The sequence below is a fragment of the Musca autumnalis genome, unplaced genomic scaffold (genome assembly GCF_047663935.1).
Source record: "Musca autumnalis isolate F117 unplaced genomic scaffold, ASM4766393v1 scaffold_241, whole genome shotgun sequence".
Taxonomy (NCBI): Eukaryota; Metazoa; Arthropoda; class Insecta; order Diptera; family Muscidae; genus Musca; species Musca autumnalis.
Window position 1 is genome coordinate 79,846 of NW_027411802.1, and position 70,086 is coordinate 149,931.

A 70,086-nucleotide genomic window follows, 5' to 3' on the forward strand; every position below is an offset into this window, starting at 1 on the left:
ACGAAAGAAGATAAAGATAATACTAAGCTTCAGTATTCTATTGCGATTATTTAGTAAACGGTTATGTGATTTAGCTTAAGTTTAACTGTGATTCTTATATTTCTGATTATTTATTTTTATTAATTAAATGTTGTGGAGTCCCGTTTTTTAATAATAAGAAATTTATAATAATGCAAAATATTTAATGTAAGTTAAACGAAACACAATATTTCACAAAACAAAAAATGTAATCAAAAAAATTTTCTCATCTGTTACTAGAATTGAATAAAAATGCGCTTTTGAAAAAGTTGGAAACAAGCCAACGAAACGTTGAGCAAAAATGAAATAAATTCTTTTATTTTCATTTATTAACCTGACCAAAAAAGCCCAATAAAAACACCCAAAAATATTCGACCCAAACTTTCAAAAGAGCAACTGTCGAAATTGGTCTACCTGGCGTAATTAAAAGTGGGACTTCTTGTTGTTCAAGAGATTACATATTAACTCCGAATTTCTATGGGTCGCCGAAGTTGCCAAATAGCCAAAAAATCCAGATTTTCCTAACTTCGAGGCCCCAGTAGCACATGTTAACATATTCCAATTGTGTTAAAAAAATCCGACATCGATTTGTTCCATTTGAGTTAAAACCAGCCAAATGCTACAAATAAAGACAAAGAAAATATTGAATTTTACATAAAATGTTTGATATTTTATTAAATTTAATATTTTTGCACAGTTTAATAATTAAAAAATTGAATTAAAATACCCTATTTTTATTCCCTACACCACATTATTGTAATAGATCTCAATAACATTATAATCTGCTAAAAAAATAGACGTTAAATGGCCAAAAATCTTAATTTAGAACACTTTGATCGGTTTGCATATTCTGCATATTTTAGCTTATTTTGCATATGTTTTGCATGTTTTTGATATGATCCCAAATATCGAAAAATTTACCCTTTAAACTTCTAGATCCAAAATTTGAGTACAATCGGATAAGAAATAAAAAACATGCAAAAATCCGATGTCTACTCATAACTTACATAATCTTAGTTTGCAGTGCCCTATATACTATTATTGATAATATGCGTATTATTGGAAGGCAAAAAACGGTTGTTGCAAGCAAGTAGTCCCATAATAAACACCAAAAAAGGAAAGAAAAGAGTCAAAAAGGAAAAAAGGAAACTGGTCCATTAAGTGTTGTTCCCCGTTAATGTTGTTTTCTCGGCGTTGGTGGTGTCTATTCAAAGCTATTAGAAATGTTTTCGTTTTTTCATTCGCCCGTAAATATATTTAAGTTGCGTTTATAGAAATGGAAAAAAATATCTATGAAGTGTTGAATAAATATGCTTCAGCGATTTTCAAATGATTTTTCTTTATTCAGGGAAATTTTTACAAGATTCAAAGAAGTAGTACAACAGGAAATCAATCGAAGTTTGGAAATTTAAGTTCATGAAATTCTTAAAGCAATTTGAAAGGAATTTAAGTTTATTTGGTATTTGATGAACAAAGCGAGTACACACAGTCACACAATTTGAGGACAATTTTCTAGAAAGTAAAAGCCATTGTTCAGTTAACTGTGTATGAAATACAGAACGTAAAAAATTATTTAAAGGTTAGAACAAAAAAATCTCATACGGGCATGCATTGACTCCCATTCGTGTTTGCAAATGTGTACTAAGATTTATTAAATCCAAAGGATTCGAATTGTCAATTTGATTGTATATGTGCATAATAAATCCTCCTAAATAAAGGAGGTTAACCCCGCAAAAAGCTCTTATGTAAACATTTCACTTACTGTTTTCCATGTTTATTTTTATATCCTAGACCACAATGCGGAAAGGGTATTATAAGTTTGTTTTTCGACAAATTTAAGTAACACCGCTAAATATTCGTCGTAGACCCACATGTGGTATACCAAAAATCATATCTCGACAAGATAAAGCGATTTTGAGATGTGTGCCCGTCCGTCCACCTGTCTGTCCATTAACAATTGTACGTACGCTACAGGCGATAAGTTCTAGGACAGAGACCATTACATAGTCGATACGTCCGAAGATTTGCTTTACCACCAATGAAACCAGGTAACGTAATTTGGTGACTATGTGGGTTCGAGTCCTTGGCTTTCCTTTTTCACTTGCAAATAATTTCCGACCATCAAGCTTAACTCTAAACGAGAAAATTAATAAAAAATGATCTTCGCCCTTACAGGCAAAATTTCAAAAAATAAAAACAGGCTGAGCCCGGCTGGGATTTGAACCCACGTCCTTGAAAACATATCAAAAAAAAAAAAAATGTTGTCACGGCGTGTTAGCGTTCAGAGCCAAAACTCACAACTTCAAAGGCAGCGCAAAAAAAGCGTTTGTCGTGAAGAAAATACATTTCTGTGGCCAAGTATCCGCGTACATGTACAAAACACATTTGCATTTGAAAAACGATAAGTTCTAGGACAGAGAAGCCATTACATAGTCGATACGTCCGAAGATTTGCTTTACCACCAATGAAACCAGGTAACGTAATTTGGTGACTATGTGGGTTCGAGTCCTTGGCTTTCCTTTTTCACTTGCAAATAATTTCCGATCATCGAGCTTAACTCTAAACGAGAAAATTAATAAAAAAAAAGTAAGTTATATTTAGAAGAGGAACGCTTGATCTTTCCATTGATGCTAATTGTGTTGATCTACGTCTAGTATATGTAGGGATCCTTCAGTTCTAATTGTGAGTAGAGTAACCTGAATCACGCTAGAGATCGGAGTTATAGTTCAATACTGACAAATGTTTGCACTAGGTACTAGTTTTGGTCAAGGTGTGTGTAAATTTGGCCATAACTTTTGTGTGGATAAATATCCAAATTTAATTTTTTATCAGTAATTTAAATTCTGGGAGCATATTCGGCCAACTTACGAAAACTTAACTTGAAAACCAACTCTTGACCTCTCACTTGATGCAAATTATATTAATGTAGCAGTTAGATAAAAGAATTACTGTCTAACATCACGGTGCAGCTGAACCAACTTTGCTCATAGGCTCACAACTGTGCTCATAGGTGAGAAGAATCAAAAAATCCAAAATAATCGACGAAGGGATTTTTAAATAAATCGTGGTCAAAGTTCGCATTTTTAGGGCTTTTTAGGTTTTCACGATTTTGTTTTGAAACCACAAGTCCTATTGAAATGGGGTTAGCGCAAATGTTGTAGCTGTGAAAATTCTCTACAAGATTGACCTTTATGATGTTTTCGGAGGTTTTACCATTTTTGAGATATAGAAGTTAAAATGCACTGACTGTATCACCTCCTTATAAAACAACGTCATGTACGGTGCGTCCTAACTAACTATAAATGATTCGCAGATTCGGAAACAGAAATATTCACAGATGAGAAAAATCCAAAAACAAGAAAAAATCGCTGAATTAATTTTAAATATATCGCGGTAAAAGTTCACATTTTTACGGTTTATTAGGTTTTCAGGATTTTGCATAGAATTGAAATGGGACTAAAAACTATTATATAGAATTGTCACTGCTACAATACTTTCTTTAGTCCCATTTCGATATGACTTGGGGTTTTCAAGCTAAATCCTGCAAATCTAAAAACTCTAAAAATGTGACCTTTGCTGCGTTTTATTTAAAAATCACTTCGTCGATTTCTGTTTTTTTATTTTTCTCATCTGTGAACTTTGTAGATTCAGAATCTGCAAAAACTTCTCAGGTGTAAGGACCTTCCGCTTAAAGTTAGCTTGGACGCACCGTACATAACACTGTTTTGTAAGGAGGCGATACAGTCTGTTCATTGTCCCAATTTCAACTTCTTACTTACTTACTAAGAAAAGATCTTTTTTGACATCCTCATTTTTTGAGTTTTTCTCAATTATAAGATAGTAAACACTTCAAAACAACAAAAACAAAATTTGTTTGTACAAAATTTGCATTTACCGTTAAACGAGAAGTTGTCAAAATTGAGATTTATTTACTGTGATTTTAATAGAGCTTTATTTTGTGATAATTTCTGTAGCAATAACATCACAATAAAAAAATTAAAAAGAATAAAACTCAAATATGGAAAATATAGATAAAAGTAAATAGGTTCATTTTCCAGAAAGTTTGGAAGAAAAATTCAGTATAAGAACGAAGTTATCAACACATTTCTGGAAAACCTCTTAGTTAATAATTTTGTCTTTAATTTGAAGTATAATTTTTTCTCATTGTACATAAGTATATACAATTTATAACTACTCGATATTTAGGTGGTACAATTTTGAACCGATTTTTCTGATAATTTGAATTTTGTACTTTAAATGACCAGAGAACTTCTGTACCGAACACAGTCGACATAGGTCCACGTTTGGATATAGCTTCCATATAAGGATACCCTATATTAAAGGTATTCTTAAGGTTTTTGTCACATTTTTAAGCCGGTTTCTGTTGAAATTTTACATCTTATGTGGCAGAAACCCTTCGTACCAACAATAATCAATATAGCAAATTTTTAGTTTAGGTCACACACTATGGGTTCACCCTGTACAATGTATTTGGCCCTTTTCTGAAATTTTTGCTGAAAATAATTCTGAATCAATATTTTGTGGCGATTATTGTGAATAATAAATGTCAATACAAAAATGACATAGAAATAGTTTTGGCTAGGAAAATGGGATTTCTGACCATAGTGCATCGAAGCCTTGGTCTGCCAGTTCTGCGTGTCATATTTTGTCCAAACTTCGAAGATGGGTAATGCTGGTCCACAACTTCCGGTACTTCCCCCCAATATTTAAAGAATGTCACGATATCTCTTGAACGGGGCAACCAATTTTGTCCAAACTTTGGATCTCCTAATATTTTGTCCAAATTTAGTTAAAATCTAATATGGCACATAATGGTCCTTTCCTTAGAGCAGTTTGGGGTCTGTTCAAAGATCCTTTGGAAATGTATAGCGATACTCTTCGTTGTGGTCCTTTTTACCGCGACATTATCCGTGGACAAGTCAATGCTTCCCGGCATACTTGTCCAAAAGATCTGATCATCCGAAGGTGTCAGAAAGGGCTGAATTTTTGGAAATTCGCCCTAGAAGGGTACGAAAATACTAAAATTACTACCTTTTACTACTATTTGATATTATGTGAACGGATACGAGCTGCACTAGAAAACCTTCTGGCCTAGGCAACACGCAGTGTCGCCAGGCGTAATTTGACTTTTTTGGATAGTTTGACCATGTGATGGGTTGTTTGAGCCACCTTCTAAGCATGGTTTTTGACCGCTTTACAGCAACTTCTGGCGACGAAAATCGTTCACCACGCTTTTTTTTCTTGATGTGCTGCAATCAAATGAAGTCACTGGATGCCCAGTCAGTGCTGTAAGGCGCATGACCCATCAAATCCACGTTTTGTCTGGTCGAACATGTGCTGTTTTTAATCGATGTGTGAGAGCTCGCGTCTTCATTATGCAGAACGATTCGTCTTCTCTTGCTCGTTTTTCGAATTCCTCAAGAGACTTCAGGCAAACAAATTGTAATGTAACATTCAGAATTAACCGTCCTACATTTTTTAAGTCATATAGTCGCCACACGGTCAGTTTTGCTGAAAAAACAGGCAAGCATTTGTTCAAAAGGTCTTCTTCCATGAACAACTTTCGTTGAATTTGACTCGCTTTCGAAGAAAAAAACGGTCGATTACTGTTCTGTTTCGGGCTCCTAAGCATAGATCCAAGATTCGTTGTTTATGACCATCTTATAAGAGTCGTTTGAAGCACCGCTATTATTTTTGTTTACAATTTCTTTGCACATATCCACAAGATTTGGTACACCGACCGATTTTGGGCGATTCTCACGACCTTCGTATTGTATATTGTAAAATACAAATATATCCGCCTAAAATTATGGACGTTATAAAAAATATGGCCAGCTCGTCCTTAACGCTTTTTTATTTGCTTTTTATTATTTTGTATGTACATATTTCTTAACATTTGAACCCAGTGCGTATGATTGTAATTATCTATAATATTTTTTTGATAATAACAATCATACGCACCATACTAACATCAGATAAATTTTGTGGGACCAAACCAATTGGGCGAACTCTTTGGAATATTCAGATCATTATCAAGAGAACTACGTATAATGAAGGTATGACGTTGTAGCAGAGACCACAACGACTACTAAACATTAGTGCCCGTGAAGGAGTTGGTCAAAATATTAGGACATTTCGGGGCTATTATCCCGAGATGTTTCAGCGTAACCTTGTAAATAATTGTCACGGTCACAACAACTACGAGCTAATGCAACATAATCCGAGAAGTAGCCTTAAACTGGATAAAAGCGCAAATTTTTTCCTCACCGTAAGATTTTTTAGATCATTTGAATCCTTTTGTTTGGAATCGTGGACTTGACCACAGAAATATTACATAGAATCACAAAGACTATATTCGATGAGTTGCACTTAAGCAAAAATTGTCGTATATATGTATGTATTCTGTATTCGATTGATTTAATTTTGAGAAAAATATCACGATAAGCAAAATTTGGACCAATTTCAGTTACTCCTCTCGACATTTATCGTGCCCACCAGTCACTGTAGTTCATTTTGGGTAATTATGTCGGGAATCATGAACTTGCCAACGAAAAACATAATATCGCTGTAACAGGGCCACCTTCGGTAAAATAAAAAAATAAAAACCATACATAAACTGCCCTAAAACTGGACTTAATCCATAATTTTGAACATTTGTGAATAGGTTACGCGAAGGTATTTTTATATCCTACACCACAATGTGGAAAGGCTATTATAAGTTTGTTTTTCCGAAAATACATGTAACACCGCGAAATACCAAAACTAATATCTCGACGGGATAAAGCGATTTTGCGATGTGTGTCCGTCTGTCCGTAATGAAACAGTAGTTTCAAACAGGTCGCAATTATTTACCAATCAACCTCGTCCCCATACATATACTTTTAAAAAATAGGGAAAATATGGATAGATTTTAAATTAATTTTTAATACGTTTCTAAACTTATTTTGCTATAAATATATTTTTCTAAGATTCTGATATCTACCTGAAGTTGGCAATTCCACTCTATACTGGCCACTTTTGATGCGTAAAAAATATTACACTTTATACGCAAAAAAAAAATAACTTTCGAGCGGATCAACCGATTCGGTCCAACATTTGACTTTCGTAATATTTTGTTTAAACTTAGTTTATGTTCGAAGATGGGTTATATCGGTCCACGTCTTCCCGAACCTTCCCCACAAAAGTTCGAAATTGTTCGGAAAATTTGTGCTCACCACGACTCTTGAAGAGTGTAACCCATTTTGTCCATACTTTGCACATCGTGATATTTCTACCGAACTTAGATGAGGTTCCAATATGGACTCAATCGGTCCACTACTTCGGGTACCTCCCACACACAATTTTGGAAAAGTTCAGTTTAGAACCTGCTCTCGAATCGTTTGATTTTTGTGGCAAGAAACCGTAGACCTACGTTGAAAAATTTTTGCCAGGATATTTTATACACATTGATAACTCACTGTGCCAAATTACAGCCAATAAGATTGTAAAATGGGGCTAATAGATAAAAACACCTTAAATCGTGAGGTACGGTTATATGGGGACTATATCAAAACATGGACCCAGAGACCCCATTTTCGATACCAGAAGTTCTGTTGAAATAAGAAAGATTTGAGAAAATTTTTGTCAGCCTACGTCAAGTGGATCGGCAGATAAATAGTTTTTACCCAATACTTGGGTAAATACTCGAAATCGGGGTACCTTAGATGGGGGCTACAAAAAAACGTGGACCTAAGTTGACAGATTTTTGCGACGATATTTTATACAAATATAGAACTCCCTGTGTCAAATTACGGCCAATAAGATTGTAAAATGTGGCTAATAGATAAAAAACATATTAAATCTGGAGGTACGGTTATTTGGGGGCTATATCAAAACATGGACCCATAGACCCCATTATCAGTAGCATTAGTTCTGTTGATATAGAAAGAATTTGAGCCAAATTTGAACACAATACACCAATTGGTTCGGCAGATAAATAGTTTTTACCCAATAATTGGGTAAATACTCGAAATCGGGGTACCCTTATATGGGGCCTACAAGAAAACGTGGACCTAAGTGGACAAATTTTTGCGACGATATTTTATACCCATTGACTGTGCCAAAGTACAGCCAATAAAATTGTAAAATGTGGCTGCTAAGGGGGCTATATAAAAACATGGACCCAGAGACCCCATTTTCGATACCAGAAGTTCAGTTTACATAAGAAAAATTTGAGCCAAATTTTGTCAGCCCTTTGTCGGCAGTTAAAGAGTTTTTACCCAATACTTGGGTATTTACCCACATGTCTTTTTTGAAACGATTTTACAACCTAAATCCTGGAATTGGGTGTGAGAAGTGGTATGGGTATTTACCCAACGTATTGGTATTTACCGGGTAAATACCCGGTAAATACCATCTCTACTCAGAGATAAGCTGTGGGTCCCATATCGTTGAGCGAATATTAATCGGGGTATTGAATCATTGACATGAGAGGAGTCTCCCTTGTCCCCTCTCATATGTTTGTGAAACAATTATCCTATTATTGTTTAAGCTTGGTGTGATACGGTGCCAGAATCCACAAAGTAATTTCTTGCAATAAGTCCCATAACGAAATTTTTATTTGTAGAAAGCTAATTCCCAGATGTAGTGGTGTATGGTATCAAATGGTCGGACCCGTCCGACTACAGCCTTGGCTTACTTGTTCATAAATATAAAATTGACCATTTATTAAAATTTGGATATATCTCAGAAAGTTGCAGAAACAAGTAGACAGAAAGTTTTTACATGTGTTGCTTCGGAAGGGATGTTCTATCGACGTATCTAATGTGTTTACTGTAAGAAAGAAACGTAAACATACATATATAAAAAAAACAAGTAAGAAAAGTCTATAGTCGGACGGAGCCGACCATGGGATACCCTATACCACTATCCCTGGACAATCGCTCTCCACGGAACTTCTTTTCAATGATTGTGGAAATTCAATTATCAAATATCAGAGATGTAATGTATAATACTTATGACCAAAATCAAAAAGTTATCTGGCATGACAAGAACATTTTTGTAGCAGGAAAGGAAAATTTAGTTCACACAAACTAAAATGTAATGAAACCCACTTATGTAGTACTACTACTTCCGTTGTCTAACCACTACTTTATTGACATTTTTACCAATTTCACACAAAAGTTTCAGTCCATTTAACCCGCTAAGTATTATCTGATCTTCACGTTGGTTTGTACGCTTCTTCATCATAAACTCACACTTTGTTTAAAATTTTGCGGGTTATTATTTTGATCTACAGACCGGCTACAAAATTGGTTAAAATTTTGTTTTTGGTCCATTTCATCCCCTGAATTTTACGATCATCACCAAAAACTAATCACTTCTATTCTGGCCCGAACCCAACCTCCTTAAAAAATTTGTTACAATCGGTCCATAATTGCGGCCTTAAGCTTGTTTACAATTTTTAATGGACGGACACACATCGCTAAATCGCTTTATCTCGTCGAGATATGAATTTCGGCATACCAAATAAGGGGTCTAGGATGAATATTTCGTGGTGTTACATAAACTTTTGGAGAGACATTAAGTAGCATGGGATAAAAATGTGGTTCTCTACACAGAACCCATTATATACTGGGCAGTAGGCCCGTTATCTAGCAAACACTTTATTGCAATTTACATCAGAGGAAAGGTCAGTAGTTTTTTTTCCATATGTAGGCTACTTTGCGAAATATATATGTCCTCAAGTAATTAAAATATCGACCAAAAATAAAATTTTTATATTTTTCATACAAAAGTAATGGTCCGTTTCACCCGCTAAAGAATATCAGATCATCATTCAAAATTGTAGGCATCTTTTTCAACCTATACTCTTACCCGGTACAAAATTTCGTGACTATTGATGTATAATTGCGACTTCTAGCGAGTTCATTATTACACTACAAACAAATAACGGAATATATTAGGCTGTAACTCTGTTATCTGATCATGCACACCAACATAATTGGCATCAATTGAAAGGTCAAGCGTTCCACTTTCAAGTATATCTCACTTGTCCGGAATGTCATTTCCAGGAATTAAGATATAAGCTGTATATTATAAATTTTCACAATTTTCACACAAAAGTTTTGGTCCATTTAACCCTCTAAATATTATCCGATCGCCACCTCAAATTGCAAGCTTCTCCTTTGTGATATGCTCTTACCTTATTTAAAATTACGCGTTGATCGGACTATTATTGAGACCTACAGAGCCACTAGAAAATTGGATAAATATTATGTTTTTGGTCCATTTCACCCGCTAAATATTTCACGATCATCACCAATAAGAATAGGGATCCATTCTGATCTGAACCCGACCTCCGTACAAAATTTCGTGACGATCGGTCCGTCCACGGACGGACACACATCTCAAAATCGCTTTATCTCGTCGAGATATGAAGATTGGTATACCACATTGGGGGTCTCCGACGAATATTTCGCGGTGTGTTACATGAATTTTTACCAAAACAAACATATAATACCCTTTTCCACATTGTGGTATAGGGTATAAATATACGAAAATTGCTAAATTTTTCCAAGTTTGGTATTCGATGTAGAGACAGAGCTGGAATTCTAAAATTTGGTCTTACACAAAAAAAATATTTCAAGAATTTTTACATATTTTCGTTCGTGATGTAGTTTTTTCATACTGTACAGGTACCTCACATAAGATACATGTTCAGTTTCTTATTTCCATCCAAAAGCCACTATTTTTCAAAAATATGTAAGATTTTCATGAGATACAAAATCATTTTCTTATTTTTCCCTATATTCCACTATTTTCTCTCATATTTCCTCTCTTGGTTGGTAAATGCTCTCAACTTTGTTCTCGTTTTCTTTTGAATGGATCCCGTCGTCTCACCATCGTATTGACAATGTATCAACAAACCACAACTCAACCCCCACCATCGTCTCTCCAACACATTGAGACTATACCCTGTCGGACTTTTATCAACCAGTTGATAAAATGTTTGATAATATATCGATTATTTGTAGGTTGACTATAAAGTGGTTGAAAAGTTATCTGGAGATCAACCACTTTGAACACAAAAAATTTCGACAATTGTCCATGTCTGCACTACTTATCGACTAAATTTATATTGGTTGGAAAGTTATCTAGAGATCAACCACTTTGAAAACAAAAACATGAGTTTGTCGAGAAAATAAGGCACAAATGTATACATAATTCACACTTGCTTTTTCTTAATATTCTTCGTATAAATGCAGCATCCAATTATAGAATACAGTGTTGATGGACTGAACATATTCGTACATATTACTCATATTATTCTGGAATTAAAAAGGAACACAAAGGAAATATACATATTTGCCTCTTCTTCTCTCTAACAAAAAAGAGAGAGAGACAAAGAGAGGGAGAGAGAGAATATGAAAAGTCAAAGATAAAAAACACACAGAAACAAAAATTGTTTTTTTTTCACATTATGTTTTAAACTGACTACAAATAGACAAAAAAGTTAGGTTATAATCAGTCAAAAATTTATCTGTCGTTAGACAATACTGACTACTTAGGCGCTCATCGCCTTGTAAAATTAGTCAGTTGGCATAAGGAAAAATAATCGATAAAAACCCACTTATGTTTACAAAAAGAGCTAGCTTTAAATCGGCTACAGTCCCTACAGGGTATCAACAAACCACACCACACACATACCCACCGCAACAACATGCCTAAACTACGTAGCAACCATTTTGTTGTTAGTTAACTGACAGTGCGTTTGGTGTCGTAAAAACAAAGTGTTTGGGGTTGTATAGTTCGCAACTACAAATTTTTAATTTCTTTAATATAAAGGCAACATCTAATATCTCAACCTAGTGCTGATAGACTCAACATGTATGTACGTATGGTTCGTATTGTTCTGCTATGTTCACAAGACGATAAAAACTACAGTGAAAATCATTAGAAGAAGAAACGGTAAGTTACAATAATACAAAATAAAAGAATTAATAAAAGTAGCAAAATTTGTCTCTGGTTTGGTTGGTGGTGGTGTGTGGCGGTTGTTTAGCCCAACAATAACAAAAACAACAACTCGTAAAATTTTTTTTCAATCTCTCGGAAAAAATCAGTATTTTTATTTGCTTTAAGAAAGGCGTTCATGAAATGCAGAAATTTAAACTTTGGCAAGACTTTATGAACACTATTCCTGAAATGCAGTAATTATTTTTTTCTGTGTAGAGTCACAGTTGGAGTTGTGGAGTTAAGATATGGATATGGTTTTGGAAATACGAACTATGAAAAGCACTATATGTAACTGAATTTGGTACAATTTGTTAATGTGTAAAGAGGTTAAGCTGGAATTTTTAAATATTGGCAGGAAGCTAAGAAATTCGTACTTCTGAGTATATTAACATATATATATTAATGCTTTAACTTTTTGACATTTTTCTCAAAAATTATTTCCTGAAGTGGGAATGAATGAACTTTTGCCTATTAATGCCTAAAATAACATTAATTTCATTTTATTTTAAAAAAGGTTCCGCACAAACCACTTTGAAGGAATATTAGAAAAAAATCTATGAAATGAAAAAAAAAGATTGTCAAAAAATGATTTCCTGTTGCACGAATATATGGTCTTTTACCTCTTAATGACTAAAATAACTTTTATTCCCTTTAAATTTTAAAAAAGGTCCCGCACAAACCACTTTTAATTTGTATGATGTATGAAAAAAAGTTATATATGTTATAAAATGATATACATATATGGTATACTGCGATGATAAAATTAGTGAGAAAGAAACGGTTATGTCATTATAGTTATGTCGTGTGCCCATATACCTTGATTTCAGTTAAATATCTGCATACAGTGACTTCAAAAAATTTTTAAAAGTTCTGAAAAATAAAAACTTTAAAAGCTTTTTGTGTGGAAGCTTTTTTATCGAATCACTTTATAATTAAGATATTATGCTAAAAACTCATCAAAATATCATGCAGGGATAAGAGGTGGAAAAAAAGTCATAACCCTAACGAACACTACTTAAATGAAATTAAATATGAATTGAAATAGGTATTACAACACAATTTTCCGTGTTTACCATTTCCATATAATAATTGTTTGTTTTTTATTCCTTTCCGCATGCGATGCAGCGAGCTTTTACAATTTTTTATGTTTTAACTTTTTCTGACTCCGTAATTGAGATAGAGCGCTATATTTTTGCACCCAATTCCTTTTTTTCCTAGGCATGTCAAGTTCGAATATGGGCTATATCGGCCCACGTTTTGGTATAGTCTTCATATAACGGTAACTCCCGATTTGGGCTATTTTGATGATCTTAGCTACAATTGTTTACCAAACTATCTATAATATGACATTTGAAGTTCCTAGTGGTCACAAAATATCTCCACCAAAAATCGTCAATATAGGTCCATGTTTTGGTGTAGCCCCCATGTAACGGTATCTCCAGATTTTCGGTATTTTGGGGATTTTAGCTTCATAATATTTGATGATTTGATGATAACCCACAAAATATCTACACCAAAAACCGTCAACATAGGTCCATGTTTTGTTATGGCCCTTTTATAACGGTATTTTGTGGATTTTAGCTAAATTTTTGACCGGACTACCTGTAATTTGACATTTGGGATTCCCAGTGTCCACAAAACCTCTCCGCCAAAACTGTGAACATAGGTTCATGTTTCGGTATAGCCCCCATATAACGCTACCTACCGATTTGCGGTATTTTGAGGATTTTAGGTACCATTTTTGAGAGAACTATCAGTGAGGTGCCGAACGATTGAAGATATTTTTATATGCATTTTTTGTACTTTATTATGTAAAACTAGCGGACCCGGCGAACTTCGTCTCGCTATTAAGGAATAAAATTTCATACAAAAACTCAATTTTCGATTTTTCCAATTTTCCGACTTTTCCAGAGGGATTTTCCAAAATTTTCTTCCGTAAAGACCTTCTCCTCGAAAATGCGAATAACTGACTAAAAATTTTACAGAAATCGGCCTAGCCGTTCTCATTTTATGAATTACTATACATTTTTTACACCATTTTTATATATATAGATACAAATATATCCGCCTAAAATTGTGGACAGAAAAGAAAATAAATATTCCGTTATAGTTCAGAATATTTTATTATGGAGGTTATAAAAAGTATGGCCAGCTCGTCCTTAACTCTTTTTTATTTGCTTTTTATTATTTTGTACGTACATATTTCTTAACATTTGAACCCAGTGCGTATGATTGTAATTATCTATAATATTTTTTGATAATAACAATCATACGCGCCATACTAACATCAGATAAATTTGGAAGCTTTCAGTAAACATGTGTGGGCTTTTGTGGGACCAAACCAATTGGGCGAACTCTTTGGAATATTCAGATCATTATCAACAGAACTACGTATAATGAAGGTATGACGTTGTAACAGAGACCATAACGACTACTAAGCATTAGTGCCCGTGAAGGAGTTGGTCAAAATATTAGGACATTTCGGGGCTATTATCCCGAGATGTTTCAGCGTAACCTTGTAAATAATTGTCACGGTCACAACAACTACGAGCTAATGCAACATAATCCGAGATGTAGCCTTAAACTGGATTAAAGCGCAAATTTTTTGCTCACCGTAAGATTTTTTAGATCATTTGAATCCTTTTGTTTGGAATCGTGGACTTGACCACAGAAATATTACATAGAATCACAAAGACTATATTCGATGAGTTGCACTTAAGCAAAAATTGTCCTATATATGTATGTATTCTGTATTCGATTGATTTAATTTTGTGAAAAATATCACGATAAGCAAAATTTGGACCAATTTCAGTCACTCCTCTCGACATTTATCAGGAATCATAAACTTGCCATCGAAAAACATAATATCACTGTAAACAGGGGCACCTTCGCCCTAAAACTGGACTTAATCCATAATTTTGAACTTTTGTGAATAGGTTATGTGGAAAGGCTATTATAAGTTTGTTTTTCCGAAAATGCATCTAACACCGCGAAATACTAAAACTAATATCTCGACGGGATAAAGCGATTTTGCGATGTGTGTCCGTCTGTCCGTAATGAAACAGTAGTTTCAAAGAGGTCGCAATTATAGACCAATCGTCATGAAATTTCATACAGTTTTTGGTGATGATCGTTAAACATTAAAGGGGTAAAATGGACCAAAAATACAATTTTTGTCCGATTTTTAAGCGGCTCTGTAGGTCGCAATAAAAGTCTGATTACTTCGAAATTTTAGGTAAGGTTGGGTTTACGACAATGAAGAAGGTTGCAATTTAACACGATGCACAAAAAGGGCAAGATCGCCAAAAACGGAGATTAATTCAGGAAAGCATTTGCGTGATCTAATGTTTAAATTTTTCGAATGTTTGGTGCTAATTAAGGGATATTCGAAGCCCTCATAAATAGGTACCGTAAAAACTGTGATTTCCTATTTGATTAATCTAAAATCTTAATTCAGTCAATTTTATCAGAGCAGGAGTAGCAACCATCATTAGAGTATTTAGGACAGTGCCAAAACCATGGATGTTAGGACTCGTATGTCAGATATATATTCACTGGACAATAGCCGTCGACTATCCCCGCATTTTCACATACAATATCAGAAACCTATGACTTATCCTGATGACGTTATTTTAGTTTATATTACTAAAATACGTAATTTTTCAAAGTCCGATCTGGGTTACCAATATTTTCCCTATATATATTCACCATAGATTTTCAAAAAGAGTTTGGATCGAGCACACATAATCTTCTGAAAGAATTTATTATCAAAAAACTTCAATAAATATATTTTGTGACCGCAGATAACGAAAATGTGAATAAAAACGGTAGAATATGGCCCTAAATCATATATAAAAAGGGAAAGCTTCTGGAGATGTTAAATATTATAGCTACAATTTTTTTTTTTTGTTTAGAGACTCATAATGAAATTTGATTTGAAACATTTCTTCTGTTGACACAACCCCCAAAAAGTGAGGTATTTTAGGAGATTTGGACTCAGTATGGAATAAATTAAAATAAAGAGTCTAAAAGTTTAACAAATAATTTCTACCTATAATATCTAATTTTGTAACGTCATTTTCCTAACAAAGTGTTTTACTCAGATATCTAGTTTGTTCTGAGACTTAAAATGAAATTTTGTGTAGAATATTTCTTCTTTTAACACCTTTCGTCTATAACTAAATTTTATGTTACTTTCATGCATTATCTCGAAAAAAGAACAAAACAAATTTATTCAAAAATATTTGGGTGTTTTGTTGGTAAACTTGATGTATATATTTTCTTGATATATATTGCAAATACACATTTAATTTATTCGGCGACTTATATTGAAATTTGATGGAGATTATTTTTGTCTTTGACGTCTTCTATCTTGAATGAAGTTTTGTGGGATAAAACTTAATAAACTCAGATAAAGTACAGCATTAACCCTAAAACTTGATTTTATTTTTGGCAGATTTCAGGCGTTTAGGTACGATTTAGAGTTTCGGTGTATTCGGGGACCTATAGTAAAATTTTATTACAAATAATTTTGTAGAAAATTTTGATCTGATACGATCACATTTTAAAGGAGTTTTTAAAAGTTTTTGAAAAAAGGGACCAAAAAGACCCCTTTAGTGACTCGCATGAGGGTTAATTTTTTCATACTTTTTACCTAAATTCAGGGACTTAGCCAGGATTTCATTCATGTTAGCGAAAATTTCTTATTTAGAAATGATTTAAACCTTATTTCAGACTTATATTACTGATGAAATAATTTTCATTACTATTTTTAATTAAAATGGCTCTTGTTTTTAGAACTTTTTGACAATATATTAGATTTGTTTTAATGTGCAAAACAATGGATATATTAATAATCGTATATATTTTTGGGCGTATCATTTATTAGATAACTCACAACTAAAATGGGATTAGTGGAGAATTGATTTATGCAGAGTGAACGTTTGGATATCATGGCATTATCCACTAGTATTTTTTATATTTACTGGTAGAATTTAGGAGTTATATAAATAAAAAACACCGAGACACCTGTCTTCTTTGTCTTTTATCACGCTGCGGTATCAGAAAATGGTCAATATTTCATTTTCGGAAATTCAGGTGGCCAATCGTTGTTATTTTCATAAAGAAACCAATTGTAGTTACTTCCCTGAATATATTTTGGTGCCCAATCGTAGATCTTATCATAAGGAAGGTCGATAGTGGTTTTCTTGATAGAGAACTAATGCTGAGCAATAGCGCGTCTATCCATCATGAAATTCCAGCACCCAATGACGGGTATGTTGATGACAAATTCTGTCGCCCAATCGTGCATCTGTCAATAGACTAATTTTCGCTTCCAATCGTCGGACTTCTCTTATAGAAAATCTGGTTTCCTATCGTGGTTCTTCTCATAAATTGATCAGGAACAAGGAAAACACTGACAACCATTATTGAATTCTTTTAAAATGAAAGTCTGGCGTCCAATTCAAAGTCTATACATGTATGCATTTTTTATACCCTCAGCCTTTAGGCTAGAAAGGGTATATACACTTTCATACGGGCAAAATGTGCCTCATCGAAATAATGGGTTTAGACCCAAAGTATGTTTGGACGAAATGTGTTTCAGACAATTTGGAGTCGATTTAGCAATGTCCGTCCGTCTGTCTGTCTGTCCGTCTATCTGTCTGGCTGGCTGGTGCGCACGATAACTCTCGAATGGGTAAACCGATTCGGTCAAAAATTTGGCTTTGGTAATATTTTGCCCAAACTTAGTTTAAGTTCGAAGATGGGCTATATCGGTCCACTACTTCCGGTACCTCCCCCACAAAAGTTCGAAAATTATCGGAAAATTTGTGCGCACGATAACTCTTGTAGAAAGTAACCGATTTGATCCATACTTTCCACATCGTGAAATTTCTACCACACTTAGATGAGGTTCGAATATGGACTCAATCGGTCCACATCTTCGGGTACCTCCCACACAAAATTTCTGATAAGTTCAGATTAGAACCTGCTCTCGAATCGCTTCGACCTATGTTGCAACAACTTGTATTACCTGCCCTCCATACGACGGTAAAAATTTCATCAGGGGCAATTCCATACTTCCTGAGAAAATAGCCTGAAAGATGCAAAAAGCCCATATGGCACCGTGTGTAGTGGTTGGAGCGCAAGATAACTCTCGAAGCGAACTGCCGATTCGGTTCAAAATTTTGCCTTCGTAATATTTTGTCCAAACATAGTTTAAATTCGAAGACTGGCCATATCGATCCACTCCTTCAGGTACCGCCCTCACAAAAGTTCAAAAATGTTTGGAAAAAGTGTGCGCACGATAACTCTTGAAGGGAGTGACCGATGTAATCCATACTTTGCACATACTAATATATCTACCAGATATAGATCAGGTTCGAATATGGACTATAGCTGTCTACTCCTTTTGGTACCTCTCACACAAATTTTCGGATAAGTTCACTTTAAGACCTGCTCTCGAATCACTTTGATTTTTGTTGAAGCGTTTTGCATTCGCTACCTCCATTACTACGGTAAAAGTTTTTTTCAGCGGCAAGTCCATATTTCTTGGGAAAACAGCCCGAAGGTGTAAAAACCCCTATGTCACTATATGTGGCGGTCGGAAAGCACGATAACTCTCGAGCTGTTCAACCGATTTGGTCCAACATTGGGTCTTCGTCATATTATATCCAAACTTAGTTTCATGGCGCTATGACAAAAATGCTATGACGATATCACTTGAATGGGGCAACCAATTTTTTCCAAACTTTGGATATCCTTATCTATTGTCAAAATTTAGTTTAACTTCTAAAATGGACCATACCGGCCCTCCCTAAGGGTACCAAAGTACAAAAGTTCAACATTTGTGTCTTAGTGTAGTTCATTCCTAATCCAGATTTTTGTCGGCAAGGTCAAATGTCCAAAAAGGCCACAAAATTCTGAAGAGACCTTAAATACATTCGATCTGTCCGTAGGTTAAAGTTTCACTTCACATTGGCTGAGGGTATATATCTGTCGGCAAAGCCGACTGACACTTTTTTACTTGTTTTAGCAAAAATCCATAAACACGATTTTTCCCAATTTACATTTTGTGTACTCTCAGCTTTTAGCCAAAATGTGCTTCATCGAAATAATGGTTTAAGGACCAAAGTGTGTTTGGAAGAAATCTCTTTCAGAAAACTTGGAGTCGACTAAGCTATGTCCGTTCGTCTGGGTGGCTGCCTGCCGTAGCTCTCGAACAAATAAACCGATTCGGTCCAAAATTTGGCATTCGTGATATTTTGTCCAAATTTTGGGCCATATCGATCCACACTTTCAGTAACCTTTCACAGAGTATTTCAAAAAATTTTAGAGATGTGCAGTTAAAGACCTCTCTGGATAATTAGTAATTATGCCAGTGTAAGCTTATGACCTCAGTAGTCATGACTTCACTTCCTCTATGCTAATAATTTAGTTATAATTAAAAATATGAAATAAATAAATTAGTTAATAAAAATACTTCTTTGGGAACACTTTGCTTTTTTGCAACAAGTGTTCTCGGGACCCCTATTACTACAGTACAAGTTTTTTCAGAGGCAAGTACATACTTCCAGAGAAAATGGCCCGAAAGCTGTAAAGAACACCTATGGCCACCATGTGTAGTGGCTGATGCGCACGACAACTTTCGAAACGAATACTACATTGGTCCAAACTTTATATATCCCAATATTTCTGCGAGCCTTATATAAAGTTCGAAGATGGTGCTTTTCGGTCGACTCCTTCTGGCATTTCCTCCCAAAATTCAATAACATTTTTTTGTGGTATGCGCGATTTTTCTTGAACGGAGCAACAGATTTGACCCAAACTTTGCAAGTCCATATTTCCTGACATAATGATCCAAAATCTGAAAATTATACTGTGAAGAACTGAAATATCTTTTAAAAGGAACGACTTCCAAAATGAACCATGTCGGTTCGGTCCATTTCTTCAGGTACCTCCTCCGCAACACTTGTGATCAATGATACAAATCCATATTTGGTTGGCCAGTTCAAAAGTCCGAAAATGGATATAAAATTCTTCAAAACTCATAATACATAGTTTTTGGGTTAAAGGATTAAAATTGTTTAGATTTTGACGAAAAAGAATCTGTTTCCGATCGGTTTTCAGATTTCGTTTGTCGTCACAAAGTCCTTTGCCGAAGAAGGTAAACGGAATATTCATAGAAATTTGCATCCATTAAAAGCACTTCCCAAAATACAATTGTTGTGGGTTTCTACGACGTTTTCTTCTGGTTTTATTCAAAGAGTAATCGACAGAGAAATCCCTTAAGATGAATTTTAATGTAATTTCGAAATATTGGAAATAATATGCAAGCTCAATAATCTTGATTTTATTAACATTCAAAAGGTCGAAAAAAATAAAAATACGACAGAAAATTTTTTAATTTGTAGCAAGAGATCAGTTGTAGCAAATTTCAAGCATATAAATTTGTAATTTTTATGATGTTCAAAATAGTTCAATACAAAAACGTGTTATAGAAAATATACAAAAATTTAAAACCACAAAGATTAAACAACGATTTTGTCTTTTATTGTTGAATAGCTTCTAAAAAATTCCAAAAGCAACAGATCGCAAGAATGTTTTTTCTAGATGTCGTTTATAAGCCAAAGTATTGGACTTAATATGCTACAAACGTTGAACGAATACAAATAAACGTATTATTCTGAACTCAGTAACACTAAAATTACGATTAAACGCTTCAAAACGCCTTAAATCCTAACAACAACTATGCTGAAAATTGCTCAAAAAGTCTAACTTGTTTTTTTTTATATTTTCAAATATGTTGGACAATAAGTACCTATACCAATGTTGTAAAATAATTCTCTGTAATACTACCTCCAAATACTTTCGATATTTCTTGAAAAATGTAAAACAGTTTAAAATTTTACTCAAAATTTAAAAAAATGTGTAACATAAGCAAATATCCTATGAGAACGAAAAAAATTTCGTGGGGCCAGGGCCCCCCGGGCCGCCCTGGCTACGTCGGTGCCTAAAATGCAAGGATTCCAAGGAATCTGATGTCGAATATTTCAGAACATGTAGAAATGGGCGGAAATTGCCACGCCTATTTAGGTTACTTCCCGACGTAAACTATCAAAACGCCGATACACGTGTCTTCATTTTTTTCGGTCCTCTTTCATAATCTGGCCGAATTATCTTGTAATTATTTTTTGTGTTGTACAGTGTTATTGGTTTAGCTAATATTTGGCAAACAAATAAAATTCGGTCAATATTTTAATGTAGCTCCCATACAAGGGTATCTCACCATTTTATGTATTTCGAAGGTTTTGAACACATATTTTAGTATATTTATCTGAAAATTAGGATTTATAGTTCTGAATGCCTACGAATTCATCGTGCGAAAATTTGTCAATATAGATCAATGGTTTTTTATAGCACCCATATAGAGGTACAGTTAAATATTGGGTTTTTCGAACATTTTAGGTATATGTTGCTACAAAACTGGCTCAAATTGTGAATTGTGCATTTTTAAGGGATTGCAAATATGTTTATCAACCTCGACCCCATACACATACTTTTAAAAATAGGGAAAATATATCTACATTTTGTTTTCTGTGGACAAGCCCATGCTTCCTGGCGTACTGGTCCAAAAGTTATACCATGATCCACTGAAATGACTAGTGGGCACGATACCTATCGAAAAGATATGACTCCAAAAAAAGATCCACTTCCATAATGGACAATGTCGGTCCATTGCTTTAAGCACCCCCTTCGCAACACTTTTGAACTTTAATCCTAACCCACATTTTTGTCGGCAAGTTTAAATGTCCGAAAAGGTCCACAAAATTCTGAAAATACCCTAAATACATTCGATCTGTCCGTAGATGACTGTAAATTCACATAGGCTGAGGGTATATCACAGTCTGATATTTTTTAATTGTTTAATTAATTTCTCGTCGAAGTCGAGCTTAATGACCGATGACTTTAGCAAATGAAAAAGGAAAGCCGAAGATACGAACCTATACAACCAACTCTATGTGACATGTTTCGCCTCTGGCTCATCAGACATATCGGCTGTGGATCGGCTTCACTGTCATCTAACTTTTACCATAAATTCAGTTGATATAAGAAAGATTTTAGCCAAATTTTGGCACACTCCGTCACTTTTTTCGACAGATAAATAGTTTTTACCCAATACTTGGGTAAATACTCGAAATCGGGGTAGCTTATATGGGGGCTGCAAGAAACCGTAGACCAACGTTGAAAAATTTTTGCCAGGATATTTTATACACATTGATAACTCACTGTGTCAAATTACAGCCAATAAGTTTGTAAAATGGGGCTAATAGATAAAAAACACCTTAAATCGTGAGGTACGGTTATATGGGGGCTATATCAAAACATGGACCCACAGACCCCATTTTCGATACCAGAAGTTCAGTTTAAATAAGAAAGATTTGAGAAAAATTTTGTCAGCCTACGTCAAGTGGATCGGCAGATAAATAGTTTTTACCCAATACATGGGTAAATACTCGAAATCGGGGTACCCTTAGATGGGGGCTACAAAAACACGTGTACCTAAGTTGACAGATTTTTGCGACGATATTTTATACAAATATAGAACTCACTGTGGCAAATTACAGCCAATAAGATTGTAAAATGTGGCTAATAGATAAAAAAACATATTAAATAGGGAGGTACGGTTATTTGGGGGCCATTTTCAGTAGCATTAGTTCTGTTGATATAGAAAGGATTTGAGCCAAATTTGAACACAATACACCAATTAGTTCGGCAGATAAATAGTTTTTACACAATAATTGGGTTAATACTCGAAATCGGGGTACCCTTATATGGGGCCAACAAGAAAACGTGGACCTAAGTGGACAAATTTTTGCGACGATATTTTATACCCATTGACTGTGCTGAAGTACAGCCAATAAGATTGTAAAATGTGGCTGCTAGTTAAAAAAACACCTTAAATCGGGAGGTACGGTTATAAGGGGGCTATATCAGAACATGGACCCAACGACCCTATTTTCGATACCAGAAGTTCAGTTTACATACGGAAGATTTGAGCCAAATTTTGTCAGCCTACGTCAAGTGGTTCGGCAGTTAAAGAGTTTTTACCCAATACTTGGGTATTTACCCACATGTCTTTTTTGAAACGATTTTACAACCTAAACCCTGGAATTGGGTGTGAGAAGTGGTATATAGTAAATACCCAAATAAATACCCACAAATGGGTTTTTACCCAACGTATGGGTATTTACCGGGTAAATACCCGGTAAATACCATCTCTACTCAGAAATTAGCTGTGGGTCCCATATAGTTGAGCGAATATTAATCGGGGTATTGAATCATTGACATGAGAGGAGTCTCCCTTGTCCCTTCTCATATGTTTGTGAAACAATTATCATATTATTATTTAAGCTTGGTGTGATACGGTGCCAGAATCCACAAAGTAATTTCTTGCAATAAGTTAATTTGTTCCATAACGAAATTTTTATTTGTAAAAAGCTAATTCCCAGATGTAGTGGTGTAGGGTATCAAATGGTCGGCCCGTCCGACTATAGCCTTGGCTTACTTGTTCATAAATATAAAATTGACCATTTATTAAAATTTGGATATATCTCAGAAAGTTGCAGAAAGAAGTAGACAGAAAGTTTTTACATGTGTTGATTCGGAAGGGATGTTCTATCGACGTATCTGATGTGTTTACTGTAAGAAAGAAACGTAAACATACATATATAAAAAAATTAACACCACATTTTTGTCCACTGTGGCAACACTGGACGGCATGTCTTAACGCCACCATTTGTAGAGAAGTTTTACATGGTTGAAATACTCAGGAAATCTCGCCAACATTACTGATGGGTATTTTGCCACCGTTGCAAATTTGATGTTGCCTGGCCGGGGAATCGATCCCACGACCTTCTGCGTGCAAGGCACAAGAAAAGGCATAAGAAGCATTTTTGCATGCCACCGACATGTTGCAATTTGAAGGTTCAAACTTATCTCTAGCTTTGTTGTGCTTGTATTGTTTTGTTTTCTTCTGTAAATCCACAAATCAATAGTTATTATAGATTATGATATTGTAAGGATATCTTCAAAATCAAATCAATGTGTGGAAGTTTACCATTGACTGTATCCATTTAAAGTTTTAAAAAGCAATCTGTGCTCCCACTTAAAGGATAGATATCCTTTTCAATCTATTGTTTTTCAATTGGTACTCAAAACTAATACATATATATTTTTAATAGATAAATAATAAGTTTGCTTTCCTCGATGCTGTTGGTCGTAAACAATTGGCAACGATAGGAACAGAGTTTGTTTGGATTTTCAGATAGTCCTTTTTATTGTTGTTTGTTTAGGAAAAAAATATAAATGAATTTGGTATAACTGAAAACCACTTAAATCTCTTGTTGTTTCTCTGTTTTTATTTTTTTTTTCGAAATTCACTAGAACTATTAAATGGAACTTTGGAGCAAAACAAGAAGGGGGGGGGGGGGGGGGGGGGAACTAGTTTATAGTTGTAGTTTGTTTTCATAAAATTATATTGAGTATTGAATTTTTCTTATTGGGGAATTGATATTTTAAATGGCATTCGATAGGAAAGCAATACTTGACTGACATTAAGGCAGTAAGCAGTTGACAAAAATTGGAGTGTTTTTAAATATTGCAGTAAATGGCATAGTTGCAACAAATAAGTATTTATGTTATTTTTATTTAATCTTGTCATATTGAGGTTATGCTCTAAAAAGTAAAATGCTAATTTTGCATTTTTTTCCACAGTTGCCTGCTGTTCCATCTGATTGAAACTCCATTTAAGCCCATTTCACTTCTGAAGCTTAACAAAAATGTATAGGCTTTGTTAACTTAGGGTTATGACTTTTTTACAACCTCATATCGCTGTATCATAGCGTGATGAGTTTCTACATAAGATTACATAAAATCTTAATTATAAGGTGATTCGGTGAAAAAAGTTCACGCACAAAATGATTTTAAAATTTGAATTTATAAGAATTATGGGCAATTTTTTGATGTCACTGTAAGCAAAAATATAATTAAAAACAAGTGAGCCAAGGCTATAGTCGGTTCGGGGCCGACTATGTGATACCCTATACCACTACCCCTGTGCATAAGCTTTTGGCTGGTAAAATTCAAAATATTAAAATTGGGATAGCTTAGCGCCTTTGCTCTGAATGTCTTCATTAATACAGGTCAATTTTGTTGAAACGCATTTAAGTGCATCGTCAGTACAACTCAAATAAAAATGGAAAAATGGGATGTACGCCAACCATCAATTCTCTGAGAGACCCCCACCAATCCCCAAAATTTCGTGAGGATCCGATCGAAATTTCGACCTGTAGAGTGATTGCACAAAAAATTGAAAAAGGGATGCATTACCGACCATTGCGATATCCCTGTTGTTTGACCACATATGACAACCTACTTTACATCGTTGTAAAGGTGATTTTTTCTACTTTCCTTGCCAGATTTTGCTTTCGATACACCTCTTACAGAAGAGAGATATTCGCTTTAAAATAAAATGTTGGCCTTTTCTGCAAATAAGTTTTTTTTTACACTCCCTTAATAATATCCGTCCATTACCAAAAGCAATAGGTTTTTTCCTATGTGGGACCCCTATTAATACCCAAATTTCCGTGACGATCCAATCAAAATTGCGACGTGTGGCGTGATTACAAAAAAATTAAAAAATGGGATGTATTACCGGCTATTGCGATATCTTCGTTTTTTGGCCATCTACGCCAACCTTTACCTCATTGTAAAGATGGGATTTTCTACTTTCATAGTCAGACTTTGTTTCTACTTTCATTAGCAGGTTTTGCCATTGATATACCCCTTCTAGTAGCGGAGATATTCGCTTTGAAATAAAACGTTGACTTTGTCTCCAAATAAGTTTTTTTGCCCATTCCGACTCCTGAATATTATCCGACCATCACCAAAATCAATAGGTTTCTTCCTCTGTAGGACCCCCAATAACCCCCAAAATTTCCTGACGATCCGATCAAAATTGCGTGATTACAAAAAAATTCAACCTACTTTGCATCATTATACCCTACACCACTATGTGGGGAGGGTATTATAAGTTGGTTTTGCCCAAAAAGTTTGTAACGCATCGAAATAATGGTCGTAGACCCATACTTATATATACCAAAATGAATGTCTCGACGAGCTGAGTCGATCTGGCTATGTGTGTCCGTCAGTCCGTCCGTCCGTCCGTCTGTCCGTCTGTCCATCTAAACCTTGTAATCACGCTACAGGTCGCAATTTTGATCGGATCGTCACGAAATTTTGGATTTTGATGGGGGTCCCGGAGGGGAAGAAGCCTATTGATTTTGGTGATGGTCGGATAATATTTAGGGGTCGGAATAGGCAAAAAACTTATGTGGATAAAAAGACAACGTTTTTTTCCAAAGCGAATATCTCGGCTTCTATAGGGGGAATACTTTCATAGTCAGACTTTGCTTTTGGAAAGTCGCCAACCAAAAGCTGTGATGTTCGTCATTATAACTAAAAACGCAAAAATTAAAAGTTGGATTTAATTTGCGGCTATTGCGATATCTTCGTTGTTTGATCACCTACGACAAGCTCCTTTACATCGTTAGAAAGATGATATTTTCTACTTTCATTAACAGGTTTTGCTTGCCGAGATATTTGCTTTGGAAAAGAACGTTGACTTTTTCTCCAAATAAGTTTTTTGCGCATTCCGACCCCTAAATATTATCCGATCAAACCAAAATCCCCCCCGGGACCCTCATCAACACCCAAAATTTGGTGACGATCCGATCAAAATTGCGACCTGTAGCGTGATTACAATGTTTAGATGGACAGACGAACGGACACACATAGCCAGATCGACTCAGCTCGTCGAGACAATCATTTTGGTATATAAGGATGGTTTACGACCATTATTTCGATGTGTTACAAACTTTTTGGGCAAAAATTGCGACCTGTAGCGTGATTACAATGTTTAGATGGACAGACGAACGGACACACATAGCCAGATCGACTCAGCTCGTCGAGACAATCATTTTGGTATATAAGGATGGTTTACGACCATTATTTCGATGTGTTACAAACTTTTTGGGCAAAACCAACTTATAATACCCTCCCCACATAGTGGTGTAGGGTATGATAAACTTTAGAGCCACATGAGATAACCAGACTGACATAATATTTGTTTCTCATTGATTTTCTTTAATTCTGAGAATCATTAAAATATCGTAAACGCTTTTTTAAAGGATATAATTTTATAACAAAGAAAAATTTTTTTTTTTTTCAAGAAGGTTTGTGCTTGACCTTTTTCAATATTTAAATGGAATAAACGTTATTTTTGTTTTTAGTAGCCTTAACAGCCAGTTTTTGTAAAAAAATATATTTTTCAAATGTATCGTTCGTACTCACACGAATCCGTTTAAAATTTGGTTTTTATAAAAAGCACTTGTTTGATAACAAAAAGCTTTGCATATCAGTGTTTACATTATGTTAATTTTAACATTTTTTGAATTGTTCTCATTGAAAACAAGTAAAAAATTGTCAGTCGGCTTTTGACAGGTATATACCCTCAGCCAATGTGAAGCGAAACTTTCACCTCCGGACAGAACTTGCCGATAAAAATGTGGATTAGGAATGCACTAACAAAGGAATGTACTAACAAGGGAAGACCGATATGGGCCATTTTAGAAGATATGGTGACATAGGGGTTTTTTACCAAGAAATATGGACTTGCCCCTGAAAAAAAAACTAAACTATGTTTTGATAAATTATTACGAAGGCCAAATTTTGAACCGAATCGACAGATCCGTTCGAGAGTTATCTTGCGCTCCAACCACTACACAAGGTGTTATAGGGGCTTTTTGCACCTTTCCGGTCAGTTTCTCAGGAAGTATGGACTTGCCCGTGATGAAACTTGTACCGTCGTATGGGGGGATGTGAATACAAGTTGTTGCAACAAAAATCAAAGCGATTCGAGAGCAGGTCCTAAATTGAACTTATCCAAAATTTTGTGGGGGAGGTACCCGAAGGAGTGGGCCGATTGAGTCCATAATGGAACCTCATCTAAGTCTGATAGAAATTTCACGATGTGCAAAGTATGGACCAAATCGGTTAATCCCTTCAAGAGTTATCGTGCCCACAAATTTTCCGAAAATTTTTGAACTTTTGTGGGGGAGGTACCAGAAGGAGTGGACCGATATAGCTTATCTTCGAACTAAAACTAAGTTTGGACAAAATATTACGAAAGCCAAAATTTCAACCGAATCGGTTCATCCGTTCGAGAGTTTTCGTGCGCACTAGCCAGCCAGTCAGACAGACAGACGGACGGACATTGCTTAATCAACTCCAAATTGTCTGAAACACATTTCGTCCGAACATACTTGGGGTCTAAAACCATTATTTCGATGAGGCACATTTTGCCCGTATGAAAGTGTATATGAGGAAAAGTCAAAATTTTTTAGTTTCCATGAAGCCAAGGTTTGCACTATTATAATACGCGAACTATTGTAGTTTACCAGTAACTATGACTATTGCTGGATTAATTTAGATGTTTTTGTACAAAGCTCAAAAATTTAATTTACGTGGTAGTTACGACCGCGTAAAGGAAAAAACATAGGTAAAAACACGTTGAAGCTAAACAGGTTTTTTACATTGCTATTCGATTTCTGATTAAACCATTTAAATGACGGACATCTGTCCAAAGTAAAAGTAGGAGAATACAAAATGAAGATTACACTTCTAATGTATCACTTTCCAAAATTTCCACTGCATCCACCTTTTATGGATGCTGACATTTCAGGTGTTTTTTGTATTTTTTTATGTAATTGGGACGCGCATTCGGATATTTCGAAAAACCAATTATAGGATTAAAGAACTCGAGATTTCGCATAATCTGATATGTATATTGAGTATGTAGCCCACACAGCAGCAGAGTAATCTACTGCCAAAAGTCAAAATTTAGTGCGATATTTTTTCTAAAAAACCTATTTTTTGGGTACAGTATTTACAATATCGTTTTGAGTGTGCTGGTACCCCGCGATATTTTAGTTTTTCGACGATCCGGATCATATGAATCACAGATCGTAAAAATCCATCTACTAGAACGGCGGAAATGGCTACTGCAAAAATTGAAAAATTTGCGAAAAATGTTTTTCAAAATATCGCTGACTAATTCGCGTTTTATGTGGATCGTTTCCATTTCAATGAAGAAAGTGAATCATCACTCGCGTTTGTGCGAAAACAGCGGTTTGAAAAATTTAGTGGCATGGGAGCTGTATCCGATTTATCCAAAAACAAGTGAGCCAAGGCTATAGTCGGGTCGGGGCCGACTATGTGATACCCTACACCATTACCCCTGTTCATAAGCTTATGACTAATAAAATTCAAAATATTAAAATTGGGATAGCTTAGCGCCTTTGCTCTGAATGTCTTCATTAACACAGGCCAATTTTTTTGAAACGCATTTAAGTGCATTGACAGTACAACCCAAATAAAAAATGGAAAATTGGGATGTATGCCAACCATCAATAGGCTTCTTTCTCTGTTAGACCCCCATCAAGCCCCAAAATTTCGTGAGGATCCGATCAAAATTTCGTAGTGTGATTGCACAAAAATGGAAAAAGGGATGCATTACCGACTATTGCGATATCTCTGTTGTTTGACCACTTATGACAACCTACTTCACATCGTTGTAAAGGTGATATTTTCCACTTTCATCAGCAGGTTTTGATTTTGATATACCCCTTTTAGAAGCGAAGATATTCGCTTTGAAGTAAAACGTTGACTTTTTCTCCAAATAAGTTTTTTCCCATTCCGACCCCTGAATATTATCCGACCATCACCAAAATCAATAGGCTTCTTTCTCTGTAGGATCCCCATTAACCCCCAAAATTTCGTGACGATCCGATCAAAATTGCGACCTGTAGCGTGATTACAAGGTTTAGATGGACAGACGGACAGACGGACAGACGGACGGACTGACGGACGGACACACATAGCCAGATCGACTCAGCTCGTCGAGACATTCATTTTGGTATATATAAGTATGGGTCTACGACCATTATTTCGATGCGTTACAAACTTTTTGGGCAAAACCAACTTATAATACCCTCCCCACATAGTGGTGTAGGGTATAAATACTGTGTGATGCTACATCCACGGTTCTTGATGGATTTTATTGAAATATGTTTAGATCGATGTATTTTTTCACGGTTGCTAGTGAAATCGGATGCGCATAAAAAGTGTACGCACTTTGTGCAAAATATAAGCGTTATACAGTTTGTTGCACACTAAACTGCAGACGATGCTACATCTTAGCGGTCAAAGTAAATCCTGGCAAATGTGTACAAATTAAATGAGAAGAATTCACTGTATTGGTAAACCGCATGCGCATCAAGTGATTTTGAGGATTTCGCGATTTACACGCACTTCAAAATGAACATTACCCGATACAATTTTATTTCAAGATTATACCCCATTTAAAGGAACCCAACATTTATTTGAAAGATATCCATATCTTCTGCTAGATGTTAGCGTGTTTTCGAGAAGTGATTAGAATAAAAAATGTGATTTATTGCGTGAAATTTAACTAAAATAGAAGAAGAACTCCGACCTATTTTTCTTACATTTTGTTCAACTAACTCACGAAATAAATTTTAATAAATATTTTCTCTTACAAAAATTTTATAAATTTCCTCAATATATTTTTTGTTTTTTGCTATAATATGCAAACCGCTAAACGGATTTTTATAGTTTTGGTTTCATTTGAATCTTCGCGATGTTTAGATTACATACATATTTTACATATATTTTTAAGATGTATAAACAGGTTGAATTTTATTAAGACAAATTGCAAAGTACCAATTGTTTTGAATGCTTTCCTGATTTCCGCGAAAATTTACAACTTTTTCACTAAAGTTATGGGACCTCAGTAAACATATAGTATGTAGGGAGCCCCTAATTAAGAGAGTTTCTCAATATAATGATTAGAGTCTTTTAAATATTTTTTTCTTTTTATCAGAATTGAAACCGCCATAACTTTTGCGCGCAACAACCAAAATTAGTATCTCGAACAGATTTAAGAATGGCTTAAAAAAAATTTTATTTTTTATACCCTACACCACTATGTGGGGAGGGTATTATAAGTTGGTTTTGCCCAAAAAGTTTGTAACGCATCGAAATAATGGTCGTAGACCCATACTTATATATACCAAAATGAATGTCTCGACGAGCTGAGTCGATCTGGCTATGTGTGTCCGTCCGTCAGTCCGTCCGTCCGTCCGTCTGTCCGTCTGTCCGTCTGTCCATCTAAACCTTGTAATCACGCTACAGGTCGCAATTTTGATCGGATCGTCACGAAATTTTGGATGTTGATGGGGGTCCCGGAGGGGAAGAAGCCTATTGATTTTGGTGATGGTCGGATAATATTTAGGGGTCGGAATAGGCAAAAAACTTATGTGGATAAAAAGACAACGTTTTTTTCCAAAGCGAATATCTCGGCTTCTATAGGGGGAATACCAAAGGCAAAACCTGACAATAAAAGTAGAAAATATCACATTTCTAATGATGTAAAGTAGGTTCTCGTAGGTGATCAAACAACGAAGATATCACAATAGTCGCAAATAAAACCCAAATTTTCATTTTTGCAATTTTAATTATAATGACGATTATCACAGCTTTGGTTGAGGACTTTCCAAAAGCAAAGCCTGGCTATGAAAGTAGAAGTTCCCATCTTTATAATGATGTAAACTAGGTCGGCGTAGGTGACCAAATAACGGAGATTTCGCAATAGTCGGTAATACATCCCATTTTTCCACTTTTTTGGAAATCACGCTACAGGTCGCAATTTTGATCGGATCGTCACGAAATTTTGAGGGTTAATGGGGGTCGCACAGATGAAGAAGCCTATTGATTTTGGTGATGGTCGGATAATATTTAAGGGTCGTAATGGGCAAAAAACTTATTTGGAGAAAAAGACAACGTTTTTTTCCTAAGCGAATATCTCAGCTTCAATATGGGGTATACCAAAAGCAGAACCTGGTCATGAAAGTAGAAAATATCGCCTTTCTAATGATGTAAAGTAGGTTCTCGTAGGTGATCAAACAACGAATATATCGCAATAGCCGCTAATACAACCCAACTTTTTATTTTTGCGATTTTAATAATTGTTTAAGTTAGAATGTTTCTTTGCATTATTATTGTTAATCTACAACGGTCAATCTTTGGTGACCTACATTATGGTTAAAATCTGCATACTCCACAATATTACATCCTTGTAACATAGAAAATGCAGATTTTAACTATAATTGTTTCGTTAAGTTTTTTGACATTTCCCCACCTCTCATCATCTATTTTTACTTTCTATCGGATCGTTGAACGCTATCGAAGCTTTTTTGTAAGCATCTGCAAGATCGTTGCAAATTACAGGTAATATCGTTACCAAAATCTTTTTATTTATTTATTAAATAAAGCGCATTTGACTTCTAGTCAAATACAAATTACAAACATAAAAACTGCCTTTTATTTCTCTCTTTTTTTTTCTTTTATTTACATCGACGTAAACATTTGGTCACTTCGAGCCGCGATTGAGTCGGTGTTGTTGTTGGTACCATTTCTAATTGGTTTGCTTGTTTCCCTTCACAGCAAACAACACAACAAAAGTCCATCCTACAGTCCATCCATCAATCCATTTTTCACCCATAATCTCATCAACAAAACAGGTACGTAAAGTGTTTTAAGTGAGAATATCGAAAAATAAAAGTGGAAAATAACAACAATTCTTGGTGCCGCGATCGCTGTTTGGCCGTCTTACAACGCGTCGCGCATCCCCCCTCCCGTATCAATCGATTTGTCGTGTGCCTTTACCACGAAAGTACATACCTACATAGTGTTAAAAGTGAAAAAGAAAAAATTCCAAACAAACAAAAAGGGATAAGTGACATTTGTTTTTTGTTATTTTTTGTTGTAAAAAATATTCGATTTTTTCCTATAAATTGTGGTGGAATAGTGCACAAAATTAAATATAAATAATCGTTAATAAGTGTACTAAAATTATTGCAAAAAGAACCACACATTTTGATAAATTAATTGTGCCAAAATTGCATTTTTTATTCCCCACATAATTTGCATAAAAATCCCTTTACGTTTGTTTGGTTATTAGCAAGCGAACGGCATACATTCGTTTATACGTACATACGGGCATAAATATACATACGTAGTACGTATGTATATTTATGTGTATCAACTTGATACACACACACACTGTATACCCCCATACCAGCTGTGCGGTGTTTTTGTCCTCTCTTTTTTCTTTTTCGTTAAGTAGTGGTATCCCAGCAAACATTTTTTGGGAAAACATATTTAGTACACGCAAATAAAATAATTTAATATATTGAAATATTTTTTGGTAAATATTTTTGATTGTGATACGGGAGTGTTGTTCGAATATTTTTTGAAATTAAAAAAAATCGTGTACACCCTACACTCGGTCAATTCGACTTTTTAATAAATAAAGTGATTTTTTGACCGTTTTGTGAGAAATCAATTATTTTTATTAAAATTTTCGAGAATTTTTATTTTGATTTAATTTGCTTTTGTGGTTTTTGGTCCACATTCACCCTACAATCGGTAGTAGTGAGCCTAATTGAGGTATTTTCGTGAATTAAATCATAAAATCTCGGTATTTTCGGTTGAAAATAATAATTTTAATTAAATATTTTGAATTTTTGTACGGTTTCGGTACGTGAACTTACGGTTTTTTCAATTTTGAGCGAAAATATTTGAATTTTTTGGAATATTTATATATATATTTTTAATTTCTTATATATATATTTTGATCTTTTATATATATATTTTGATTTATTCCATCCTGGTCAATTTTTATTCGATTTTTTCGAAGTTTTCTTGAAATTTTCTGAATTTTTTTGGTGTTTTTTAACTTTTTTGCCGAAACTTTGTGGATTTTTTGATATTTTCTGCATTTTTTTGGTGGAATTTCTGAAAGCTCGTGTGTTTAGATACTAATTGAGTATTTCTAAACAGCTTTCTTGTGAAAATTGTTTCCTGTTTTTGAGATTTTATTTCATTTTCGGGTATTTTCGTGACTCTATAGTGAGTTTTGAAGTTGATTTTTGGAAATTCAGTACGAATTTCAAAATATTTTTGGCAGTTTAGCGATTTTTGTGCTTCTTTCGCTTTTGAACTTTCTTTTGAGTGATTTTTTCGGACTTTAGTTGAATTTTTTTTTTTGATAATTCAAAATGTCAGTCACTCCATTGTATCTTTTTATCAGAGCATCGGACGCTATAGTAACATTCGAGTCTCATTACAGTGCTCTTAAGCCTGAAGAGATAGACGAATATGGGTTAGAAGTCCGTAAAGAAGAAATTCAAAAGTTATGGGTAAAGACACAGGAGATGTTTGAAAAGTGTCTTGATTTTGTGATGTCTTCCGGTGATACGAAAAAGGAGGATATTGAATCGGTTGACAATAAGTATGATGTAGCTTATCAGACTTACTTGAGATGTTTGTCTGCTATACGAAGTCAGATAGGTAAACTAAAAAGGTCGCATAGACATTCGTTGAATTCGACGATGAACGATTCGGTTGCCTCTTTAGCGCAACAATCGATTGTCTCTTTAGCGCAACAATCGGTTGCTAGTCCACTAGAAGCGAGAGGTAATCTTAGTACTTCTACTCAGGCTTCACGTGAAGTGGGAACCCAAGTTGATCCTCCTAATACTTTGTCTTTTAGGAGTCTTGGTTTAGATGATATTCCCAGTGATAGCGTTCATAACCTAGCACTTCCACCGTGTGATGTGGATGTTTTTGAGGGCGACTTTCATTCTTGGCCCACATTCCGCGACTTGTTCACAGCCATCTATATTAAATCTTCTCGGCTTAGCGATGTCGAACGCTTGTGTTATTTGGTTCGGAAGACTAGTGGAGAGGCTCGTGAGATAGTTTCCAAATTTCCATTAACTAATAGTAGTTTTGTTCTTGCGTGGAAATCTTTGAAGGATACTTACGACAATCCTCGTGTTATAGTACACAATCAATTGAAAATCCTTTTCTCTCTTCCGGTACTCGATAGTGAAACTTGTTCGAATTTGAAATCGTTACAGCGTGGCATAAATGGATGCCTGTCGGCAATGTCCATTTATGATATTTCGACGGATAATTGGGATCCGATCATAGTGTTTATGTGCCTGCAACGGCTTCCTAAGCTCACACAAACCTTATGGGAACAAAGTGTGAAAAATAAATCTTCCTTGTCTTCGTGGAAAGATTTAGATGCGTTTTTGTCGGAGCGGATCCAAACGCTCATGTGTCTTCACGACATGCGCGGAAATGACGCAAAGCGCACAACTAAAAAAGTGCAATTGCATTATACTAATGCAGATTCCTCGGCACCCTCTCAACCTTCTCGTATTTCCAACGATCCTAAATCGTCGAGAAAATCTGGTTGTGTGCTTTGTCCAAATAAAGCTCATAGATTATTTGAATGTCAGCGATTCCAAAATCAGTCCTCTACGGAACGGTATAAAATAGTTAAACGGTTCCAATTGTGTGTGAATTGTCTACGTAGAGGCCATGGAGTAAAAAAGTGTGATAGTAGTCGTCGTTGTTCCAAATGTAATCAACCTCATCACACTTTATTACATCGCCTAGATACCCAGTCAAATACTTCGGCTCCGGGTAATACAGTCGCGACAAACAATAGGTCGGGCAATCCCTCTGCCTCATCTGAGCAACCTTTACCATCCACCTCGGCTGGATGTCTGCCTCGTCAGTCATTTCACGTAGCACAAAACAAATCGGTTTTGCTAGGAACAGCCATGGTTAATATTGTTCATCATGGTGTTTCCTATTCGGCTAGGGCGCTTATAGATCCAGCATCTGAGTCGTCATTCTTGTCTGAGCGACTTCAGAATCGTTTAAAACTTCCTGTGCATTCCACTACTGCTTCGATTTCAGGTGTGAATTGTACTGTATCGGCCACCTCTCGAAAAATTTGTTCATTGAAAATTGGAAGTCCTCTCGATAGCCGTGTTATTTTGGAAACGACAGCGTTAGTTTTGCCTCTGATTTCGGGAAATATTCCTTCATTTACTGTAAGGTCGGATTTAAAAGCACAGCTACCTGATTTGCGGCTTGCCGATGTCAATTTATTTGATCCTCGACCCGTAGATCTTTTATTAGGTGCTGATCTCTATCCGAAGATTTTATTAAATGGTTGTAGACCCATTCTTTCTGGTACTTTGCTGGCCCAAAATTCAGTGTTTGGTTGGTTAGTTACCGGTCCTGTTCCCACGACCGAGGTTCGAACATTCGCGACTAAAATTGACGTGATAGAAGAAGACAACATTAATAGAACTCTTTTGCGTTTTTGGGAGCTAGAGGAACCTCCAAAACGAAATATGATGTCTCCTTCTGATCGTTTTTGTGAAGAAAATTATATAAAAACCACGCGTAGAATGTCGGACGGTAGATATATAGTAACACTGCCAATTAAACCTGACATTAATCCTGAAGAATTCTTGGGTAGGTCGCGTGAAACCGTTTTAAAGCAATACCTTAGAAATGAATCGTCTTTGCTGAGAAAATTGGACGTTAAGGTTGTTTATGACGCGGTCTTAAAAGAGTATTTAGATCTTGACCACATGAGGTTAGTATCCCCCAGTTCCTCTACTGATACTTTATCTTCCTATTTGCCTCACCATCCCGTCATAAATCCTGATAAACAGACCACTAAACTTCGGGTAGTCTTTAACGCTTCCTTCAAAACGTCTAGCGGGAATAGTCTGAACGACTTGCTCTATGTCGGACCCACTTTGCAGCTTGATTTAGTCTTGTTGATACTGCGGTGGCGTATTTTTAAATATGTTTTCAATTCGGACATTACCCAGATGTATAGGCAGATTCGAGTCGATCCAAAACATGCTTCGCTTCAGAGAATTCTCTTCCGTGATTCCCCCACGAAACCGGTCCAAGACTATGAATTACATACGGTGACTTTCGGTGTAAATTGTGCACCATATTTAGCAATTCGAACGCTATTAAAACTGGCAGAAGACACCGAGACCGATTTCCCACTCGCAGCGCACATTTTGCGCAAATGTATGTACGTTGACGACGTGTTGGCGGGAACACATGACCTGGAGACAGCTATAACTGCTAGGGATCAATTAGTTTCCGCGCTTTCTTCAGCGAAATTCGAACTTCGGAAGTGGACAGCGAACAATAGATCGATTCTCGAAGGAATTTCTCCTGATCATTTGCTAGATAAGAAAATATTGTCCTTTGTAGAATCTAGTGGATCTAAGCCGTTAGGAATAAGGTGGAATGCACAGTTGGACACATTTTACTTTGAGTTTGCTCCAATCGCGAAAAAGGCTTCGTATACTAAACGGGAAGTTCTTTCAGCCATAGCAAAATTGTTTGATCCTGTGGGCTGGTTAGGACCAGTTATTGTCGTTGCTAAAATGGTTATGCAAAAGGTGTGGTTGGACAATATTGGTTGGGATGACTCCCTTTCGTCAGCCACAGATGCCGATTGGCGCAAATTTGTAGATTCCTACACGGATGTTAATTCGGTTAGGATTCCCAGATGGGTTCAGTATACTCCTGATTGTTCGGCTGAACTCCATGTTTTTTCCGATGCCTCGGAAAAAGCATACGCGGGGGTAATTTATATTAGAATTGAGTCCCCTAGTGGAGATATTTTCGTCCATTTACTATCGTGTAAAACTAGGGTGGCGCCCATAAAATCAATTTCTCTGCCACGTTTAGAACTCTGTGGTGCTGTTTTGGCTTCTGAGCTTCTAAAAACTATAGTTCGGGAAATTGATATTGAGTTTCGTCAGGTTTATTGTTGGACGGACTCAACTATAGTCCTCTCCTGGTTACGAAAAACTCCTTCGACTTGGACTACGTTTGTAGCTAACCGCGTTTGTCGTATCCAAGAAAACGTTGGTAATCACAATTGGTACCACGTTAAATCTGAGGATAATCCCGCTGGTTTGGGAAGTCGCGGTCTGGCTCTTTCTGATCTAGCCAATTCCTCTCTTTGGTGGCATGGGCCACATTGGCTTAGTGATCAAAAATCTCAATGGTCAATTCGTGATCTGTCGGCACTTGAAACCGATAATGAAAAGCGTTCGGTGAAAAGTCATGCCTCTTTCATTACGAGCTCTGAGGACGTTCTTGCTAGGTTCTCTTGCTTGGGTAGAGCTCTTCGTGTTGTCTCGTATATATTTAGATTCTTCCATCGTACTCATCCAAGACATAGAAGTAATTTTGTTTACACCGACACCACTATTGCTTCGTCGGAAATCAATTTCGCCCGTACTAGATTGATAATTTTCGCACAAAAAATGTACTATGCGGACGAATATAGGGATTTATTAGAAAGAAATCCGCTTAATAGCAAGAGTCCTTTGGTTCCTCTTAACCCCTACTTGGATGATTATGGTATAATTCGTATGAATGGAAGATTAGTTAACTCACCTACTCTTGCGTATACGGAAAGGCATCCGATAATACTGCCCTATCATTGTCGCTTGGTAAAGCTTTTAGTGGAATTTGTCCACAAGATTTCCGTTCATGGAGGAAATCAATTGATGTTGAGGATTCTTAGAATTGAATATTGGGTTCCTCGATTGAAAAGTCTGATTCGTTCGGTAATTAATCGGTGCAGAATTTGCATTTTAGAAAATAAGCGTTCTAGAAGTCAAGTTATGGCTGCGCTTCCACCGGAACGAACCGAAATTAATAGGCCTTTTACTACAACTGTTGTAGATTTCGCTGGGCCTTTTGATGTCAAATCCTTCACTGGTCGTGCCTGTAGAATTACCAAAGGGTACGTTTGCGTTTTCGTGTGTTTCTCGACGAAAGCGATTCATTTGGAAGCAGTATCAGATTTATCGACTGCAAACTTTCTAGCAGCATTTCATCGATTTGTTGCTCGTCGTGGTTGTCCTCGGTCCGTATTTTCGGACAATGGTACGAATTTTGTCGGGGCTTCCAGGGAAATAGAAAGAGATTTTAGGTCGTTTCTTCGAGAATGCTCAGGAACTGTTTCTTCAAATTATGCAGTTCAAGGCCTATCGTGGCAATTTATTCCAGCTGGGGCTCCACACATGGGTGGACTCTGGGAAGCTGGAGTAAAAAGTTTCAAATTGCATTTTCGAAAGCAGGCTCGTACTCTCCGCTACACTTTCGAAGAGTTGGCTACGGTCTTAGCGAGAATCGAAGCTTGTCTGAATTCTCGACCGCTTTGTCCTATGTCAGATAGTTCTACTGACATCGTTGCCTTGACTCCAGGACACTTCTTGATCGGTGCCCCTTTGCTCGGTCCTCCAGAACCCCTAATAACTGAACAGCCCTTGTCAATAGTAAACAGGTTTCGAAAAGTTCAGGCTTTGGTTCATCAATTTTGTTTGAGATGGAAGGAGGAGTATTTAAAAAGTCTTCACATGCGGTATAAATGGAAATTTCCGCAGCGTGACTTGCAAATAGATGATATCGTCGTGATTAGGCACGAAACTCTTCCTCCAACGTCGTGGAAACTAGGTAGGGTCGAAAACGTATTTCCAGGCCCCGATGGTCATGTTCGCGTCGCCGACGTTCGTATCGAGAATGGCGTTGTAAGGCGGCCTATAACTAAATTGGTCGTTTTGACCGAATAAATTTCGATCTCTTTAACATCGCTTTCTTCTTTAGTAATATGGACAAAATGTCATTCTTCGCTGATGGACTGAAGGACTATGACCAATTAATTGCTGAAATTGATCGCGCCACGGGTTCCTCTGATGCCGTTTCTGCTGCCTCCATCGTATCGGGCCCCACTGAATCAGAAGCGATGGACACGTCGGTGAATAACGCGGCTTCCACCCCTCCGGCGTTGGCATCTCCCTCAAATCCGCCGCCAAAACCTTCAGCTGTCACTGAAGCACCTCCATCAAACTATCATAAGTGTAAACTGTGTGATGGAAGGCACCCACTGCGATTCTGCGACAAATTTTTGGAGTGCACCTTGGAGAAACGGCTCAGGGTAGTTATTTCGCACGGCTTTTGTAGCCGCTGTCTGGCGCACAGTCACTTGGCAAAAGATTGTCGCAGCCGAAGTAGTTGTCGCGTCTGTGACGGAAAACACCACACCCTGCTCCACGACGGTCCGAAGAACATTAAAAGTCAGTCCGAGTCTGCCAGTAAACGTCCTGCTAACAAGCGTCGTCCGACCAAAAAGCCCAAGGTCCGTCCGCAACATCAGTCCGATGCCTGTCCGTCCGTAACGGTCACTCAATCGACAAGCTCCAATGCGGTTGCATTGAGCAGTCTCCCTTTAGTGGGAGTAATCTCTCTCCCCCAGTGTTGTGGTCCGTTTATCTACTCCCACTTCCAGTGTCCTTGTCCGAGCGATCATAGATCAGTGTGCTAGACAGAGTCAGGTGTGTACATCCTTAGTACATGACTTGCGACTACCCTGCTCGCAAATAGATGGGACTGCGTACAGTCGTTTCTCCATCATATCGACGTATGATCCATCACAATCGGTGACAGTGACGGCTCGAGTGAGCGACCTGACTCAGGTCTCTACGCCTGCAGAAGCGATTCCGGAGAGGGTTAGGGAGACCTACCTTGGGTTGCCTCTCGCTGATCCACATTTCTATGTTGTTGGTCGTGTGGGTTTGTTGCTGGGGCCCGAGTTGTATACGAAGGTGATGACGAGCCGCGTTCAGGTCTTTCCTGGAATGCCGATGGCCCAGTACTCCATATTTGGTTGGGTACTCTCTGGGGTATATACAAATTAAAGGTTCCCTAATGATCCTTTAGTGCTGGGTCCCTAATGGCCCAGCATAAGAATGCTCCCTAATGACCATTCTAATTTGTATATGGCCCAGTCGTCAAATGGTCCCTAATGACCATACCAATAGATGTATATATAATATATAAGGCTGGGTCCCTAATGGCCCAGCCGACCAAATGGTCCCTAATGGCCATTTTTATCGCGGGGTCCCTAATGGCCCGGGGTCCCTAATGGCCCATCGTTTAGTTTTAAGTGTTTTTTGAAAAAATGAATTAAAAAAAAAAAATTAAATTAAAAAACAAAAAAAATGTTTGTTATTTGTACATATATATTTCGTTTCAACATTCTCATGATGTTGAAAGGTGGCCGCCAAATGTTTAAGTTAGAATGTTTCTTTGCATTATTATTGTTAATCTACAACGGTCAATCTTTGGTGACCTACATTATGGTTAAAATCTGCATACTCCACAATATTACATCCTTGTAACATAGAAAATGCAGATTTTAACTATAATTGTTTCGTTAAGTTTTTTGACATTTCCCCACCTCTCATCATCTATTTTTACTTTCTATCGGATCGTTGAACGCTATCGAAGCTTTTTTGTAAGCATCTGCAAGATCGTTGCAAATTACAGGTAATATCGTTACCAAAATCTTTTTATTTATTTATTAAATAAAGCGCATTTGACTTCTAGTCAAATACAAATTACAAACATAAAAACTGCCTTTTATTTCTCTCTTTTTTTTTTCTTTTATTTACATCGACGAAAACAATAATAATGACGAATATCACAGCTTCTTCCAAAAACAAACTCCGACTATGAAAGTAGACAATCCCATCTTTACAGTGATGCAAAGTAGGTTGGCGTAGGAGGCCACATTACGGAGATATCACAATAGTCGGCAATACATCCCATTTTTTCGTTTTTTTTTTTTTGTAATCACGCTACAGGTCGCAATTTTGATCGGATCGTCACGAAATTTTGGGGGTTAATGGGGATCCTACAGAGAAAGAAGCCTATTGATTTTGGTGATGGTCGGATAATATTCAGGGGTCGGAATGGGAAAAAACTTATTTGGAGAAAAAGTCAACGTTTTACTTCAAAGCGAATATCTTCGCTTCTAAAAGGGGTATATCAAAATCAAAACCTGCTGATGAAAGTGGAAAATATCATCTTTACAACGATGTGAAGTAGGTTGTCATAAGTGGTCAAACAACAGAGATATCGCAATAGTCGGTAATGCATCCCTTTTTCCATTTTTGTGCAATCACACTACGAAATTTTGATCGGATCCTCACGAAATTTTGGGGCTTGATGGGGGTCTAACAGAGAAAGAAGCCTATTGATGGTTGGCATACATCCCAATTTTCCATTTTTTATTTGGGTTGTACTGTCAATGCACTTAAATGCGTTTCAAAAAAATTGACCTGTGTTAATGAAGACATTCAGAGCAAAGGCGCTAAGCTATCCCAATTTTAATATTTTGAATTTTATTAGTCATAAGCTTATGAACAGGGGTAATGGTGTAGGGTATCACATAGTCGGCCCCGACCCGACTATAGCCTTGGCTCACTTGTTATACCCTACACCACTATGTGGGGAGGGTATTATAAGTTGGTTTTGCCCAAAAAGTTTGTAACGCATCGAAATAATGGTCGTAGACCCATACTTATATATACCAAAATGAATGTCTCGACGAGCTGAGTCGATCTGGCTATGTGTGTCCGTCCGTCAGTCCGTCCGTCAGTCCGTCCGTCCGTCCGTCTGTCCGTCTGTCCATCTAAACCTTGTAATCACGCTACAGGTCGCAATTTTGATCGGATCGTCACGAAATTTTGGATGTTGATGGGGGTCCCGGAGGGGAAGAAGCCTATTGATTTTGGTGATGGTCGGATAATATTTAGGGGTCGGAATAGGCAAAAAACTTATGTGGATAAAAAGACAACGTTTTTTTCCAAAGCGAATATCTCGGCTTCTATAGGGGGAATACCAAAGGCAAAACCTGACAATAAAAGTAGAAAATATCACATTTCTAATGATGTAAAGTAGGTTCTCGTAGGTGATCAAACAACGAAGATATCACAATAGTCGCAAATAAAACCCAAATTTTCATTTTTGCAATTTTAATTATAATGACGATTATCACAGCTTTGGTTGAGGACTTTCCAAAAGCAAAGCCTGGCTATGAAAGTAGAAGTTCCCATCTTAATAATGATGTAAACTAGGTCGGCGTAGGTGACCAAATAACGGAGATTTCGCAATAGTCGGTAATACATCCCATTTTTCCACTTTTTTGGAAATCACGCTACAGGTCGCAATTTTGATCGGATCGTCACGAAATTTTGAGGGTTAATGGGGGTCGCACAGATGAAGAAGCCTATTGATTTTGGTGATGGTCGGATAATATTTAAGGGTCGTAATGGGCAAAAAACTTATTTGGAGAAAAAGACAACGTTTTTTTCCTAAGCGAATATCTCAGCTTCAATATGGGGTATACCAAAAGCAGAACCTGGTCATGAAAGTAGAAAATATCGCCTTTCTAATGATGTAAAGTAGGTTCTCGTAGGTGATCAAACAACGAATATATCGCAATAGCCGCTAATACAACCCAACTTTTTATTTTTGCGATTTTAATAATAATGACGAATATCACAGCTTCTTCCAAAAACAAACTCCGACTATGAAAGTAGACAATCCCATCTTTACAGTGATGCAAAGTAGGTTGGCGTAGGTGGCCACATTACGGAGATATCACAATAGTCGGCAATACATCCCATTTTTTCGTTTTATTTTTTTATAATCACGCTACAGGTCGCAATTTTGATCGGATCGTCACGAAATTTTGGGGGTTAATGGGGATCCTACAGAGAAAGAAGCCTATTGATTTTGGTGATGGTCGGATAATATTCAGGGGTCGGAATGGGAAAAAACTTATTTGGAGAAAAAGTCAACGTTTTACTTCAAAGCGAATATCTTCGCTTCTAAAAGGGGTATATCAAAATCAAAACCTGCTGATGAAAGTGGAAAATATCACCTTTACAACGATGTGAAGTAGGTTGTCATAAGTGGTCAAACAACAGAGATATCGCAATAGTCGGTAATGCATCCCTTTTTCCATTTTTGTGCAATCACACTACGAAATTTTGATCGGATCCTCACGAAATTTTGGGGCTTGATGGGGGTCTAACAGAGAAAGAAGCCTATTGATGGTTGGCATACATCCCAATTTTCCATTTTTTATTTGGGTTGTACTGTCAATGCACTTAAATGCGTTTCAAAAAAATTGACCTGTGTTAATGAAGACATTCAGAGCAAAGGCGCTAAGCTATCCCAATTTTAATATTTTGAATTTTATTAGTCATAAGCTTATGAACAGGGGTAATGGTGTAGGGTATCACATAGTCGGCCCCGACCCGACTATAGCCTTGGCTCACTTGTTATACCCTACACCACTATGTGGGGAGGGTATTATAAGTTGGTTTTGCCCAAAAAGTTTGTAACGCATCGAAATAATGGTCGTAGACCCATACTTATATATACCAAAATGAATGTCTCGACGAGCTGAGTCGATCTGGCTATGTGTGTCCGTCCGTCAGTCCGTCCGTCCGTCCGTCTGTCCGTCTGTCCATCTAAACCTTGTAATCACGCTACAGGTCGCAATTTGATCGGATCGTCACGAAATTTTGGATGTTGATGGGGGTCCCGGAGGGGAAGAAGCCTATTGATTTTGGTGATGGTCGGATAATATTTAGGGGTCGGAATAGGCAAAAAACTTATGTGGATAAAAAGACAACGTTTTTTTCCAAAGCGAATATCTCGGCTTCTATAGGGGGAATACCAAAGGCAAAACCTGACAATAAAAGTAGAAAATATCACATTTCTAATGATGTAAAGTAGGTTCTCGTAGGTGATCAAACAACGAAGATATCACAATAGTCGCAAATAAAACCCAAATTTTCATTTTTGCAATTTTAATTATAATGACGATTATCACAGCTTTGGTTGAGGACTTTCCAAAAGCAAAGCCTGGCTATGAAAGTAGAAGATCCCATCTTTATAATGATGTAAACTAGGTCGGCGTAGGTGACCAAATAACGGAGATTTCGCAATAGTCGGTAATACATCCCATTTTTCCACTTTTTTGGAAATCACGCTACAGGTCGCAATTTTGATCGGATCGTCACGAAATTTTGAGGGTTAATGGGGGTCGCACAGATGAAGAAGCCTATTGATTTTGGTGATGGTCGGATAATATTTAAGGGTCGTAATGGGCAAAAAACTTATTTGGAGAAAAAGACAACGTTTTTTTCCTAAGCGAATATCTCAGCTTCAATATGGGGTATACCAAAAGCAGAACCTGGTCATGAAAGTAGAAAATATCGCCTTTCTAATGATGTAAAGTAGGTTCTCGTAGGTGATCAAACAACGAATATATCGCAATAGCCGCTAATACAACCCAACTTTTTATTTTTGCGATTTTAATAATAATGACGAATATCACAGCTTCTTCCAAAAACAAACTCCGACTATGAAAGTAGACAATCCCATCTTTACAGTGATGCAAAGTAGGTTGGCGTAGGTGGCCACATAACGGAGATATCACAATAGTCGGCAATACATCCCATTTTTTCGTTTTTTTTTTTTGTAATCACGCTACAGGTCGCAATTTTTGATCGGATCGTCACGAAATTTTGGGGGTTAATGGGGATCCTACAGAGAAAGAAGCCTATTGATTTTGGTGATGGTCGGATAATATTCAGGGGTCGGAATGGGAAAAAACTTATTTGGAGAAAAAGTCAACGTTTTACTTCAAAGCGAATATCTTCGCTTCTAAAAGGGGTATATCAAAATCAAAACCTGCTGATGAAAGTGGAAAATATCACCTTTACAACGATGTGAAGTAGGTTGTCATAAGTGGTCAAACAACAGAGATATCGCAATAGTCGGTAATGCATCCCTTTTTCCATTTTTGTGCAATCACACTACGAAATTTTGATCGGATCCTCACGAAATTTTGGGGCTTGATGGGGGTCTAACAGAGAAAGAAGCCTATTGATGGTTGGCATACATCCCAATTTTCCATTTTTTATTTGGGTTGTACTGTCAATGCACTTAAATGCGTTTTCAAAAAAATTGGCCTGTGTTAATGAAGACATTCAGAGAGGCCTAGCAGGCGCTAATCCCAATTTTAATATTTTGAATTTTATTAGTCATAAGCTTATGAACAGGGGTAATGGTGTAGGGTATCACATAGTCGGCCCCGACCCGACTATAGCCTTGGCTCACTTGTTTTTTTATTGGAAAACTAAAAAATTTGTCTTTTCTTCATATATACCCTTTCTAGCCTAAAGGCTGAGGGTATAAATATGGCAATTGTGGCAATCCAAAAAAATATTCAATATACAGGCAAATATTGAAAACAATTTTCAAAAAATGTCAAAATACATAGTTGGCCAGTATGGCGTAATTTTACATGTATGAGTATCTAAAAATTTCTCTAGATCTGTTTTGTTTCAACCGAAGTTTTATTCGTTTCTAACTGAAATCGGAGAGTTATTTTCAAATCCGGTCTCGGTTTTTCTCAATCAGCTCTTGTTCTTGAGATGTAGCTCAAAAACTTTTTTACGAGCTTTCCCCAGAATTTCGTTATTTTCGGATACAAACAAATATTTGTTGTGCATTTTTAGGTTATGGCCGAATTATGTGCGCTATGAACTTTATATTATATAGTTGAATACTGGACTAAATAGTAGACACCCTATGCATATCCGGTATACTATATGAAGATCCTATGACTTCCCCCGATGACGTAATTATAACTTAAAATACTCAAAATATGCAATTTTTACAAGGTCGTCTACGTTTTCTATATTTATACCCTACACCACTATGTGGAAAGGGCATTATAAGTTTGTTTTGGTAAAAATTCATGTAACACCGCGAAATATTCGTCGGAGACCCCCAATGTGGTATAACAATCTTCATATCTCGACGAGATAAAGCGATATTGAGATGTGTGTCCGTCCGTCCGTCCGTCTATCCATTATAAATTGTAATCAAACCCCAGGCCGCAATTTTTGCATGGAGGTCGGGTTCAGACCATAATAGACACCTATTGTTATTGGTGATGATCGTGAAATATTTAGCGGGTGAAATGGACCAACAACATAATTTTTATCCGATTTTGTAGCTGCTCTGTAGGTCGCAATAATAGTCCGATCGCCTCGAAATTTTAACTAAAGTAAGAGTAACAAAAGAAGAAGCTTGCAATTTGAGATAGTGATCAGATAATATTTAGAGGGTTAAATGGACCACAACTTTTGTCTGAAAATTTTGAAAATTTGTAATATACAGCTTTTATGGGCAATATTGTTGAAAATTTAACATCGTTGACGCCAAGGTTTACCCCTTTATAACTCGCGAATAGTGGTTGTATATTGTACAATTTAAATGCTTTTGGATAAAATCAAATGTTTTTGGACTTGGCAAAGAATATTGACCTTCAAAGTTGATTTGCGTGGAAGCTGTGCCTATATTTATGTTAAACAAGTGAGCCAAGGCTATAGTCGGGTCGGGGCCGACTATGTAATACCCTACACCACTATCCCCGTTCATAAGCTTTTGACTAATAAAATTCAAAATATTAAAATTGGGATAGCTTAGCGCCTTTGCTCTGAATGTCTTCATTAACACAGGTAAATTTTTTTGAAACGCATTTAAGTGCATCGACAGTACAACCCAAATAAAAAATGGAAGAGTGGGATGTATGCCAACCATCAATAGGCTTCTTTCTCTGTTAGACCCCCATCAACCCCCAAAATTTCGTGAGGATCCGATCAAAATTTCGTAGTGTGATTGCACAAAAATGGAAAAAGGGATACATTACCGACTATTGCGATATCTCTGTTGTTTGACCACCTATGACAACCTACTTCACATCGTTGTAAAGGTGATATTGTCTACTTTCCGTGCCAGGTTTTGCTTTCGATATACCTCCTACAGAAGGGAGATATTAACTTTGAAATAAAACGTTGGTCTTTTTTCCAAATATTTTTTTTTCACATTCCGACCCCAGAATAATATCCGCCCATTATCAAAAATCAAAGGGTTTTTTCCTCTGTGGGACCCCCAATAACACCCAAAATTTCGTGACGATCCAATTAAAATTGCGACCTATAGCGTGATTTCCAAAAAAAGTGGAAAATGGATGTATTACCGACTATTGCGATATCTCCGTTATTTGGATACCTACGCCAACCTGCTTTACATCATTGTAATGATGGGATTTTTTAATTTCATTGTCAGACTTTGCTTTTGGAAGGTCCGAACCAAAGCTGTGATATTCGTCATTATTATTAAAATCGCAAAAATTAAATGTTGTGTTCTATTAGCGGCTTTTGCGATATCTTCGTTGTTTGACCACCTACGACAACCTACGTTGCAAAGGTCATATTTTCTACTTTCATTAGCAGGTTTTGCTTTTGATATACCCCTTTTAGAAGCGGAGATATTCGGTTTGAAATAAAACGTTGACTTTTTCTCCAAATAAGTTTTTTCCCATTCCGACCCCTGAATATTATCCGACCATCACCAAAATCAATAGGCTTCTTTCTCTGTAGGATCCCCATTAACCCCCAAAATTTCGTGACGATCCGATCAAAATTGCGACCTGTAGCGTGATTACAAAAAAAAATTAAAAAATGGGATGTATTGCCGACTATTGTGATATCTCCGTTATGTGGCCACCCACTGTAAAGATGGGATTTTCTACTTTCATAGTCGGACTTTGTTTTTGGAAGATCCCCAACCCAAGCTGTGATATTCGTCATTATTATTAAAATCGCAAAACTAAAAAGTTGGGTTATATTAGCGGCTATTGCGATATATTCGTTGTTTGATCACCTATGAGAACCTACATTTACATCATTAGAAAGGCAATATTTTCTACTTTCATGGCCAGGTTCTGCTTTTGGTATATCCCATATTGAAGCTGAGATATTCGCTTAGGAAAAAAAACGTTGTCTTTTTCTTCAAATAAGTTTTTTGCCCATTACCACCCCTAAATATTATCCGACCATCACCAAAATCAATAGGCTTCTTCATCTGTGTGACCCCCATTAACCCTCAAAGTTTCGTGACGATCCGATCAAAATTGCGACCTGTAGCGTGATTTCCAAAAAAGTGGAAAAATTAGATGTATTACCGACTATTGCGAAATCTCCGTTATTTGGTCACCTACGCCGACCTAGTTTACATCGTTGTAAAGATGGGATCTTCTACTTTCATAGCCGGGCTTTGCTTTTGGAAAGTCCCAACCAAAGCTGTGATAATCGTCATTATAATTAAAATCGCAAAAATGAAAAGTTGGGTTTTATTTGCGACTATTGTGATATCTTCGTTGTTTGATCACCTACGAGAACCTACTTTAATCATTAGAAAGGTGAAATTTTCTACTTTTATGGTCAGGTTTTGCTTTTGGTATACCCCGTATAGAAGCTGAGATATTCGCTTTGAAAAAAACGTTGTCTTTTTATCCACATACGTTTTTTGCCCATTCCGACCCCTAAATATTATCCGACCATCACCAAAATCAATAGGCTTCTTCCCCTCCGGGAACCCCATCATCATCCAAAATTTCGTGACGATCTGATCAAAATTGCGACCTGTAGCGTGATTACAAGGTTTAGATGGACAGACGGACGGACGGACTGACGGATGGACACACATAGCCAGATCGACTCAGCTCGTCGAGACATTCATTTTGGTATATATAAGTATGGGTCTACGACCATTAGGCCAAAACCAACTTATAATACCCTCCCCACATAGTGGTGTAGGGTATAAAAATGGGTTGAAGCCAACGTGACTTTTTTGTTTTCTCTCGATTTGTGATTAAACCACATTTTTCCCGATTTTTCTGTCAAAGTGAAAGTGGAAGCCAACTAAATAGGGATTATCCCACCAATGTAAAACTTTTCAAAATTTGATCTGCGTCTACTATTAAATGATGCTGACATTTTGAAGCCAGATTTTAAGTCTTTTTTGAAATTTTCTTATAATTTCGTTCCGCAAACAGGTTTTTCAAAAAATCAATATATAGGAATGAAGAACTCACGATTCTGATTTATTTGATATATGTGTCGTGAATGTAGCCTACACAGCTTCAGAGAAATCTGTATCCTAATACGAAAATTTTGTGCGAACAAATTTCTAAAAATCATATATTTCGGGTCTAATTTGTACAATTGGCATTCGATTTACTCGTGCTTGATTGCAAATTTTTGATTTTTACGTTGCGGATCTAATAAATCATTACTCGTTAAAATCCATCTACTAAAACGCGAGATAGGAGAAATTCCAAGGTAGGAAAATCACCAAATATTGTTTTTGAAAATATCGCGCATTTTATCGCGTATTCTGTCGGCCGCTTGCATTGCTATGAAAAAGCTAGTGCAGCATCCTCCTTTTTGCGGAAACGGAGATTTAAAAACTTCACTGATAAGGGAACTACATTCATTTTATCCCAAAAATAGTGTGTGATGCTACATCCACGGTTCTTGACTGATTGCCTTGAAATAGGTATATATCGATGCGGATTTTCATGGTGACACTAAAACCGGATGCGGAACGAAATTGTATGAACTTTGCGCAAATTAGCGATGTTTTTATAGGTTTTTTAATGCTAAGATGCAGCCGATGCTACATCTTAGCGTCTAAATTATATTTCGAAAAATATATACAAATTAAAAGATATGGCCTTGCTGTACATGAAAATCACATGCGGACAAAACGATTTTGATAATTACGCCATTTACACATATTTTAATAATGCATATAAGTTAAAGCGGTTTATTTGAACTCTATTTCCGTTTAGGAAGTCTAATGATTTATTTCAACAACCCGATAACTTTCCTCAATGGAAAACCTTCTATGTGAATGTAGATAAAGCAAAATCCGCCAATTTTCTTGTGAGTTTCAAGAAAAATAAAAGTAGTACTCCTATAGAATTTTTCCAATATTTTCAACTCTAGAATGCATGTGAAAACTATTATTCCAAACCAAAATTAGTTTTTTGTAACACAAATATGTGCTTATTTTGGCTATAATATCCTAACTACTATCCCGATGATTATAAGTTTGGTCTTATATGATTCCCCGTGAAGTCTTTCTTTAAAACTGTCACTTTTTGTAATTTTTGACGGGTAAATGGACCTATATTTTCAAAAAATTCGGATTAAATTTAAAATGTTGTACATTTTTTGCAAATTCCGCGAATGCTGAGTAAGATTTTACAAATATTATGCAATCTACTTAATGACGTCACTTCGTGATAACATTTTAGTGACAATTGGGCTCAATAAAATAATTAGCGTTTTTATAATCATTTTTTCTTAAAAGCAGAAGTAAAACCGCGATAACATTTGTCCGCAACAACCAAAAATTTGCTCGCGAGCGGATTTGTACTGGGGAATTTTTTCGTAACCTATGCAATAAAAATCGTTAATGTAGCGCGAAAAGAAAAAAATCAATTTTTTGGAAATGGGATATGAAATAATTGGCAACATTTCCCATATATGTATTCCTGGAAGATACATTCAGACCGCGTAAATAACATTTGGAAGGCCATTTTTTGACCTTTCCATTGATGCCAATTATGTTGATTTACGTGTTAAGATAACAGAGTTACAGCCTAATAAATCCAGTTATTTGTTTGTGTGTCATCAGAAGTACGCTAGAGGTCGTAATTATAGATCAATAGTCACGAGATTTTGTACGATGTAAGAGTTTAGGTCGAAGTACATGCCCACAATTTTGGATGATGATCTCATATTATCTAGTGGGTTAAACGGGCCAGTAATTTTGTATGAAAAATATAAAAATTTGATCCATAGTTTACTTCCTGGAGGGCATATCCCAGCAAAGTAGCCTACGTATGGAAAAAGAAATACTGACCTTTCCTCTGATGCAAATTGCAATAATGTGTCTCTTGGGTAACTAACGGGCTTACTGCCTGATATATAATAGGTTTTGTGTAGAATACAACATTTTCCTCCCATGCTACAACTTGTCTCTATCATGATAAAGAAATTCCCAGCATTATTACAAATTACGTGGAGCCCTAGCATATTAACTGTTCAATTAAAGTTCTATAATCAAAGAAAATTTATGGATGTATCAGAAGTGGCTACAAATGTCAATTTTCCAATTTTGGAACTTTTATTAGAAATATATATTAGAAATATCTATATCTATATATATAAATGAGCTTGGTGATAAGTGATTGACTGACTGACTGACTGACTGACTCATCATTAACGCCCAGCCAAAACGGCTAAAGCTAGGAGCTTGAAATTTTACCAGTGGGTCACTGTTGATGCAAATGTGCGAGATAAGGCCGGGTTTTAGAAAATTCGTCCTGGAACCACAAAAAATAACAACAACAAAAATCCTTATTTTTCATTACTATTACGTACTTATTCACTTAGTTGGCCCTCTGCAAGACATGTGTCAAATTAACAATGCTATAACTTCATGATACCGTAAACGATCACACATAATTTCAAATTTTGTAGTTTACTTCTAGGCGCACTTATTTTTATCGTAAACCACTAAATAATAGAAAGACAAAGACAAACCGATCCTGATTTTGTTTTCACATAACAGGTGTCGCACAGAAGATTTTCATTCGTTAAAATCCAGTTAGAAAAAATGATTACAAAGGATGCATTTGTAAAAATTTTGATTTTCAATTTAAAATTAAAACAAAAATTCTTTCAATAAATAATGTTGGGTTTGTTGAACAAATAAATGAGTTGCTTTTGAAGACAACATTAGGGTAATAAATTCAGAAATCGGCCAGAAATAACAACAACTAAAAACTGTATGGACCTCACTTTTTGGTAATAACTAAATGTTTGCAAATCGATGAAAGTGCAATAAAATTGTGCATATTACCACGATTTATTTGCAATTAAGAATTTTATCGTATATGGAGATGTACAGTCATAACTATTCAATTTTCAATTTCAAAATCTGTAATTTGAAGAAATCGCTAAATAATTAACAAGTGAGCCAAGGCTATAGTCGGGTCGGGGCCGACTATGTGATACCCTACACCATTACCCCTGTTCATAAGCTTATGACTAATAAAATTCAAAATATTAAAATTGGGATAGCTTAGCGCCTTTGCTCTGAATGTCTTCATTAACACAGGTCAATTTTTTTGAAACGCATTTAAGTGCATTGACAGTACAACCCAAATAAAAAATGGAAAATTGGGATGTATGCCAACCATCAATAGGCTTCTTTCTCTGTTAGACCCCCATCAAGCCCCAAAATTTCGTGAGGATCCGATCAAAATTTCGTAGTGTGATTGCACAAAAATGGAAAAAGGGATGCATTACCGACTATTGCGATATCTCTGTTGTTTGACCACTTATGACAACCTACTTCACATCGTTGTAAAGGTGATATTTTCCACTTTCATCAGCAGGTTTTGATTTTGATATACCCCTTTTAGAAGCGAAGATATTCGCTTTGAAGTAAAACGTTGACTTTTTCTCCAAATAAGTTTTTTCCCATTCCGACCCCTGAATATTATCCGACCATCACCAAAATCAATAGGCTTCTTTCTCTGTAGGATCCCCATTAACCCCCAAAATTTCGTGACGATCCGATCAAAATTGCGACCTGTAGCGTGATTACAAAAAAAAAAAAAACGAAAAAATGGGATGTATTGCCGACTATTGTGATATCTCCGTAATGTGGCCTCCTACGCCAACCTACTTTGCATCACTGTAAAGATGGGATTGTCTACTTTCATAGTCGGAGTTTGTTTTTGGAAGAAGCTGTGATATTCGTCATTATTATTGTTTTCGTCGATGTAAATAAAAGAAAAAAAAAAGAGAGAAATAAAAGGCAGTTTTTATGTTTGTAATTTGTATTTGACTAGAAGTCAAATGCGCTTTATTTAATAAATAAATAAAAAGATTTTGGTAACGATATTACCTGTAATTTGCAACGATCTTGCAGATGCTTACAAAAAAGCTTCGATAGCGTTCAACGATCCGATAGAAAGTAAAAATAGATGATGAGAGGTGGGGAAATGTCAAAAAACTTAACGAAACAATTATAGTTAAAATCTGCATTTTCTATGTTACAAGGATGTAATATTGTGGAGTATGCAGATTTTAACCATAATGTAGGTCACCAAAGATTGACCGTTGTAGATTAACAATAATAATGCAAAGAAACATTCTAACTTAAACATTTGGCGGCCACCTTTCAACATCATGAGAATGTTGAAACGAAATATATATGTACAAATAACAAACATTTTTTTTTGTTTTTTAATTTAATTTTTTTTTTTTTAATTCATTTTTTCAAAAAACACTTAAAACTAAACGATGGGCCATTAGGGACCCCGGGCCATTAGGGACCCCGCGATAAAAATGGCCATTAGGGACCATTTGGTCGGCTGGGCCATTAGGGACCCAGCCTTATATATTATATATACATCTATTGGTATGGTCATTAGGGACCATTTGACGACTGGGCCATATACAAATTAGAATGGTCATTAGGGAGCATTCTTATGCTGGGCCATTAGGGACCCAGCACTAAAGGATCATTAGGGAACCTTTAATTTGTATATACCCCAGAGAGTACCCAACCAAATATGGAGTACTGGGCCATCGGCATTCCAGGAAAGACCTGAACGCGGCTCGTCATCACCTTCGTATACAACTCGGGCCCCAGCAACAAACCCACACGACCAACAACATAGAAATGTGGATCAGCGAGAGGCAACCCAAGGTAGGTCTCCCTAACCCTCTCCGGAATCGCTTCTGCAGGCGTAGAGACCTGAGTCAGGTCGCTCACTCGAGCCGTCACTGTCACCGATTGTGATGGATCATACGTCGATATGATGGAGAAACGACTGTACGCAGTCCCATCTATTTGCGAGCAGGGTAGTCGCAAGTCATGTACTAAGGATGTACACACCTGACTCTGTCTAGCACACTGATCTATGATCGCTCGGACAAGGACACTGGAAGTGGGAGTAGATAAACGGACCACAACACTGGGGGAGAGAGATTACTCCCACTAAAGGGAGACTGCTCAATGCAACCGCATTGGAGCTTGTCGATTGAGTGACCGTTACGGACGGACAGGCATCGGACTGATGTTGCGGACGGACCTTGGGCTTTTTGGTCGGACGACGCTTGTTAGCAGGACGTTTACTGGCAGACTCGGACTGACTTTTAATGTTCTTCGGACCGTCGTGGAGCAGGGTGTGGTGTTTTCCGTCACAGACGCGACAACTACTTCGGCTGCGACAATCTTTTGCCAAGTGACTGTGCGCCAGACAGCGGCTACAAAAGCCGTGCGAAATAACTACCCTGAGCCGTTTCTCCAAGGTGCACTCCAAAAATTTGTCGCAGAATCGCAGTGGGTGCCTTCCATCACACAGTTTACACTTATGATAGTTTGATGGAGGTGCTTCAGTGACAGCTGAAGGTTTTGGCGGCGGATTTGAGGGAGATGCCAACGCCGGAGGGGTGGAAGCCGCGTTATTCACCGACGTGTCCATCGCTTCTGATTCAGTGGGGCCCGATACGATGGAGGCAGCAGAAACGGCATCAGAGGAACCCGTGGCGCGATCAATTTCAGCAATTAATTGGTCATAGTCCTTCAGTCCATCAGCGAAGAATGACATTTTGTCCATATTACTAAAGAAGAAAGCGATGTTAAAGAGATCGAAATTTATTCGGTCAAAACGACCAATTTAGTTATAGGCCGCCTTACAACGCCATTCTCGATACGAACGTCGGCGACGCGAACATGACCATCGGGGCCTGGAAATACGTTTTCGACCCTACCTAGTTTCCACGACGTTGGAGGAAGAGTTTCGTGCCTAATCACGACGATATCATCTATTTGCAAGTCACGCTGCGGAAGTTTCCATTTATACCGCATGTGAAGACTTTTTAAATACTCCTCCTTCCATCTCAAACAAAATTGATGAACCAAGGCCTGAACTTTTCGAAACCTGTTTACTATTGACAAGGGCTGTTCAGTTATTAGGGGTTCTGGAGGACCGAGCAAAGGGGCACCGATCAAGAAGTGTCCTGGAGTCAAGGCAACGATGTCAGTAGAACTATCTGACATAGGACAAAGCGGTCGAGAATTCAGACAAGCTTCGATTCTCGCTAAGACCGTAGCCAACTCTTCGAAAGTGTAGCGGAGAGTACGAGCCTGCTTTCGAAAATGCAATTTGAAACTTTTTACTCCAGCTTCCCAGAGTCCACCCATGTGTGGAGCCCCAGCTGGAATAAATTGCCACGATAGGCCTTGAACTGCATAATTTGAAGAAACAGTTCCTGAGCATTCTCGAAGAAACGACCTAAAATCTCTTTCTATTTCCCTGGAAGCCCCGACAAAATTCGTACCATTGTCCGAAAATACGGACCGAGGACAACCACGACGAGCAACAAATCGATGAAATGCTGCTAGAAAGTTTGCAGTCGATAAATCTGATACTGCTTCCAAATGAATCGCTTTCGTCGAGAAACACACGAAAACGCAAACGTACCCTTTGGTAATTCTACAGGCACGACCAGTGAAGGATTTGACATCAAAAGGCCCAGCGAAATCTACAACAGTTGTAGTAAAAGGCCTATTAATTTCGGTTCGTTCCGGTGGAAGCGCAGCCATAACTTGACTTCTAGAACGCTTATTTTCTAAAATGCAAATTCTGCACCGATTAATTACCGAACGAATCAGACTTTTCAATCGAGGAACCCAATATTCAATTCTAAGAATCCTCAACATCAATTGATTTCCTCCATGAACGGAAATCTTGTGGACAAATTCCACTAAAAGCTTTACCAAGCGACAATGATAGGGCAGTATTATCGGATGCCTTTCCGTATACGCAAGAGTAGGTGAGTTAACTAATCTTCCATTCATACGAATTATACCATAATCATCCAAGTAGGGGTTAAGAGGAACCAAAGGACTCTTGCTATTAAGCGGATTTCTTTCTAATAAATCCCTATATTCGTCCGCATAGTACATTTTTTGTGCGAAAATTATCAATCTAGTACGGGCGAAATTGATTTCCGACGAAGCAATAGTGGTGTCGGTGTAAACAAAATTACTTCTATGTCTTGGATGAGTACGATGGAAGAATCTAAATATATACGAGACAACACGAAGAGCTCTACCCAAGCAAGAGAACCTAGCAAGAACGTCCTCAGAGCTCGTAATGAAAGAGGCATGACTTTTCACCGAACGCTTTTCATTATCGGTTTCAAGTGCCGACAGATCACGAATTGACCATTGAGATTTTTGATCACTAAGCCAATGTGGCCCATGCCACCAAAGAGAGGAATTGGCTAGATCAGAAGGAGCCAGACCGCGACTTCCCAAACCAGCGGGATTATCCTCTGATTTAACGTGGTACCAATTGTGATTACCAACGTTTTCTTGGATACGACAAACGCGGTTAGCTACAAACGTAGTCCAAGTCGAAGGAGTTTTTCGTAACCAGGAGAGGACTATAGTTGAGTCCGTCCAACAATAAACCTGACGAAACTCAATATCAATTTCCCGAACTATAGTTTTTAGAAGCTCAGAAGCCAAAACAGCACCACAGAGTTCTAAACGTGGCAGAGAAATTGATTTTATGGGGGCCACCCTAGTTTTACACGATAGTAAATGGACGAAAATATCTCCACTAGGGGACTCAATTCTAATATAAATTACCCCCGCGTATGCTTTTTCCGAGGCATCGGAAAAAACATGGAGTTCAGCCGAACAATCAGGAGTATACTGAACCCATCTGGGAATCCTAACCGAATTAACATCCGTGTAGGAATCTACAAATTTGCGCCAATCGGCATCTGTGGCTGACGAAAGGGAGTCATCCCAACCAATATTGTCCAACCACACCTTTTGCATAACCATTTTAGCAACGACAATAACTGGTCCTAACCAGCCCACAGGATCAAACAATTTTGCTATGGCTGAAAGAACTTCCCGTTTAGTATACGAAGCCTTTTTCGCGATTGGAGCAAACTCAAAGTAAAATGTGTCCAACTGTGCATTCCACCTTATTCCTAACGGCTTAGATCCACTAGATTCTACAAAGGACAATATTTTCTTATCTAGCAAATGATCAGGAGAAATTCCTTCGAGAATCGATCTATTGTTCGCTGTCCACTTCCGAAGTTCGAATTTCGCTGAAGAAAGCGCGGAAACTAATTGATCCCTAGCAGTTATAGCTGTCTCCAGGTCATGTGTTCCCGCCAACACGTCGTCAACGTACATACATTTGCGCAAAATGTGCGCTGCGAGTGGGAAATCGGTCTCGGTGTCTTCTGCCAGTTTTAATAGCGTTCGAATTGCTAAATATGGTGCACAATTTACACCGAAAGTCACCGTATGTAATTCATAGTCTTGGACCGGTTTCGTGGGGGAATCACGGAAGAGAATTCTCTGAAGCGAAGCATGTTTTGGATCGACTCGAATCTGCCTATACATCTGGGTAATGTCCGAATTGAAAACATATTTAAAAATACGCCACCGCAGTATCAACAAGACTAAATCAAGCTGCAAAGTGGGTCCGACATAGAGCAAGTCGTTCAGACTATTCCCGCTAGACGTTTTGAAGGAAGCGTTAAAGACTACCCGAAGTTTAGTGGTCTGTTTATCAGGATTTATGACGGGATGGTGAGGCAAATAGGAAGATAAAGTATCAGTAGAGGAACTGGGGGATACTAACCTCATGTGGTCAAGATCTAAATACTCTTTTAAGACCGCGTCATAAACAACCTTAACGTCCAATTTTCTCAGCAAAGACGATTCATTTCTAAGGTATTGCTTTAAAACGGTTTCACGCGACCTACCCAAGAATTCTTCAGGATTAATGTCAGGTTTAATTGGCAGTGTTACTATATATCTACCGTCCGACATTCTACGCGTGGTTTTTATATAATTTTCTTCACAAAAACGATCAGAAGGAGACATCATATTTCGTTTTGGAGGTTCCTCTAGCTCCCAAAAACGCAAAAGAGTTCTATTAATGTTGTCTTCTTCTATCACGTCAATTTTAGTCGCGAATGTTCGAACCTCGGTCGTGGGAACAGGACTGGTAACTAACCAACCAAACACTGAATTTTGGGCCAGCAAAGTACCAGAAAGAATGGGTCTACAACCATTTAATAAAATCTTCGGATAGAGATCAGCACCTAATAAAAGATCTACGGGTCGAGGATCAAATAAATTGACATCGGCAAGCCGCAAATCAGGTAGCTGTGCTTTTAAATCCGACCTTACAGTAAATGAAGGAATATTTCCCGAAATCAGAGGCAAAACTAACGCTGTCGTTTCCAAAATAACACGGCTATCGAGAGGACTTCCAATTTTCAATGAACAAATTTTTCGAGAGGTGGCCGATACAGTACAATTCACACCTGAAATCGAAGCAGTAGTGGAATGCACAGGAAGTTTTAAACGATTCTGAAGTCGCTCAGACAAGAATGACGACTCAGATGCTGGATCTATAAGCGCCCTAGCCGAATAGGAAACACCATGATGAACAATATTAACCATGGCTGTTCCTAGCAAAACCGATTTGTTTTGTGCTACGTGAAATGACTGACGAGGCAGACATCCAGCCGAGGTGGATGGTAAAGGTTGCTCAGATGAGGCAGAGGGATTGCCCGACCTATTGTTTGTCGCGACTGTATTACCCGGAGCCGAAGTATTTGACTGGGTATCTAGGCGATGTAATAAAGTGTGATGAGGTTGATTACATTTGGAACAACGACGACTACTATCACACTTTTTTACTCCATGGCCTCTACGTAGACAATTCACACACAATTGGAACCGTTTAACTATTTTATACCGTTCCGTAGAGGACTGATTTTGGAATCGCTGACATTCAAATAATCTATGAGCTTTATTTGGACAAAGCACACAACCAGATTTTCTCGACGATTTAGGATCGTTGGAAATACGAGAAGGTTGAGAGGGTGCCGAGGAATCTGCATTAGTATAATGCAATTGCACTTTTTTAGTTGTGCGCTTTGCGTCATTTCCGCGCATGTCGTGAAGACACATGAGCGTTTGGATCCGCTCCGACAAAAACGCATCTAAATCTTTCCACGAAGACAAGGAAGATTTATTTTTCACACTTTGTTCCCATAAGGTTTGTGTGAGCTTAGGAAGCCGTTGCAGGCACATAAACACTATGATCGGATCCCAATTATCCGTCGAAATATCATAAATGGACATTGCCGACAGGCATCCATTTATGCCACGCTGTAACGATTTCAAATTCGAACAAGTTTCACTATCGAGTACCGGAAGAGAGAAAAGGATTTTCAATTGATTGTGTACTATAACACGAGGATTGTCGTAAGTATCCTTCAAAGATTTCCACGCAAGAACAAAACTACTATTAGTTAATGGAAATTTGGAAACTATCTCACGAGCCTCTCCACTAGTCTTCCGAACCAAATAACACAAGCGTTCGACATCGCTAAGCCGAGAAGATTTAATATAGATGGCTGTGAACAAGTCGCGGAATGTGGGCCAAGAATGAAAGTCGCCCTCAAAAACATCCACATCGCACGGTGGAAGTGCTAGGTTATGAACGCTATCACTGGGAATATCATCTAAACCAAGACTCCTAAAAGACAAAGTATTAGGAGGATCAACTTGGGTTCCCACTTCACGTGAAGCCTGAGTAGAAGTACTAAGATTACCTCTCGCTTCTAGTGGACTAGCAACCGATTGTTGCGCTAAAGAGACAATCGATTGTTGCGCTAAAGAGGCAACCGAATCGTTCATCGTCGAATTCAACGAATGTCTATGCGACCTTTTTAGTTTACCTATCTGACTTCGTATAGCAGACAAACATCTCAAGTAAGTCTGATAAGCTACATCATACTTATTGTCAACCGATTCAATATCCTCCTTTTTCGTATCACCGGAAGACATCACAAAATCAAGACACTTTTCAAACATCTCCTGTGTCTTTACCCATAACTTTTGAATTTCTTCTTTACGGACTTCTAACCCATATTCGTCTATCTCTTCAGGCTTAAGAGCACTGTAATGAGACTCGAATGTTACTATAGCGTCCGATGCTCTGATAAAAAGATACAATGGAGTGACTGACATTTTGAATTATCAAAAAAAAAAATTCAACTAAAGTCCGAAAAAATCACTCAAAAGAAAGTTCAAAAGCGAAAGAAGCACAAAAATCGCTAAACTGCCAAAAATATTTTGAAATTCGTACTGAATTTCCAAAAATCAACTTCAAAACTCACTATAGAGTCACGAAAATACCCGAAAATGAAATAAAATCTCAAAAACAGGAAACAATTTTCACAAGAAAGCTGTTTAGAAATACTCAATTAGTATCTAAACACACGAGCTTTCAGAAATTCCACCAAAAAAATGCAGAAAATATCAAAAAATCCACAAAGTTTCGGCAAAAAAGTTAAAAAACACCAAAAAAATTCAGAAAATTTCAAGAAAACTTCGAAAAAATCGAATAAAAATTGACCAGGATGGAATAAATCAAAATATATATATAAAAGATCAAAATATATATATAAGAAATTAAAAATATATATATAAATATTCCAAAAAATTCAAATATTTTCGCTCAAAATTGAAAAAACCGTAAGTTCACGTACCGAAACCGTACAAAAATTCAAAATATTTAATTAAAATTATTATTTTCAACCGAAAATACCGAGATTTTATGATTTAATTCACGAAAATACCTCAATTAGGCTCACTACTACCGATTGTAGGGTGAATGTGGACCAAAAACCACAAAAGCAAATTAAATCAAAATAAAAATTCTCGAAAATTTTAATAAAAATAATTGATTTCTCACAAAACGGTCAAAAAATCACTTTATTTATTAAAAAGTCGAATTGACCGAGTGTAGGGTGTACACGATTTTTTTTAATTTCAAAAAATATTCGAACAACACTCCCGTATCACAATCAAAAATATTTACCAAAAAATATTTCAATATATTAAATTATTTTATTTGCGTGTACTAAATATGTTTTCCCAAAAAATGTTTGCTGGGATACCACTACTTAACGAAAAAGAAAAAAGAGAGGACAAAAACACCGCACAGCTGGTATGGGGGTATACAGTGTGTGTGTGTATCAAGTTGATACACATAAATATACATACGTACTACGTATGTATATTTATGCCCGTATGTACGTATAAACGAATGTATGCCGTTCGCTTGCTAATAACCAAACAAACGTAAAGGGATTTTTATGCAAATTATGTGGGGAATAAAAAATGCAATTTTGGCACAATTAATTTATCAAAATGTGTGGTTCTTTTTGCAATAATTTTAGTACACTTATTAACGATTATTTATATTTAATTTTGTGCACTATTCCACCACAATTTATAGGAAAAAATCGAATATTTTTTACAACAAAAAATAACAAAAAACAAATGTCACTTATCCCTTTTTGTTTGTTTGGAATTTTTTCTTTTTCACTTTTAACACTATGTAGGTATGTACTTTCGTGGTAAAGGCACACGACAAATCGATTGATACGGGAGGGGGGATGCGCGACGCGTTGTAAGACGGCCAAACAGCGATCGCGGCACCAAGAATTGTTGTTATTTTCCACTTTTATTTTTCGATATTCTCACTTAAAACACTTTACGTACCTGTTTTGTTGATGAGATTATGGGTGAAAAATGGATTGATGGATGGAGATATGGATGGATGGACTGTAGGATGGACTTTTGTTGTGTTGTTTGCTGTGAAGGGAAACAAGCAAACCAATTAGAAATGGTACCAACAACAACACCGACTCAATCGCGGCTCGAAGTGACCAAATGTTTACGTCGATGTAAATAAAAGAAAAAAAAAGAGAGAAATAAAAGGCAGTTTTTATGTTTGTAATTTGTATTTGACTAGAAGTCAAATGCGCTTTATTTAATAAATAAATAAAAAGATTTTGGTAACGATATTACCTGTAATTTGCAACGATCTTGCAGATGCTTACAAAAAAGCTTCGATAGCGTTCAACGATCCGATAGAAAGTAAAAATAGATGATGAGAGGTGGGGAAATGTCAAAAAACTTAACGAAACAATTATAGTTAAAATCTGCATTTTCTATGTTACAAGGATGTAATATTGTGGAGTATGCAGATTTTAACCATAATGTAGGTCACCAAAGATTGACCGTTGTAGATTAACAATAATAATGCAAAGAAACATTCTAACTTAAACAATTATTAAAATCGCAAAAATAAAAAGTTGGGTTGTATTAGCGGCTATTGCGATATATTCGTTGTTTGATCACCTACGAGAACCTACTTTACATCATTAGAAAGGCGATATTTTCTACTTTCATGACCAGGTTCTGCTTTTGGTATACCCCATATTGAAGCTGAGATATTCGCTTAGGAAAAAAACGTTGTCTTTTTCTCCAAATAAGTTTTTTGCCCATTACGACCCTTAAATATTATCCGACCATCACCAAAATCAATAGGCTTCTTCATCTGTGCGACCCCCATTAACCCTCAAAATTTCGTGACGATCCGATCAAAATTGCGACCTGTAGCGTGATTTCCAAAAAAGTGGAAAAATGGGATGTATTACCGACTATTGCGAAATCTCCGTTATTTGGTCACCTACGCCGACCTAGTTTACATCATTATAAAGATGGGAACTTCTACTTTCATAGCCAGGCTTTGCTTTTGGAAAGTCCTCAACCAAAGCTGTGATAATCGTCATTATAATTAAAATTGCAAAAATGAAAATTTGGGTTTTATTTGCGACTATTGTGATATCTTCGTTGTTTGATCACCTACGAGAACCTACTTTACATCATTAGAAATGTGATATTTTCTACTTTTATTGTCAGGTTTTGCCTTTGGTATTCCCCCTATAGAAGCCGAGATATTCGCTTTGGAAAAAAACGTTGTCTTTTTATCCACATAAGTTTTTTGCCTATTCCGACCCCTAAATATTATCCGACCATCACCAAAATCAATAGGCTTCTTCCCCTCCGGGACCCCCATCAACATCCAAAATTTCGTGACGATCCGATCAAAATTGCGACCTGTAGCGTGATTACAAGGTTTAGATGGACAGACGGACAGACGGACAGACGGACGGACGGACGGACTGACGGACGGACACACATAGCCAGATCGACTCAGCTCGTCGAGACATTCATTTTGGTATATATAAGTATGGGTCTACGACCATTATTTCGATGCGTTACAAACTTTTTGGGCAAAACCAACTTATAATACCCTCCCCACATAGTGGTGTAGGGTATAATGAAATCAATAATAGGCCCCAGGAATATAGGAATTTGGTATGGAAATCAAGGTTGGGAAGTGGTGCATCTAAAAGGAAATGGTTTGGAAAATTACCTATCATGTGTACGAAAAGTACTAAATGGTACTAAATTTAGTACAATTTAGATTTGGATGAACGTAAAGAGCTGGAAACCTGGAATTTGGAATTAAGGTTACTGTTGTAGTGTACGAAAAGTACTAAATAGTACTAAATTTGGTACAATAGGGATTCGGGTGAACGGATAGAGCTGAAATCCTGATATTGGGAATTGAGATTACTGTTGGAGTGTAGGATTGAAGAACTTTTGGAAATTCGTACTTATGTGTATGAAAAGTACTAAATGGTACTAAATTTGATACAATGGGGATTTGGGTGAACGGATAATAGCTGGAATCTCGAAATTTGGAATTGAGATTACTGGTGGGGTGTAGGATTGAGGTAGTTTTGAAAATTCGTACTAATGGGTACGAAAAGTACTAAATGGTACTAAATTTAGTACAATTTGGATTTGAATTAACGGATAGAGCTGGAAACCTGAAATTTGGAATTAATATTACTGTTGAAGTGTAGGATTGAGATATGAGGGTGGTTTTGGAAATTAGTACTTATGTGTACGGAAAGTACTAAATGGAACTAAATTTTGTATAATGGGGATTTGGGTGAACGGATAGCGCTGGAATCTCTAAATTTGGAACTGAGATTACTGGTGGAGTTTAGTATTGTGGAAGTTTTGGAAATTCGTACATAGGGTACGAAAAATACTAAATAGCACTAAGTTTGGTACAGTTTCGATTTGGGTGAACGGATAGAGCTTGATTCCTCAAATTTGGACTGAGGATCACTGATGAAGAGTAAGAAAGATGCACCAAAGGGTTTTTGGAAACTTGAGTGTACGAAAAGTACTAAATGGTACTAAATTTATTACAATTTGGATTTGGGTGAACGGATAGAACAGGAATCCTGAATTTTAAGTATTTTAATTTTATTTATTTTAATTTAAAGTATGAATTTTAGTAAACGGAAAGAGTTAGAATTTGCAACCCGTTCGCGATAGGCTATAGAGGTAGAATTTGGATTCGGGTGACGGATAGTGTTTAAGTCCTGAAATTTGAAATTAGGATTACTATTGGAGTGTAGGACTGAGGTAGTAAGGGTACGAAAAGTACTAAGTGGTACTACCTGTGGTACAATTTGGATTTGGGGGAACGGATAGAGCTGGAATCCTGGAATTTGGTCAGACTGCTGTTGGAGTATAGGATTGAGATGGAAGTAGTTTTTGAAATTCGTACTTATGGGTACGAAATGTACCAAATGGTACAACTTGGATTTGAGTGCACGGATAGCGCTGGAATCCTATTATTTGGAATTATGGTTACTGTTGAAGTGAAGGATTAAGGTTGTTTTGGAAAATCGAATTGTACAGAATTTGGTACAATTTGTTTTTGTGTAAAGGGGTAGAAAGGTACGAAAAGTGCTAAAGTGTACTAAATATGGAATCCATTGTATTAGGCAAACGCGAAGAGCTAGAAATCTGAAATTAGGAAGATGTACCAAAGGGTATTTAGAAACTCGACCTATAAGTGTACGAAAAGTACTAAAAGTTTCTAAATTTGGTACCAATTGCATATTTTTAATGGATAAAGCTAGAATCTTCAAATTTGGTATGGGAATCAAGGTTGGGAAATGGCGTTGAAATAAGGAAATGGTTTTGGAAGTTCGTATTTATGATTACGAGCAGTACTAAATTTGGATTTGGGTGAACGGATAGAGCTGGAATCCTAAAGTTTTGAATTAAGATTACTGTAGAAGTGTAGGATTGAGATAGTTTTGGAAATTCGTACCTTTGGGTACGAAAAGTACTAAATGGTACTAAATTTGGTACAATTTGGATTTGTATGAACGGATAGAGCTGGAATTCTGAAATTTGGAACTAAGATTACTGCCGTAGGGTAGAATTGAGGTAGTTTTGGAAATTCGTACTTATGGGTACAGAAAGCACTAAATTTGGTACAATTTGAATTTTAGTAAACGGATAGTGTTGGAATTGGGAATTAAGATTACTGTAGGAGTGTAGTATTGAGGAAATTTTGAAAAGTCGTACGTATGGGTACGAGAAGTACTAAATGGTACTAAATATGGTACAATATGGATTTGGGTGAACGGGTCGAGCTGGAATCCTAAAATTTTTGTTTGGGAAAGAAATGGTACTAAATTTGATACAATTTGGATTCGGGTGAATTAATAGAGCTGGAATCCTGAAATTTGGAATTACGATTACAGTCGAAGAGTAGGATTCAGGTTGTTTTGAAAAAGCAAACTTATGGTTACGAAAAGCACTAAATGGTACTAAATTTAGTACAATTTGTATGTAGGTGAACGGATAGCGGTGGAATCCTGCAATTTGAAAGTATGATTATTGTAGCCCTGTTGCGTTGAGGAAGTTTTGAAAATTGGTACGAAAATTCTAAATTGTTCTAAATTTAGTACAATTTTAAATTGGTTTAACGGATAGAGTTTGAATCTTGAAATTTGGAAGTAAGATTACTACTAAAGTGAAGGATTGAGGTAGTTTTGGAAAATCTTACTTATGGGTACGAAGAGTTCGACTTGATACTAAGTTTGGTACAATTTGGAATTGGACGAACGGATACAGCTGGAATCTTAAGATTTGGAATTACTGTAATTATTATGGAATATACTGTAATTATTTTGTATTAATGTCCGTGTATGGCTGAGATACATATGTCGTCGAAATACGTACCATAAGTATACGAAAATTACTTAATGGTACTCAATTTGTTTTTGGGTGTAGGGACAGTGCTAGAATTTTTATTTTTTGGAGTTAGGGTGTGTTTTGGTGTGCAACGTTGATCTCGCTGTTAATGTGTAAGGGTGAGATACGGCTGATCTTTTTGAAAATCGAACTTAAGGGGTACGAACAGTACTAAGATAAAAATAAATATTGATTAAAATTGGTATTAGTGCGACCAAATTTTCAGTGTTTGTCATTTCCATATTATATATTGTTTATTTGCTTTTTATGATTGTCTTAGTCTGGAGTTTCCCCCATTGGCTTAACTTCATCACTTTCCTCTTTGCAGAGAAAAATGTTTACAAAACGCACTGACAGCTTGCAAAATTTACTGATCGCTACCAATATCATGATTTCATCCCGGCGAAGGGAATTATCAATTGGCTTTTCAGTTTTTGAAATGATGATTTTTTAGTGAAAACCTGAACTCTTTAAGCATCGAGTATTCTCATGTTAATGAGAATGATGCTCACTTTTCGGCTTTCCCAAAAAACACCAGAACAAAATATTTGCAAGGTGACAGCACGATTCAACTAAGAAATCATCGATTTCTGTTAAGTTGAAATAACATCAACACAGTTACCTGTGAGTATGTCGTTGGAATTTTATTTACAAGATTCCGTTTTGCGCGAGCCTTCGCTGTTTTTTGTTTGTTTTGTTTTAGTTGAAGATTCAATCATATGATTGTCTAAGTCTGGAGTTTCCCCCATTGGCTTAACTTCATCACTTTCCTCTTTGCTTTTTATATCCTTTCCGCATACGAAGTAGCGGGCATTTTGCTAGTATATGTATATAAAAGAGCTTAGTGAGTGACTGAGTGAGTGACTGACATATCATCGCCCAGACGAAACCGCTGAAGCTAGAAAGCTGAAATTTTGACTGTGTATTGCTGTCGATGTGTAGGGGTGAGATAAGGCTGGGTTTTTAGAAATTCGACCTAGAAGGGTACGAAAAGTACTAAAAGGTACTAAATATGGTACACTTTGTATTAGACAAACGGGAAGAGCTAGAATTCTGAAATTTGGAATGAGGGTAACTGATGGAGAGTTAGAAAGATATACCAAAGGGCTTTTGAAAATTCGACCTATAAGTGTACGAAAAGTTACTAAATTTGGTACCAATTGTATATTTTGAGCGGATATAGATACAATCTTCATATTTGGTATGGGAATCAAGGTTGGGAAGTGTCTTTAATATAAGGAAATGATTGTGGAAGTTCGTACTTATGTGTACGACTAATACCAAATAGTACTAAATTTAGTACAATTTGGATTTGGGTGACCGGATAGAGCTGGAATCCCGAAAGTCGGAATTAAATTACTTTTGGAGTGTAGGATCGAGATAGTTTTGGAAATTCGTTCTTATGGGTACGGAAAGTACTAAATGGTACTAAATTTGGTACAATGGGGCTGGAATCCTAAAAATAATAAATAATAAATATCTATTATATAAAAGAGCTTAGTGATAAGTGAGTGAGGGAGACGACGAAACGGCTGAAGCTAGAAGCTTGAAATTTTGAGGTTGGTTGCGGTTGGTATGTAGGCGTGAGATAAGGCTCGGTTTTTGGAAATTCGAACTTGAAGGGTACGAAATGTACTAAAAGGTACTAAATATGGTACCCTTTGTATTAGGCAAACGGGAAGAGCTAGAATTCTGAAATTTGGAATGAGGGTCACTGGTGGAGAGTTAGAAAGATTTACCAAAGGGTTTTTGGATTTTCAGCCTATAAGTGTACGAAAAGTACTAAAAGATATAAAATTTAGTACCAATTGTATATATTGAACAGCTATAGCTAGAATCTTGATATTTGGTATGGGAAATAGGCTTGGGAAGTGGTATTGATATAAGGAAATGGTTTGGGAATTTCGTACTTGTATGTACGAAAAGTACTAAATGGTACTAAATTTAGTACAAATTGGATTTGGTTGAACTGATAGAACTGGAATCCTGAAATATGAAACTAAGATAAATGCTCGAGAATAGGATTGAGGTAGTTTTGGAAATTCGTACTTATGGGTACGAAAAGTACTTAATGGTACTAAACTTGGTACAATTTGGATTTGCGTGAACGGATAGAGCTGGAAACCTTAAATTTGGAATTAAGATTTCTGTTGGAGCGTATGATTCAGATATGGAGGTAGTTTTGGAAAGTCGTACTTACATGTACGAAAAGTACTAAATGGTACAAAATTTGTTACAATTTGGATTTGAGTGAATGGATAGAGGTGGAATCCTGAAATTTGTAATTAAATTTACTGTTGGACTGTACGATTGAGGTAGCTATGGAAACTCGTACTTATGGGTATGAAGGGTACTAAATGGTACTAAATTTGGTACAATTTGGATCTGGGTGAACGGATCGAGCGGGAATCCTTAAATGTGGAATTAAGATTTCTATTGGGGTGTGGGATTAAGGTAGTTTTGGAAATTCGTATGTATGGGTATGAAGAGTACTAAATGGTACTACATTTGGTACAATTTGGATTTGGGTGAACGGATAGAGCTGGAATCCTGAAATTTGGAATTGAAATTACTGTTGGACTATACGATTGAGGTAGTTTTGGAAATTCGTACTTATGGGTACGGAAAGTACCAAATGATACTAAATTTGGTACTATTGATTAAAAAAAACCTATGAACACTGGCTTCAATAAGTGGGAAAGTGGATCAATCCCACAATTTGGAATGCAGTACAACCCCGATAATGTTAAATATCGCATGAACGAAATTCCAAAAATCGGTTGAGAAATCAGGCAAATTTCAAAGATTATTAAATAACTAGGACGTATAAAAACTGAACATTGGTCACTAAAATGACGGGCCAACAGTGCGGCGTATCTATAATTTATCTAAATGTATATAAAATTCTTAAAGACTGACATGATGTTCTAAATTAAACTTCCGAATCGGCTGGACCGAATTTGATGAAAATTTGTGTATAGATTCATTAGGCGTGAGAATACCGAAAAATGGAGGAGTGGTGGAGGTCCCGAAATCTCAGCGATTATTTGACGTATTAGTATTCAATACCATATCAACTGT

At 36.7% G+C, this 70,086-nt stretch overlaps 2 protein-coding genes across 2 annotated transcripts; one reads left to right on the forward strand and one right to left on the reverse strand.

Annotated features, from left to right (window-relative positions):
* Positions 1 to 34,628: 34,628 nt before the first annotated feature.
* Positions 34,629 to 38,674, forward strand: LOC141396325 (uncharacterized). Its single transcript, XM_073971698.1, has 2 exons — positions 34,629 to 37,721; positions 38,567 to 38,674. The coding sequence occupies exons 1-2, from the start codon at positions 34,629 to 34,631 to the stop codon at positions 38,672 to 38,674; spliced, it is 3,201 nt and encodes a 1,066-aa protein (XP_073827799.1).
* A 212-nt stretch (positions 38,675 to 38,886) lies between these two features.
* Positions 38,887 to 60,711, reverse strand: LOC141396326 (uncharacterized). The gene is made up of 2 exons (XM_073971699.1): positions 57,619 to 60,711; positions 38,887 to 39,057 (listed from the first exon to the last, which is right to left on the reverse strand). Exons 1-2 carry the CDS (start codon positions 60,709 to 60,711, stop codon positions 38,887 to 38,889), a joined length of 3,264 nt encoding a protein of 1,087 aa, XP_073827800.1.
* Positions 60,712 to 70,086: the final 9,375 nt, after the last annotated feature.

Bases quoted from the DNA above. Each gene is read 5' to 3' on its own strand.
- LOC141396325 (XM_073971698.1), top strand. From the start codon at position 34,629: ATGAACGATTCGGTTGCCTCTTTAGCGCAACAATCGATTGTCTCTTTA. The intron at 37,722-38,566 runs GTAATTTATATT...GTATACGGAAAG, and splicing joins CGGAAAAAGCATACGCGGGG to GCATCCGATAATACTGCCCT.
- LOC141396326 (XM_073971699.1), bottom strand. From the start codon at position 60,711: ATGAACGATTCGGTTGCCTCTTTAGCGCAACAATCGATTGTCTCTTTA. The intron at 39,058-57,618 runs GTAATTTATATT...TTTCCCTGGAAG, and splicing joins CGGAAAAAGCATACGCGGGG to CCCCGACAAAATTCGTACCA.